The sequence below is a fragment of the Liolophura sinensis genome, chromosome 1 (genome assembly GCF_032854445.1).
Source record: "Liolophura sinensis isolate JHLJ2023 chromosome 1, CUHK_Ljap_v2, whole genome shotgun sequence".
Taxonomy (NCBI): domain Eukaryota; kingdom Metazoa; phylum Mollusca; class Polyplacophora; order Chitonida; family Chitonidae; genus Liolophura; species Liolophura sinensis.
In genome coordinates, this window is record NC_088295.1 from 38,656,298 (window position 1) to 38,728,386 (window position 72,089).

The 72,089-nt window shown below is 39.0% G+C and overlaps 3 protein-coding genes across 5 annotated transcripts in view; all 3 read right to left on the reverse strand.

The window, feature by feature from the left end:
• Positions 1 to 953: 953 nt before the first annotated feature.
• Positions 954 to 10,863, reverse strand: LOC135482383 (WW domain-containing oxidoreductase-like). 2 transcript variants are annotated; one of them, XM_064762336.1, is made up of 8 exons: positions 10,713 to 10,863; positions 9,126 to 9,211; positions 7,657 to 7,864; positions 6,325 to 6,359; positions 5,542 to 5,736; positions 4,432 to 4,573; positions 2,034 to 2,160; positions 954 to 1,520 (listed from the first exon to the last, which is right to left on the reverse strand). In XM_064762336.1, the coding sequence occupies exons 1-8, from the start codon at positions 10,786 to 10,788 to the stop codon at positions 1,442 to 1,444; spliced, it is 948 nt and encodes a 315-aa protein (XP_064618406.1). In that variant the 5' UTR covers positions 10,789 to 10,863; the 3' UTR covers positions 954 to 1,441. The 2 variants fall into 2 exon arrangements, with proteins under 2 accessions (XP_064618406.1, XP_064618405.1); XM_064762335.1 differs by having other exon boundaries at positions 954 to 1,532.
• Positions 10,864 to 17,695: 6,832 nt separating this feature from the next.
• On the reverse strand, positions 17,696 to 23,267 carry LOC135482140 (serine-rich adhesin for platelets-like). Its single transcript, XM_064761995.1, has 4 exons — positions 23,006 to 23,267; positions 20,994 to 21,086; positions 18,578 to 18,757; positions 17,696 to 18,354 (listed from the first exon to the last, which is right to left on the reverse strand). The coding sequence occupies exons 1-4, from the start codon at positions 23,253 to 23,255 to the stop codon at positions 17,696 to 17,698; spliced, it is 1,182 nt and encodes a 393-aa protein (XP_064618065.1). The 5' UTR covers positions 23,256 to 23,267.
• A 22,044-nt stretch (positions 23,268 to 45,311) lies between these two features.
• The window catches only part of LOC135468293 (dystrophin-like), an 82,933-nt gene continuing 56,155 nt past the window's right edge, over positions 45,312 to 72,089 (reverse strand). For both annotated transcript variants that reach the window (XM_064746476.1, XM_064746467.1), the window contains 21 exons: positions 71,253 to 71,392; positions 70,456 to 70,590; positions 69,202 to 69,332; positions 68,263 to 68,357; positions 61,686 to 61,746; positions 60,467 to 60,528; positions 59,464 to 59,538; positions 58,937 to 59,141; positions 58,399 to 58,484; positions 57,624 to 57,787; positions 56,321 to 56,487; positions 55,276 to 55,387; positions 54,682 to 54,818; positions 52,224 to 52,292; positions 51,852 to 51,896; positions 51,045 to 51,111; positions 50,612 to 50,703; positions 49,934 to 50,159; positions 49,456 to 49,585; positions 48,005 to 48,073; positions 45,312 to 47,412 (listed from right to left, as the gene is read on the reverse strand). In XM_064746476.1, the coding sequence (XP_064602546.1) occupies positions 47,255 to 47,412; positions 48,005 to 48,073; positions 49,456 to 49,585; positions 49,934 to 50,159; positions 50,612 to 50,703; positions 51,045 to 51,111; positions 51,852 to 51,896; positions 52,224 to 52,292; positions 54,682 to 54,818; positions 55,276 to 55,387; positions 56,321 to 56,487; positions 57,624 to 57,787; positions 58,399 to 58,484; positions 58,937 to 59,141; positions 59,464 to 59,538; positions 60,467 to 60,528; positions 61,686 to 61,746; positions 68,263 to 68,357; positions 69,202 to 69,332; positions 70,456 to 70,590; positions 71,253 to 71,392 (2,426 nt within the window). In that variant the 3' untranslated portion in view covers positions 45,312 to 47,254. The remainder of the gene's footprint in view (positions 47,413 to 48,004; positions 48,074 to 49,455; positions 49,586 to 49,933; positions 50,160 to 50,611; positions 50,704 to 51,044; positions 51,112 to 51,851; positions 51,897 to 52,223; positions 52,293 to 54,681; positions 54,819 to 55,275; positions 55,388 to 56,320; positions 56,488 to 57,623; positions 57,788 to 58,398; positions 58,485 to 58,936; positions 59,142 to 59,463; positions 59,539 to 60,466; positions 60,529 to 61,685; positions 61,747 to 68,262; positions 68,358 to 69,201; positions 69,333 to 70,455; positions 70,591 to 71,252; positions 71,393 to 72,089) is intronic.

The window sequence follows — 72,089 nt, forward strand, 5'->3', positions numbered from 1 at the left end:
GAGCCTTATATAAATGTCTCTCCACCTAGAATACCGTTTCATCAGAAATATAATACAACACTGGTCTATTTATCCCTGATCACAACAGATCAATAGGTGCTGAAGCAAGCTTATCGATCATTTGATATGCAACCTATTTGGCCGTTAAAGCGAGATGGTCGCCCAAAAAATTGAATTTTTGAACAAATTCTGAGTGCGACATCTTAACGAAGTTTGTTTATAAACTAAATCACTCACGTTGAAATCAAAAACATTCAATGAATATGTACCTTGCACGAGTCCGGAAAAGTCCTGCTGTTATTCGAATTCAACACAAAGAGGGCGGGACATTTTGCTTCATTAATATTCAGCCAGAAGAGCCCGAAGTATATGCGCAGCGTTCGGAAAGTTTCTTGTCATACCGACTATGGACAAATCGACAAACTCGGATTAGTTCGAATATTGATACACATAGATACATGCAAAGGACGGCAGTAGTTTTGCGACATCTTCGTGCTTCGTGATGACTTTTTCTTTCTTCAGTGACCGGCCCGGAGAGCACAGTTGGTAGAGCGTCCTTGATAGAGTCACACCTAAGAATTTAAAAGAGGAAGTTATAACTTCCTCGCTTGGCATTCAGCATGAAGGGGATAGTGCAACGACTGGTTGACCCGTATCAGTGTAATGGCTCGGGCGGGGCGGCTTGCTTGCCTTCAGTAAGTCGTCTCAGTGAAGCAGCACTAAATAAAAGAGCGGTGGAAATCCGTCCTGCAACAAGGAGGCACATTACCCGTACATGCACCCTAAGGATTTTTTCGTCGTCACATGACTGAAAAATTGTTGAGTACGACGTTAAACCCCAAGCACTCACTCACTCAATCTTTCTTCAGTGTACTCCACCGCTCAAACGAACCACCAATTACTCCAGACTTATCCCGTCACGAGCGAGTCGTAAGTCCTTTTACGCGTGTAATTAGCACAGTTCACCGAGCTCTTTGCACATGCTTCATTTCCACTGTATTGACAGCGCCTTATTTAAATATCCTGGTGGAATTTTCAGTTTTCATATTTTTTTTTTATTTTTAAACATTCACTTAAAGCTCAATGCTGAGGGTGGGATTAACGAAAAGCTTGTGACTTTCACTTCCTGAGAAAAATACCCAAGACTCATGTCATTCTGTAATAACGCAAAACTGCCTAATATTTCGGAGACCATGTCACTTTAATGTTAGATCTATTTAAGCCACCCTTGTTTATTTGGGCGTCGCGCATGATCGCACAGCTCGTCTTGAACAGTCCATAGTTATGTTCCTGCTCGTACAAATCCGAGTCCTTGGCACAAGCACAGTTGAATATGAATTTAGGGGTTCATATTACAGTTTCCCTCGGACTGTAAACTTTACCTACAAGCAATCATTCCTGCTGTGTTCCTGAACGTCCTATACTGTGTTCTTCACGGTCATCAAGAGAAGTCTGCTGGTAACAAATCCTTGAGACAGTCGACAGTATAGTCCCATAGTTGTTTCTGGTAGGTTTCATTTCTAGGGAGAAAACTGATTTATTTCATTTATTTGACTAGTGTTTTACGCCGTAATCAAGAATATTTTTCTTATACAACGACGGCCCACATTGTTTGGGATGGGACGGGGGGGGGGTTACCAGGAAGAGCCCGAGGGAAGCCCACAATCATCAGCAGGTTACTGGAAGACCTCCCCATGTACGACCGGAGAGGAAGCCAGCATGAGCTGAACTTAAACTCACAGCGACCACATTGGTAGGAGGCTACTGGGTAGAAAGATTAAGGATTAAACAAACTTAAAATGTAAAACGGAGCATTAATCCTCCGCATATAAGATTTTGGTATAGCTGCATGAAGAAATAGCGCCGTTTAATTAACAAAATGTCCATCTATTTATTTCTTTAATTGGTCGTTAAACTCCCAAGCACTCAATCACTTTATTTGATTGGTGTTTTACGCCGTTCTCAAGAAGAAATTTTCATTACTACCTTATAATCTATGGATACAAAAAATATGTCATAAAATCCGCGTATACCTGGCCGTTCTGCTTGGGGTTTTCTGTCGACAGTTCACATAATAACCACCAGATTGGCCCTTCACTTCTGGACTAACCGCCAAGTATATGCCAGTCTTCGCCCCTTGTTCTGGAGTTTTCAGACAACCTGAAATATGACATTATTAATTGATGCTTGTTTCATGTACCTGTGTTACTGGTTCCTTAAAATTTAACGAATAATTTTCGTTGGCACCTTGGACGAAATTTCTCTACAGCCTAAAACCGCGAAAATACCGTTTGAAATTTTAAAGGAATGATTAAGACATTTAAGACCACTTCGGCAGCACTGCAGTTATATATCTGGTGACGAAAACATTTTTAAGACAAAATATTATAATGGTATTGGGTGCCATAACGAGATCATAAAAAAACACATATAGGTGCACATTTTTACAACAAGGAAAAATATGAAAGCGTCAGTTCAAACTTCAAAGCCACATGAGTATTCTTTTTAATCTACAAAATGATACATATTAATGTATAAATAAAATGTACTTTATAATATATGCCAACAGCCTTTAAATAATGAATTAAATTTTGGCATGCTGAGAGTTTACGTTCCAAAGACTGGCTTACTTGACCGTATAAGGCGATGTTGTAAATTGTATGTACAATAGATTGCGTAGAAACTTCAGCGAATATTAACCCAGTCCCGACAGTCAATTTCTTTTAGCCAATCAGCTGTGTTTCAAATCAGTCATACTCGCAACCAAAATTGCTTTTGATCACTGACATCTAACAACACAGGCTCTACACATCGATATATTGTAATTTCATATTCTTGCGAACAAAATCAAGTCAGACCACTTTTTCTAATGTATGTTTAACTCCATAAGCCTTGTTTCGACACCAAAAAGTCATTGCCCGAAATGACGTCATAATTATTCAGAAATCAGCGGCATGCTAGATATTTGGAGGAGTTCCATATCTTTTGATGAAGGGCGACACCAATTGTTTAAATTGCTATCGACCTTGATTTAAACCTTGTTTCTGACACTGCTTTATTTGACATTAACTGCATGTTTTAGTATAATATTACCTTCAGAAATGAATTTTATTTTATCTTTTGTAGTATATGATCTCGCATCAGAATGATTTTAGAGTTGCACTCTAGAAAATTCTATTATAAAAAAAAAACAAGGTAGTCCATTCGCTGAGACAGTAGTGTAGCTGTGTTACTGAGTGGAGTTTGTTCTAACCACATGTTGGCTCAGCTATTACTCTCCATTCCACTTGTTTCTGAATAATTCGTCACCGAGTTCTCGGTGTTGAAACCAGGCTTATGGAGTTTAAGGAGCTTCTACAGTGTGAAGCGTCGAATGTCGTAAAAGGTGGGTCAAATCATAAGGATTGAGATAGTCTGAATTGCTTTCCTAAATTGTTAAAAACATAGCAATGTGTTAAAACCGCTGTGACTAGCTTTGAAGAATAGTACGGAAACAAAAGTCTTCTGTCGTTTCCAACTCTGCTAAGTGTGACGTCATGCAAGAACACTTGGCGTCACCCATTCAGCATATCAACAAATGACGTCGCACTTTATTACTCGATGGCACATCTACTTGACTCATCGTCGCATAAGGAACATTATCACGTTATATAAGGAAAGTTTTACCGAAACTGCCGGAGATTTCTTTTTTGGATACTCCTCACTTATACGAGTTAAATAGTGTTATTCGTCGTAAATCTTTTTGAACCCTGGTGTTAGCTCTGTTCCCTAGAGTATCCTTCATATAATTTTAATATTTCCGCGTAGATTCTCTTAAGACTGAAGTAGCACTTAAGTAACATTATGAATTTAAAAAGGAGTCTAACTGCATCTGGCTTGAAATAATGTACAACATATCAATGTTTAGAGCTTGTGTTGTTACGTGTCACTGACTAAAGGCAATTCTGGTAGCGACTGATTTTACAGACAGCTGAATGTACCGGCTACAAAAAAAATTAGATTAAAGAATGTGTTTGATCCCGTACTGGGCCTGGAGTGGAACACAGACGGGGGGTATGCTCCCAATCAAGGATAAAATTGTGCGCTATATATTACTGAACCATCCGTCATCTCCATAGAACTCCTTTTTCTCCAAAAGACATATGATGAGTGTAATAGTTATAACAAATGAATGAGTTTTATGGAGCTTATTGTGGACATTTCATGCAGCTTTTTGTGAACATATAGGTCCCATCCACAATGCCAAAGATGACGAATACAGTTTAATCAGAAAATTTTATCTTGTCAGAATCCGGGATATTAATAGTACGTTTGGGATATCATATATATTTCAATCCAGATAAGGATGGGACAATTTACAATAAATTCACTTAACAGATAAGTGTGTGCGACAAGTGGTTGTTTCACATATATCTCTCTTTTATTACTTACATTTAAAAAGCCCAAATAGGCAAATGCATGAGTGGTCTTCCATACTGCGGGTTATTTCTGTGGCTACAACGCCCGGATGATAGCACGTCATTGTCACGTGACTACCGGAAAGCCGTGACGCCATAGTTATCGTCTGCATTACCTGTTAAGATAAGAAAATCGACATTAATGGTTAAACTTATGAAACTGTTGGCCCTTTGCCTGTGGAAAATTGTTGAAACTTATGATATAAACGTTATATTTAATTATATACATGCTTCACACGTTCGATTCCATCTGTTTCATGAATCGTGTGCCTTTTCTCCTCCCGATAAATAACTTGTTATATAGCAGATGTTGGAAAGGTTTAACAGTAAATGTGTCGTGTGTCACTTCCTCACACAAACTGTTAACAACAGAGTGCCGTTTTTTCAATTCCCTACACAGAGTGTTTGTAACAAAATGTGTGTTGTGTTTCACTTTCCTCATACAACCTTAACAAAATGTGTGCAGTGTTTCACTTCCTCACACAGATTGTTTGTGACAAAATGTTTGTTGTGTTTCACTACCAAACACAGACTGTTATCATATGTGCGGTCTTTCACTTTCTCATAACAGACGTTACATTCTTACACAAAAGTTTTGTGATGTTTCACTTCTTTACAAAAACTGATTTTTGATAGTTTAAAAAATGAGGTGTTTCACCTCCCCAGACAGGCTCTTCACAAAATGCGTGCGGTGTTTGACTGCCTCACAGACTGTGCACAAAATGTGTGGGATGTTTGACGTCCTCGAATACAAAAAGTGTGCGGTGTTTCATTTCCTCATACACTGTTAAGTGATAATATTAACACTGAAGCAAACCGCCATGTCCCTTTTACGGCTTCGCACTGTACTGATATATTATTGGGAGTTTAAATGGAATACAATTTGTTTTCTTCACTAATAGCACACATAAACCGTAACGTGTCATCAATGGTAAGGGGTTATAGCGGTCACGGGTGGCATGTAAATCTGTTGTCCAACAGCCAGGACACCAAATCCTGATTTAAGACTCTGATATATTGAAATGTTTGGCTTGTGTTGGAAGTTGCTGACGATTGATCTTACGATGAACTAAATACAGCTCACCTGATAGAGCTTAGATTTGCTGTAATACATGCATCGCTTGTACACCCTCTCATCTTTCGCCTGGATTGTGTCTAAGTCGAAGGTGCCATATTGTGAAGCCACGCTTGACGTCAAGATGATACGGCAATCCTCGCCGGACTGCTGCATGATGGGTAGCAGGTGGGCTATAATCAGGAAATGACCCAGGTAGTTCACCTGAAGAGACCAAAATCTTATGAGCGGAGGGCGCAGAATGTGCTATAATAAAACCACCACATTTTACCTAGTGTAACACAAAACGCATGAGGTTTATGAGTTATGAGTTGGAGGGGGGGGGGGTGCGGAATGAGCTGAAGTAGTCCGGCACATTTTACCAGACGTAACACAAAAGGCTTATGGATATTTTCACTTATACATAAGTAGTCGGGTGTAAGAAACCGCCGTTAAAAAAAACCCATTGAATTCACTGCTATCTAAATTACCAACAACCTGTGGAAACTGATGATAGGCATGTTTGATAACCCGTCAGGCCACCTCACGCCTCCTCGTTTGTCAAGAGTTAGTGTCCTCTAGGAAATAACTCATTATACTTCTCGACCAGTGACGTCAAAGATTAAAGAAACACCTGACGAAAGAACGAAACTAATGTGGTCGATGTGGAGTTAAGCGCCATATTTAGTGACGAATATACTTTGTACACTGCTTTTGTAAAGAACTCTGTGTATGACTGTATATATAAATTCGATCGGTTGATTGATTGGCTGTTTGACTGGCCTAAGTTGATCTGTCGTAAAGTATTCTTACCTGAAACTGAGTCTCGTATCCATCCTCCGTATGACCTGTTGACAAAAGTGACAGGTGATAAAACAGATACACATTTCAAAGCTTTGCTCTAGGGACTTATACAACGAACAAAATCTTCAGAAATATTCGTTTCTGTGGATTCACTTCATTTTATGAAATAGTCATGCTGATAGAGACGGTTTGCAATTTGCACATTTCTTCGGCGCTTAGCACTGGGAGGTTAGAGAAAAGAAACATGACTGGTTGGCCCTGTGTCAGTATAATGTGGGTGGGGTGTGATGTCTGGTGTTTTCGGCATGATACTTCATTGGCGGCAGCATTTTGGGGACATGGGCTCACCCTGCCACAAGAAGACACAATATATGTACATACATGTAATGGTGTGCACAAACCTGTAGTCATACGACTGAAAAATTCTTAAGTACGATGTTAAACCTCACACATATGTGACAACTGGATTTCGGAAAAAGTTTCGCATGTCTCATCGGTATATTTATTAATTTATTTGTTTATTTATTTGGTGTTTACGCCGTACTCAAGAAAATTTTACTTACAAGACGACGGCCATAATTATGATAGGAGGAAACCAGGTAGAGCCTTGAGCTCAGAGTGATCGCACTGATGAGAGGCTTCTGGGTCATTGTTCTGCATGATTACCACTCGGCCACGGAGGGCCCCCTTTGCATTCGTATGACAGCAGTAAGGTTTATGGGTGAAAAACTGATGAGGTTGTTGTCCAACCTCATATTCGACAATTTCCCACTTACACGATGGTGGCCAGTTTTATGAGTGGAAGAAACCGGAGTGATCTTAAACGAACGCAACAGACTGCGCAAACGGCAATAGCTTCGTCGTCGGAATTTAAAAAATATTTAATATTAATATATATGATAATATTAATGAGGGGTTTAAATGTGAATTTATATCTTTCCAAGTGTATTACTTCCTGCCAGGAATTATTCTATGGAATGAAGTCGCCATATAAATTCAGTTAAGTATACATACTTCCTATATCAAGTGGTAGGCAACAGACAATTTTTGTACAGGAGCATGTTCAGATGCTAATAATGAGCCGAATTAGCTGCATTATCTTCTGAATTTCGGACTGCTACAACGAATAGTGGGGTTGGGGTAATCTACAAATTCCCAAATGCACGGATTGAACCCGCGTCTGGTGTGCCTGGCGCGCATGTGGTGTAGGAGTCACAAGCCTTGCTGGCTGAGCTGTGTACCGCTCTCAGATGAGTAAAACAACCCAGAGTGCCTGGATGCTTCCATTTACACAGGAATAACGTGAGAGTAGCTTCATACTCAAGTTATATTGATGCTTACCCCATGGCGGTGACCCTATCCCTGCATTACATAGTAATATATGTAACTTTCGTCCCGCCTGCTTAAAAGAAGTGATAAAGTCCATTGCTGATTTAAGGATAGCCAGGTCCAGGTGCATGTATTCCAGCTGTAACTCCCTCTCATCAGAATGGGACAGACCTAGGTGGGACGTCTCCGATAGGAATTCAGCCTTCATTTTGGCAATGGCCTAGATGAAAAATTTGGTATAAAAAACTATTCCAGAAATACCAAGAACGATGAAATGTAAAGTTTGGCTACTGGAGTCTGGGACTGATCGACCCACAACACAAACCAAGGAAGTACTCGGTACAGTGTTGAAAAACCTTTACCCCAACGAATGCAATTGTACATTCATGGAAGTACCATGTTTCTACAATGTATTATCTGTCCTTGTGAGGTACAATGTCAAATAATAATTGTAACAAGTTAAATAACATCTAGATTATGTGTTTGTTCCATCCACAGTGTACAACACATCCGTGTTCATACGGGAGTGGAATTCCTACTGGTACATCTGGTATCACCTGTAGCACATCATGTGATAGTTTAATTACCACTACTGATATTTTGGAGCCACCTACAGCACATCACATGACAGTCTAATCTTACCACACCTGACATCTTTGGACCAGCCGTACCACATCACGTGATAGTGTAAACTTACCACTTCTGACATCTTCGGACCACCCGGACTACATCACGCGACAGTGTAATATTACCACTGCTTAATGCCTTTGGATCACCCGTAGTATATCGTGCGACAACATAATACAGTGTAATGCAATTGGATCACCTGTAGCAAGCCACATGACAGTGTAATATTACCACTGCTAATGCCCTTGGGTCACCTGCAGTACATCACGTGACAGTGTAATGCAAATGGATCATCTGCAGCACATCACGTGACAATGTAAGATTATCACTGCTAATGCCTTTGGATCACCTCTAGCACATCACGGGACAGTGTAATCTTAATTCTCGCGTAGCACACCACGTGATTCACGTGATTATTACTAATTATATTATATCTCCGGGCCACGTCTGTCAAACAAGTAACAGTCCAATCTTAGCACACCTGGCTATTTTAAGTTTGATATATCAGTGGAACCTTACCACTTTTGACATCTTTGGGCTACTGGTATCATATACTAATCATAGTCACTAATCGTTACGTTCCTGCTGAAACTTCCGGAAAATGAGATCCTATATGCGATGAATATTATATTGGAGACATTTAAATATAAAATGAGCAGCCTGCGGATGGTCGTGGGTTTCCCCCTGGCTCTGCCCGGTTTCCACCCACCATAATGCTGGCCACTGTCGCATAAGTAAAATATTCTTCAGTACGGCGTAAAACACCAATCAAATAAAAAAAAATAAATATAAAATGTCATTTGGTCTCTTTATGATCACAAAGATTACACATAAACAGAATCTGGATTCCATACCTCGGTCGCTCTTTGCTCTGACCGACAGGCTATGATCACATGAGCTCCCATTATAGCCAACCCCTTTGCCAATTCATAGCCGATCCCTGTGAAAACAGAAAAATAATCATTGTAGAGAATACATGCATTGTACATATTTTATACAATTAGTTTCAGGCATACATATTCAAGATTATTCAATACAAGATAGTGATGGGATATGGACAATTATCTAACAACCTTTTTGTAAAAAATAAATCTTCCATTCAAATATTTACAATCTAGAGAGCATTTAACACAACTTTATAAAAACGCCAGACAAAGCCTTCGAGGCTAGATTCTAACTATAGGTTATTATAGCCTACACTCTTTGCTTTGCTTTGTCTCCGTTACAAAACTGGTTAGATATACGGAAACATAAATAACGCATTAAGCGTTCAACTTAGAGAACACTGCTATGCTCTAGGTGTACCGCACCGAAGCATAATTTCATGACATTTTCAAAAATATCCTCTGTTTCTGTAAACGTTCTGTAACCAGTTATTCTACATCAGTATCGCAGTATCTTAATAAGGTTTATTAGTAAGATTTAAAATCAATTCCAGGGGCGTAGGCTCCTCAACGAGGCAAAAAATGTTCCGCTCAAGTCGACGAAAAAAATATTTTAGCCAGTATTTCTTACCTAGCTGTTAACATTCATTCCACAGATATTTGCTGTAGCCTATATAGACCAATATTTCAATTTCGTACCAATTTACTAAATAGTATATAGGCCTATTTAGATCTGTTATGTGAACCATTCCATATCGATCCCGGCGTGTTTTACAGAATTACCTCTCTTGAATCTTACCGCGCAGGCAGCACTAGCCATTTCCGTCTGGTGGACAAGACAAATGCCGCAGTTTTACTTGTATTGTTTGTAACTCTGGAACCCATGACAATAAATACTATATTTTCAGGGACAGCCTGTTTTCAATCTCACCTGAGCTGAAATTGAGTTGTTTTTAGTTTGTTTTTTTAATGTGAAAATGAATGTGTACACATTGGCTAAATCTGCATTCGAAACACTCCGATATCACTGGGAGCTTCCGGGCCTGGGCGGCCCCTGGACCTACGCCTAAGAGACTGTGATAGTCGTTCCGCTCTTGTCAAATCCGCAAGACCCCTCCTCCACCCCCAACCCCGGTGAAGATCACACTTACATAGGCAACAGATGATCACACTTACATGTATACTAACAAGAAAGACAGCTCTGCATCCACTCTCTGCACACATATATATAGGCCTATATACTGAAAGGATTAATTATTCTGTAAACATGTACAGGTCAGTAAGTAGGTCTTCACTGTTAACTGGGCCACCATCATATCACCATTGATAAGCCCTTATGCAGTTAATACCGTACACGGTTATATGTGTAACATGAACATAACCTATGCATAGGCCTATATTAAATATATATAACATACATGCCTGACTATACTGTACCTCCAGTGCACAGTCAGTAACATAAAACTTACACTATAGGCATTTACTGATTGTAGATGTTACAGGTAGGGTCGACTATAATGCGTGTTACTTAGTTCTTAAACCTGTATATCAAATTACCTGTGTTTCCACCTGTTACAACAACGACGGTGTCACTGGGTAATCTGACGTTAGGTAAAGAGGCACCGCTGCCCATGACTGTCAGAAGCACAGAGAACACCAACGCGTTTTCTCTTTCAGAAGTGAACACCGTTACAACACAGCACTCCAATGTTTACTGGCCGCATTCCAACACGCCCCAGTACAGCCAAATAGACTTTGTACGATTACACACAGTTCAGCACTAGTAAGAAATAACTGCTCTGTAGTATACGCCTTTACGCTGAAAAGAATCAACGAACCGTTATTGCATATGCAGTTTGTAACGTGTATATATGCCGGAAACTTCTGCAAAGCTGTTTTATGTCCCCAGCAGCTAATTAGTCTTTGCTAGTAGGGGCCCATTCTAACAAACTAGGATCTTGGAACAAAGGACATTTGTTGTGCGGTAATTGGTCATGGTCTGTATAAAGTACATAACATTCTTTCCTGAGCACACAACTCTCTGGTCCTTGTTTACATAATCCCTTATGAGAGAAAAACTAAATCGACGATAGTGATTTAGAGTCAAATGTACAAAAGTTGCTATCACTTATAAAAAGCCTTGGCCCTGGTGACACGTTCCAGTGTGTGTAACGATTTTCATCACGGTTTAAAATCAACCCGATTATCGATGAATTAACTCTCTGTACATGTATGCCTAATATTACAGGCCTAATGTTAAGAAAGGGTGACTTTACTTCCAACATATGTAGCAAACAAACAGAGAATTTTTATCACATAGAGTAGAATATATCTTTCACCTCATGTCACTCTTATAAACGTATAGGTAAGGATTTTACTCAACCACGCTTGTGCATCAGGAGACTCCCGTGAGCCTTGTCTTTGTCTTTCTTAACGAGATGGTATATTCCTTTTATCTGATTGTACATCAGAATAATGCTGTGTTTACCTGCATCTAAGAACATGAAACAACGAGAATTTGATCCACATAAGAACATCTACCGGTGTCCGGTAGAAAAAAAGAGTCTCCGAGGAATGCTCTTTAATTTGTTTTCATTTCAATACTGTTTAAATGTGATGACAGCATAGCATTTTGAGTAATTGATCTATAACGCCTGATAAATTGCGATCAGCATCACTGCTTTATTACCTAATTATGCTTAGGTCATGGTGATACGGGGTGTATAACTTCCTTGTATTTAAGCATGTGCAGAAAGAGTTAGGATAAAACCGTAAATGAGATAAAATAAAAAGAGGCCGATTTCACCGGTTACTTGTGATCATTTGTCAACTATATCACACTTTCGTCATTGCTGGGGGCCTCCGTCGCTGAGATGGTTAGCGTGCCAGCGCGGTGAAATGAATTAAAAGTCTTCCACCAGTGCGTTCGCTGTGCCCATGCTGGCTTTGTCTCCAGCCGTTCGTCTGCATGTGTGTGTGTGTGTGTGTGGAAGAGCGGGAGGGGGGGGGGGGGGTGGAGGGCTTCCAGCAACCTGCAGATGGTCGTGGTTTACTCCCGGGCTCTGCCCTGTTTCCTCCCATCATGATGCTGGCCGACGTCGTAGAAGTGAAATACTCTTGAGTACAGCCGAAAACACCAATCAGATAAATATATTGATCTGGTTTTACTCTCTACGCTGTCTTTCCTACATAAACCGTGACACCACTCGTATCTTTGCTTTGTTGTCAAGGAAATATCTACTGAATGTTACGACAGCACAGCATTTTGAGTGACAAATCAGCGGCGAAAAACACCAATCAAATAAATAAAATAAATAAGTTTAGAGCACACTTTCACACAACCCCTCTCACAACTACGTCCAGATAAAAGAGCGGTGGAAATCCGTCCTGCAACAAGGAGGCACATTATACGCACTTGTGAACAAGCAATCCTATACATGCATCAGCTGTTTCTCAAACTTTTGCTGCTGAATAGAGACAAAAAACACATGGCTGCGCAGATACGTCCTATAATGTATTAGAGATGGGAGAAAAGTGTAAAGTGCGGTCGACACAAGCTATTATCTATTCTAGCGTTATTCCATGTAATGCTACATATTAATAAATATTTAATATGGAGTAGAACTTTGTAGCAGTTTTAGAGTAGAGCTGAGTAGAACAGAGACGACAGTGTGATAACTGGCAAATGGTCACACATAACCGATGAAATACGGCGTCTTGTCAAGTTACCTCAGTTAGAGTTCAGTTCTAACTGGCCATGTAAATGCTTAGACAGTAGCAGATTACCATGCATCTTCCCTAAACATTTCAGAACTTCACCCTGTTTGGATAAGAGCAATACCGTGCATACCACTCCAGTCCATATTGGTTCATTAGGTTCAGTGACGCGGAAATAACGATTATTAATATAATAACCACGCAAAAAGTGTTTCTGTTAATTACATTTGTGAAATTTGGGCGATTGTCCATGTATAGTGCAGAATACTGGTTTCAAAAGTGTAATACATGTAGTTTGTATTTTAATGTCGTTTGACATAAATAAGTAATAGTTTGTATTTTAACTTCGTTTGATGTTAAGTGAAGTAGTAATAGTTCGTATTTTAAAGTCGATAGAGGCAAAGTAAATCATAAAGGACAAGTATACAGGAGCCACATACCGGCCTTGAAGTGGGATATGACAACTAACGTCACTTGATGCGAAGTATATCAGTAATAGTTTGTATTTTAAAACGTCACTAGAGGTTTAGTGAACCAGTGGTAGTTGGTGTTTTTACGTCGATAGAGGTGAAGTAAATCACAAAAGACACTTGTGCAGGAGCGGCCTAAAGAGTGATATGACTGTCATGAGATTAAATGTTCCCCTGCGACTGTGAACATATTACTTTGGAATGAAAACAAAGCACGCTTGTTAGAAAAATATTAAGAAAATTCTCCGACCATATTGTAGCATTGAAGATGGCTTATATTTTCGAACAACATTTTGCACATACTGTTAAGTTTGTGTGTATGTGCTTCAGGTTTCAGGTATTTTCAAGAAGCACATTTCCTGATCCATGTTTAACCTGAAAGATTGTACAAATTACGAGTTTTTCCAAGGTAATCATATCAGACACATCCATGGATACCTTATCACATGGAACAAGAGACCATTTCAAACAGCTATCTGTTGAACTGTTTGAAAATGACCTCCAATAAATGTCCAAAAAATTGATATTGTTTCTTTTTGCCTAACTTTACATAAACCATGTTGATTGGGGGCGTGCGGTTTGCTAGATTAGGCATTTGTCCGAACATTATAAACCCTATCTGTTATGAATTGACCAGATGCCGTATATCACCGGAGTCACGGCATAGCAGACACACGCGTATACTCTATACGAATTTATTTATTTCATTTGTGTTTTACGCGGTACTCAAGAATGTCTCATTTAAGCGACGGTGACCAGCATGATGGTGGGAGGAAACGAGCAGAGCCCTGGGAATCCCACAACCATCTGTAGAACAGACCGTCCCACATACGGCCGGAGAGGAAACCAGCATAAGCTGGACTTGAACTCACAGCGACCACATTGATGAGAGGCTCCAGGGTCATTACGCAGCGCTAGCGCGGTAACCAACTGAGCCTCGGAGGCCCCCTTTAAAGAATCATCTATACATAAACAAATATTTAAGACGTGAAGTCGACAATATACATACATGTAAAATTTTATTATACTTTACCAGCCGCGTCAATGTTTACTTAACGATTTTCACTGGGTAGCTATGTAACAATTAAATCTGGTCGTTACATCTTTTATATTGACATCAGCTTTTTAGAGGAATCTGTCGTTTCCTTTATACTAATGTCTTTCATAGAGGGCATGATGTTCTTCACAACAAATACATGCTTGTGAAGCATGAAGGTACTGGAGATTTTGTTTTCATTGCTTTTGAGAGGATGAGACTTCATGGGACAGACAGTGCCTCTGAAAGATATTGAAGAGCGGCCTGGCGGTTAGCGTGATAGCGCAGCACAATGACCAGAGCCTCTCAAGAACGCGATCGTTTTGAGTTCATTTCTAGCAGATGCTTGCTTCCTGTCCATTATACATGCGAAGGTCTTTCAGCAACCTGACTACGTTTGTGGGTTTCCCCGAGAGCTCCACGGTTTTCTCTCACCATAATGTTAGGCTACATGGTATAAGTGGAATATTTTTGAGTATCAACAATCAAATAAATAAATCAACGGGCTCTGAGCCTCGAGCGACACTGCTACATTTCTGCAACATCTAACAACAGGTTTACCCCTTCTATCGAAGCATTCTCCAGGAGTTCTATGTTTTCAGGCATGGCCATCATGTATTAAAACAAGATGTTACCCAATCTGTATTCATATTCATATTTCATGAAGACAAGGTTCACGTCGTGATCGTGTCTTGGGTGTCTTGGCTATGTTGGGGTACATCGTTATTATAGCGTCATTCAACTTGCAAATATATCGTAGTACTTCTCGATAAATCGTAGTATAACGTCATTGACACCTTGTGCTGACATCAATAATATAGCGCCATGCATCTTGCTATGCATCGTTCTAATTTTCGATAAATCGTAGTACAACGTACTTGACACGTTGTACTGTTTTCTGGTGGCACATCATTCTAACATCTGCATGGCCTGTCGTGGTGTGATCTCCATACATCATGACACATCTTTGCTCTAATCGTAACTTGTGTATTTCATATGTCTTCTTCCGTACCACGGCCAGTGTCTCTGAGAACACGATATACCACGATCTTCAAGCCGTGTTGGAACAGTTTCCTTGTGGTGCTAAAGACTTTAATAAAATAGGATTGAGAATTTGAGTATTTTTGTACTTTATTTGATAACGCTTAACGCCATACTCAAGAACTTTTCACTTACACGATGACGGTTATTTTTTGGATGGAGCAAACCTGAGAGTCTGGAGTAAACCACCGACCTTTGGCAAGCTACTGAGAAAGTTTCTAACATGTGCACACCATATGAATGGGTGACAAGTCGCCTTCAACGCACCTTATACTGCGCTTTTTGTCGCTAAGGGTGAATTTATGGACTTCGACTTTCCTTGATCATTATTTTTTCCATGATCATCATTATTAAATGATGTTTCCTTGGGAGAATTTAGTAGCTATGTTTACCATGAGATAATAAAGAGTGTAACTTAAATCCTGAAAGAGATTCTAATGACGATGAATTATAACAAAGACAGTTTTCCGATAATGTAGACCGTGGGCAGGGTAATTCCGTGCAGAGATCATAAACTATTAAAATAGAAACAATTAAAGAATAAACACGCATTCACAGAAGCCTTCAACCTTGAGGGAGGGAAGTGCAATCAAAGGGAATAAACACAGCAGTAGATAAATAGACACAATAGACATAATAGATAAAGACTGTGTATACCAATTAGGTTAATTGTCAATTAGCTGAACAAAAATGCCATATACAAAGTAACCATCAACATATTGTCAATATAGACAACACAGAGAATACAACAGAGTATACCATCATTCCAAAGGGTGTGGTTCTTGACGTTGCGTGAATAATATACATAAATGAGTGTAGTGTTTACGGCCAACAATAAGTCATTTAGCCTCTTTTATTCCCAGGAGAGTTTGACCAACGGCATTGGTAATTGTACTTGACTCTATTTGATCACACTCGATCCACATCACCGTTGATAACAGGTTAACAAGTGCACGCATTCCCCCGCTTCCACCTCTCACGACAAACCCGAAAAGAACTATACAGTGTTAGTGTGAGTCAAATTCTTGAGATTAGCGCAGATAAATAAAATTATAGATAAATAAAATTAAAACTGTGAAAGTTTATGTCTAAGAACGGTGATCTGCATGAAGCCTCACATTTATTCACGATTATTTTAAAACAATACGCATGATAAAACTGTGGTGATTTTCATGCAGTATTGAAAACTGTTCATCTCAGAGCAACATTCTGACATGACTGGATGAGTACCAGTACACTATGAGGTCTTCCACAAGTAGAGATTAAGGTGACACCATTAAAAAAGGTTTGTTTCAAATTTATTCTTAATCAGATTAATCAGATAAGATTAATATAAAAGACAGCAGCATATAATGTAAAATCAGAGCGGAGACTATAGTGTGACACTTAACAGGTGAAATATGGGCTCTTGTCAATTTACCTCATTTATGTTTTTTTAATTGTTTATGTAAATGCTTAAATAGAAGGGTCTTACAAGACCCAGTTGCTTACAACACTTTCATTTAACTCAAATCTTTAGGGATATTTCCGTTGTACGGGTTCCATTTCCACTCACTTTACTTTTGCTTTATACCTTCTACTGTAAAACACTGCTTGAGTACTTCCAAATTTTCATTTTGCAAATATTGCTATTCGTAAGTGTAGTCTTCTCCCAAGGGGCGTGTGGCCTTTCACCTCGAAATATATCCTGCGGGTTTCGGCATCTTGTGATTAATGTTGTTGTGTACATGTACCACATATGCCTCATAGGCATAATAGTTGGAGCGTCCGCCTCGAAATAGGGAGACTCCCACAGCAAACCTATTTTAACACTTTAAAAGTGTTGGCGCTCAGCACTGACGTTAGAGCAAGGAAATATGACTGGTTGGCCCGGTGCCAGTATAATGTGGCTGGGTGGGCGGCATGTCTGGTGTTTTCAACATGATACTTCAGTGGCGGCAGCACTTTGGCGGCATGGACTAGCCCTGCCACAAAAGTCGTTCACATATTGTGACTTTTTGTCACCTAATCACACCTCGCCGCCATATGATCGAAAAATTCAACGTTAACCCTCAAGTATATATACTTACATGTACCACATATTATGTTTCCATGTGTGATTTTTATTTTGTGCACCGTTTTGAGCGTTGTTTTGTAAATTGATCTAGCGATGTTTAATGTGGAACGTCCGTTATACTTGACGATTGACATAGCAATATATGTTATGATGCCTAGATTACGAATTGCCAGCAGAGAGTGGTATATACATTCTTTCCGTTCGTCCAGTATGCTTATAGCTATTTGGAATGCAGCAGTTCCTTTAGGTTGTTCTTGAACATTTTTAAGTCGCTAACTAGCCTGCCGAGGTCCAGAAGCACAATACCTCCGAAGACTATGGTCAGGAAGACCAGTCCCGTACACCCCACGGCTGTGGCCGATATGCGGGAATCCGATGCACTTGTCAGTGTCCGCACATGGGCAGATGTAGTCCTGGTGTTAAGGGACAGCCTGGCTAGAATGGATTCTGTAAACGCCCCCTTCTCCTCAGGAGTCATGTCTGGCTTTAAACAATGGCAACAGGTGCTGGGCGAATCACTTAACGGAGCGTTTACTGAAGATGGGAGCGTTGAGTTGGGCCACATCTCTATAGAGTTTTGTGCAGAGGTGGAACCTGTCATCGAGTTTCCAGATGATTCGGTGGTGGCGCCTGTCGCCGAATTCGCAGACCGTCCTGTGGTGGCGCCTGTCGCCGAATTCGTAGACAGCCCTGTTGTGGCGCCTGTCGCCGAATTCGCAGACCGTCCTGTGGTGGCGCCTGTCGCCGAATTCGTAGACAGTCCTGTTGTGGCGCCTGTCGCCGAAGCTGGATTGGATTGTGTTGATCTAAAAACAGCACTAGTAATAGCTTGTCGTAAGGCATCTGTTGTCGTGGTTCCAATAGGCAATCTTGATGTCCCTAAAGCAAAAGATAAGTTTATGTTCCAAATGATATAATTTAAGACTAGCTCCCATCATTCGTATGTCATTCGTTAATAATAAGTCAGAACCAGGTGACCTATGGTGATAACGTGAATATACATTAAAAATATGAAATCATTAAGATGAATGTTTCAATATTTAAGGTCACGGACAATCTGTACCACTTTACACTTAAAACGCGATGATGTCAATAACGTTACCCGAGATTGCTGTCGATTCCAGAGTTGATGACGACGTTGATGAGGATGTCGATGTTGAGGTTGAGATTGATGTTGGCGACATTGTTGCCGTTGTTGATGCGGGTACAGTGCTTAGTGCGGAGGTTGTGGTCGGAGGTTCGGTTCGGGCCCTGGTGACAACGGTTGTTTCTGCCCGTTCACCTGAAACAGTTGACATAGCAGATTAAAAGAGTTAATTATGCCACAAATATTAAGGAGCTCAATAGTCACCAGATGTGTGCCAGATGTTCTTCTCATTGAACAGCCATAATTCGTGATGAACAAAGGCCATCACAGCGATCAAAGTTGTCATTTGGGATGACCTATGACGGTCGCTATGGACATGGTGATCAATAAGGGAGGTTCGAGGTCAATCTCTTTTACTCCTGGGGGTGAAAAAGTTCAGATTTACCATGTCACCTGTCAAAATGTTAGACAACTATTTTTGATTACATTATATCGTGAGCATCTGAAAAGCACGATAGAGTATCTGAGCGTTAGAGTACAGAAGGAATGTCATTTGTACCCCGGGAACCAGGTGTACGTATATGTATGCTCGAGGTTTTATATCGTACTTAGCAATTTTCTGTCCTATGACAGGTCAAACATCACTAGATCAATTTACAAAACAACGTTCAAAATGAAGCCCAAAACAAAAATCATACGTGTAAACACAATATACTTAACGTTTAACATCACATTCAATTTGGTGTGTGTACATATATTATGTCTTCTTGTGGCATGGCGAGCCCATACCACCAAAGTGCTAACGCCACTGAAGTATCATGCTAAAGACACGACACCCCAACCAGTCATATTATATTGACACCGACAAAGTATGACCCGAACTGGGTCTGATCCCAGGCCTCCCGACTGAAGGACACTCTAATCATTAGGCCAGCCAAGGCACATGATAGAGTACGACATTTTTTTATCTTAAGCAACGAAGAAAATCCATTTTTTAATTTTAGCTATTTTTAAAAGTAAAGACAAAGCGAAGAAAATGTTTGTATCTGTTCTTCTGTACTACCCTGAGATAAGTTGTGTACCGGTACTTTGCATGATTTTTGCACGAGACTCATCTTTCTTCCAACTACGGTCAAAAGTGCTTTACACCTATATATTGATCTGTAGAGATACAAATCTCCATTGCAAATGACATTGGAAAACCTGTTGTTCAACGCCTTCCAATTTCCGCTTAAAGTCATTTTACCGCCGCGTCCCCTTGGTCCAAAGAAAAGAGCTTACAATACCTATAAATGCCTTCATTGTGTTACACCACAACTGAAAGCTCATTTCACGATGCTTACGAACACCCGAAGTAGAAGTTAAATGAATAATAACTAATACATTAAGTCAGACTTGTGACCCATATGTTTTGAAAATAATGTTTGATGTAGGTGATTTGGGGGATGTGTGTCAACTGGTGTTTGTCCTGGAAGGTTATGTTCTAGACGGCAAACTTCGCTCTATACTTGGTCGATGTTCATGAATATACAATGCTTGGAAGGCGGCTGTTCGCTGTGGTCTCTCAGCCTCAAACTGTCATGCATCAAAGGAAGAAGAGTTTGAACAGGGTGATTTAAAATACAACAAATACGCTCCTACATGCCTTTGTACCTATTTTTTTGGATTGATTGATTGACTGGCGTTTTAACGCCGAGCTCAAGATTTTGTTTTTGCCAGTTTAAACACAAAACAAAATATTAGAACATTCTTGTTACGCTGCTAACAAGAACTAAACTGGTCCATGAATGAAAACTGCTGAAAAATACACTGGCGCACATGCGGCATTTACATTTTTTAACCTATGTGACTTTTTCTTTGGTTTCCATTTGGGTGAAAACAGTTTTCACCTGGATGGAAACAGTTCTCACCTTGGTGGAAACTTTTGTGATATAAGAAGCCTTTTCTCGCGCCTACGAACAAAACATTTAAGATGGAGGAGAACGGCATTTTAACCCCATTTATACATAATAATTAGGAAGCATTATCTAAACGGCCGAAACACATGAGTTTGAAAATATGTTGTAACAAGACTGACTCGATCAACGCTTTTCTTCCACGAGTGTTTGACTCTTTTGAACCAGAACAAGGCCCTTGGTATGTCGTGAGTATCCACCTGAGCGAAAACATTTCTCACCTGGGTGAAAACGTTTCCATCCCGGTGAGAAGCTTTCCAACCCGGTCAGAAATGTTTTCCACCAGATGACAACCTTTTCACGCAGGTGCGAACCTTTCCACCTAGGCGAGAACCTTCTCACTATACGTGAGAGCCTTTTCAACTAAATGGAAAGCAAAGCAGAAATTACAAAACTTGTGGGTAAAATTTTGATGTTAAATTTAGCTGAACACGGTAAACCCAAATATAAGAGGCATTTAGTAGAATATTGATTACCTGCAGTTGAAAATGTCACATTCTCGCAGGCTGTCAGGGCAGGTAATCTCCCACTGTTAGCCCCGTGATTGATATTGTAGTTTCCGTTTATACCTGTAATCAAACGTTACCAGAAACCCGTTTTTAAGTTTCTAAAGCTGTAAAGGCATCTACTGTACTACCAGCTTAGAGTACAGAGAATTTCCATTACTTTGGTTCTATTAACGAATAATGTGAAAAAAACAATAATCCAATGATTTTAGATCGATTTATAGATTTATTGATTGATTTTGGGTTTAAGGTGGTTCGGCGATGACTGTCCTAGCGATTGAAAGGCAAGTATCCGGACCACTCACCGCTTTTGATTCAATGATCCATCTGTTCAGTTGTTTTGCAGGGTGCATCCGCATCTATGGCAATTCAGGAATTTACTTATTTCATTAGTAATTTGCGATATACTTTAGCCTCACCGCACGTAGATGAGTGTGCATAAATTTACCACCTATACGTCACAAAGCCGTTAAGTAACTCACAAAATCACCACATGTCACTTAATGTCTCACCCGACAAAGCCGTCAGGAAACCGACAAACCACCTATACCTCGGCTAAGGCCTCAGTCGGCAAAGCCGTCAAGTAACTGGCAAACCACCTACACGTTACCTAATGTCTCACTAGGCAAAGCCGTCAGGAAATTGACAAACCACCTATAAGTCAGCTAAGGTCTCAGTCGACAAGGTCTTCAAGTAACTGACAAACCACCTATACGTCACCTAAGGTCATAGTTGACTAAGCCGTCAAGTAAGTGACAAACCACCTACACGTCACCTAATGTCTCGTTCGACAAAGCCGTCAAATAACTGACAAACCACTTACACATCACCTAAGGTTTCATTCGACAAAGCCGTCAGGAAACTGACAAACCTATACGTCACCTAAAGTCACAGTCGACAAAACCGTCAAGTAACTGACAAACCACCTATACGCCATCCAAGGTCTCAACCGACAAAGCCTTCATGTAACTGACAGATCACCCATGCTTCAGCTAAGGTCTCACCCGACAAAGCCTTCATGTAACTGACAAACCACCTTTACGTCACCTAAGGTCATAGTTGACTAAGCCGTCAAGTAAGTGACAATCCACCTAAACGTCACACAATGTCTCATTGGGAAAAGCCGTCAAATAACCAACAAACCACCTACACGTCACCTAAGGTCATAGTTGACTAAGCCGTTGAGTAACTGACAAACCACCTACACGTCACATAATGTCTCATTCGACAAAGCCGTTAAATAACCAACAAACCACCTACACGTCACCTAAGGTCTCACTCGACAAAGCCGTCAGCAAACTGACAAACCACCTTTACGTCACCTAAAGTCACAGTCGACAAAGACATCAGGTAACTGACAAACCACCTATGGTCTCTTTCGATAAAACCATCAATAACTGACAAAACACCTATAATTCACCTAAGGTCAGTCGACAAAGCCGTGAGGAAAACTGACAAACCGCCACCTAAGGTTTTATTTATTTATTTATTTGATTGGTGTTTTACGCCGTACTCAAGAATATTTCACTTATACGACGGCGGCCAGCATTATGGTGGAAGGAAACCGGACAGAGCCCTGGGGGAACCCACGACCATCCGCAGTTTGCTGACAGATCTTCCCACGGACGGCCGGAGAGGAAGCCAGCATGAGCCGGACTTGAAATCACAGCGACCGCATTGCTGAGAGACTCCTGGGTCATTACGCTGCGCTAGCGCGCTAACCGACTGAGCCCCGGAGGCCCCGCCACCTAAGGTCACAAACGACATAGCCGTCAAGTAACTGACAAACCACCTACACGTCACCTAAAGCCTCACAAGACAAGGCCGTCAGATAACAGGCATTTTCAAAGACACTAATAATAACCATGCAGTATTGTATTCCATTTAAAATATTCTAAATCCAATCGCCATGTGAACAGGACAGATTAACACGTGGAGAGTTGGTTAATGTTCATTTCTGCAAAACTGCAAATTCACCGTACCTGTGTAACATTCACGGGTGTAACCAGTGCTTGTTCCAGTTTCTGGTGGTGCCCCGTAGGGTTTAGAAGCGTACAGATAGCACGTCGTCGTTGTGGCGCTGTACACGATGTACTCGCATTTGGTGACGTCATTACATTTGGTCTGACATTCACTTAACGTTGATGTACTGGAGTCAAGGGCTGACGGGGGATCGCCATTGTCTGCGTTAGACACATCTACGGAGAAGGTGCAAGGACCTGTGTTTACCATAGAGGAGAAAGAATTAATTATACCTTTTATGACAATGCTACTGTGCATGCACACAGTATGTGCTAATATGGACAAAACTTGCCTATCAGTACATGTAAAAAGGGATATTCACTTGTATACTGTAATTTTTACAGTAAAATGGTTCTCTTTTTTTTTACAGATCCCCACGGATGAAGGGCCACAGACTGAAAGCTAGCAAAATTGGTGGCGTAAATCAGCTCTTCAGTCATGGATGCTTGGTCTATCATTCAATAAAAACGTCTGTTTTCAATAAAGCTATGTCTAGCACCTCTGGTGAATGTTTAATAACTCACCATAGCTTCTACATACTGCTAATATTTATGCCCCACGCGAGGTATACCCTCTCCAACTGATACAAGTCATATTGTTACAAAGCCCAGTTTTAGATGGGACTAGATCTACCCAGTATGTGCTGCTTACACCCTATAGCTCTTCATCCATCATCACATATATAATAGAAGAGTTATACACTACTGTATCTGCACGTTGTATCACCTCTATGGCCCCGGGGCTTCTTGATTTTAACATGCGTCGCCATGGTAATTACAATCAACTAATCCAATGTTCGCTTTGTGCAAGCGAACCCTCTTGATGTTAGAATATATATATATTTTGTCCCGTAATCACATTTACTTAATAACTTAATAATTTAAAACATATATACACTGGACCATGTAAAGGCTAAATGTACACAGACGAAAGTAACATTCCACGAAACCAAGTTGTTTCCCTTTGTTGAGAAAACCTAGTGTAAAATCTTCGAAGCAGAGAAAGGTTAACACTAGAAATAAAATCTCGTTCTCAAAACAAGTAGTCAACGACAACTTAAGTTTCGTCTTTTACCTGGGTCAAAATACATACTCATTTTAGGGCATGCTCTGTCCTCTACACTTGCCTAAAGCATCACTGCCCTCTACACTCGCCTATAGCATCACTGCCGCCACAAGAGAAGTTTGGTCTTTTGATATCGGGCTTGTTTAGAGACGCTTGTCCCCCGATTGACATACTGGGTCAAGCACACTTTCCCGCCTTTGCTTCCGAGGTAGCTTATTTTCTTATTGGCTGTTGACAACACACTCTCAGTTCATATCATGATAGCCTCATTATCGCAAACATGTCAGCTATTAATGGATTAAGGCTATCCAGGAATCATGTGCATTCTTCAGTTAAAGAGAACACATGCATGAATTATCAACAGATAGAAAAGATGAGATTGACATTTTGTTTTTTCTGACATTGCTTCCCGTCTCATCACCCTCACCCCTGACATTGGCGTTGTTCAAGATTTCTATCCAACATTTTCTGGTGGGGGCAGTGATATAAAGCGAGCGTAGAAAGTGGCGCATGCAATGTAAGGGTTATAGTCTAACCAACCGGTGTTTTTCTCACAGACGAATGGCGCGTATTCTTCACAAGATACGGAGTACCACCTAGTGTCATGCTTCTTAACTTGTCCACAATGATTGGTGAGGTTAGGCCCGCTTGCGAACCACTGATGAAAATCCAGGGTGTTAGGGGTGGAGCAGTCCATCCAAACATACCCGGGCCCCTTGTTGTAAAGCCCTATCCAGTATCGGTCAACCCTGTAAAAGGAAAACGGGCAGCAATAAACGGGCAGCAATAAACGGGCAGCAATAAAGGAAAAAGGAGATGCTACATATTGTATATCAAGAGGTCTACAGCATAGAGAGTAAAACCAAAACAGGGACGACGGTGCAGCAGTTCACACATAACCTCTGAAATAAGGACTTTTGTCAGGATTTTATTCCGTTGATTAAATGCTTAAACAGGAGCAAATTACACCCCTCCTAGAACTATGGCTTAAGCAGAATTAGGTAAGAGAAAATAAAAAATACAGTGATGTTAATTGTAATTAATTTGACGTCACAGGTCTAGAATTGCTCAAAATGCTGTATTGCCATCACATTTAACATGCAAAAGCATTAAAACAATGCAAAGGGACCAGACCTCGGGGATGCTTAGTCCACCAGCAGAACCCTGGTCGGCGCAGCAATACAGTATACTCAAGGATCTAACGCATAGAGTAAAACCAAAGCAAGCGATATTTGGCGAGGTTTAGCCCTACTGACATTATCCAACATAACGTCCACACTGCTGAAACAAAGGCCAACACCTAAAAACATAGTTGAACTATGTTTTGACGAAGTTTTAATATAATAGAGGGAAATCCACGTTTCCCTACATTTATGCATTTTGTCACAATAGTAACCTTGGCAACAGGAATGAGTAGTTAGCCGGAACAAAAAGTTTTCAGAAAAAATGTTGATATATTTTTACTTCATAGTTGGAAAACAACAGTGCAGATATTTATAGTGCACGATATCAATAACAAATGTGGCAGTATTAACCAATCTTTGCCCCAACACTCTTCAGTTTGGTGGCATATCTTGGGCCAAACTGCAAGTAACCTATATGTAACCTATAATGGATACTGTCAATAGCGAACTGAGATTTTTGATGCAAGCTAATAGGGCGGCGGTGGTGAACAACGCAACATAATAGGGAGCAACTTTGCCACCTGCCTTCTGACCAAATATGACCTAAACGATACCAAAGATGTACACAATGCCCCGACATAGAAATGGACAAGCAATCCATATAAAACTGACCAGGGAACGAGAGTACCTGTATATTGAATAAAAACAATGCATGAAGAGAACTGAAATACTCACGAAAACGAAAACTGATTTTTCAGTTCTTCCAAAGCGTCGTAGTCTCGCTGTGACACGATAGTGGCCAGACTGGCGCCATTTGCCTTGCATGTATCGGCTGCTGCGTTCCAATGTGCCGAGGCCGTGTTGAAAATATATTGCTTCCCATCACGTGTGAGACTAGCATCTGCTGAAAAGAGAGCATTGCTATGTCAGGATGAAGCATGCCAATACTACTCAACGAATGGTTTATGTAGTTTTACTGAACATACATGAACAGCATGCCTTGAGCTTACAATATGTTGTATTGTACGAGCCAAGCTGTTGATCCCCAAGTAAATCTAGTCAACGTTTTTATTTTACAACATAAAGGCAACAATAACAACCGAATCAGCACTGGTTGGATTTATCGCTCACTAAAGATGGGAATTTATTGTGTCCACACTACGGCATAACTGCAATAAGATCTTAATGGCTTTCATGTAAAACGGTTTTTTTTATATTCCCTCATTAAATCGAGGGCCAGCGATTGTATCTCAGGCCATACGATAATCAGCCAATAAATAGTTCGCCAAATCAACCTGCCCATTGATCATTCGGGGAAGGTCTAAATATGGTAACAGCAATAGTTAAAAACCACTTCTCCTTTTTCATCCTTCAAAGAATTTTTTCTCCCTATAAAAATTATAAAAAATAAGATTAAAACAAATTTCTTTTTTCCACTTTCAAAATATATTTTTTCTTATTTACTCTGAAAATGATAAGTAGTAAAGTTCTTTTTATATACATTTTATTTATGGCTGATATTCGTGGGTTTCCGACTGGCTTTGCTCTGTTTCCTCCCACCATAATGCTGGCCGCCCTTGTATAAGTGAATATTCTTGAGTATGGCGTAAAACACCAATCAAATAAATAAACAAATAAATTATTTATGACGGCTATTTTGAAAGAAATATGAGTACTAACTTAATGATTTCGCGATAAGCAACGTAAATCAGGAATAAAATCAATAAAATATATTCTCTAACATGTGTGTTTGACATTTACCGTGTCGAACAATAGAATACTCTACATTTTCGAAGATCACAATTTTTTGCATTCCGTTATTTGTTTATTTGGTATTAAACGCATTAGGCCTACTCCAGAAGTCCTGAGTGATGTCACATAGGCATGCAAGATAACGGTTGGAGAAAAACGTAGTGTCGCTATAGTAAATCACTACCTTCCCACGGGAAGGAATGTATAAAATTCTGAGCAAACATTGCCCAGTAAAATATCTCGTTCAGAAAGCATGAAACAAAAGCTGGGCTACAATTTAGGAAGCTTGTAACGCTATGACTAGTATTAGGCTGGTACCTCTATTCCGCATTTCGTCGACATATGAAAAAAAGAGGGTATAGGATGCGCAAAATCCACATTACTTGTTCGAAAAAATTGAAAGTTTGGTTTTTAGACAAAACCAGTCAGATGTTTGATATATTTGACTGTTGTTCTCAAAAAAGTTACTCCACTGCACACACGAGGTCAGATGGAGTTTTCATTAACAAAGACATGACAAATTGCCTACATAAACGATAAGCAAGCGACAAATATTATTATTTTAAACGAATGTTCGAGATACCATAATCACCCAACGAACTATGTACCTTTTATAAAAAGCTGCAACCTGAAAAAAATATATTTATCTAAACCGAGAATGTTTAAAGAGCAGTTTATAACCATCAATGTACATGTTCTCTCACTGCACGTTCTTAGGTAACATAATGTACATGTTCTCACACAGCACGTTTTTAGGTAGCATAATGTACATGTTCTCATACTGCACGTTCTTAAGCAACATAATGTCCATGTTCTCACACTGCACGTTCTTAGGTAACATAATGTACATGTTCTCACATTGCTCGTTCTTATGTAACATAATGTACATATTCTCAAACTGCACGTTCTTAGATAACATAATGTACATTTTCTCAAACTGCACATTCTTAAGCAACATAAAGTAAATGTTCTCACATTGCATGTTCTTATGTAACATTATGTACATGTTCTCACACAGCATGTTTTTATGTAACATAATGTACATGTTCTCACACTGCACGTTCTTAAGCAACATAATGTCCATGTTCTCACACTGCACGTTCTCAAGCAACATTATGTACATGTTCTCACACAGCACGTTTTTATGTAACATAATGGACATGTTCTCACACTGCACGTTCTTACGTAACATAATGTACATGTTCTCACACTGCACGTTCTTATGTAACATTATGTACATGTTCTCACACAGCACGTTTTTAGGTAGCATAATGTACATGTTCTCACACTGCACGTTCTTAGGTAGCATAATGTACATGTTCTCACACTGCACGTTCTTAGGTAACATAATGTACATGTGCTCACTGCACGTTCTTAGGTAACATATTGTACATGTTCTCACACTGCACGTTCTTAGGTAACATAACGTATATGTTCTCACACTGCACGTCCTTAGGTAACATAATGTACATGTTCTCACACTGCACGTTCTTACGTAACATATGTATAATGCAAATGAGACCGCGCCTTTGCTTATCATAAATATTGATTTTCAATGTTGAATAACTGTTTCACAAATTATTCTCAGAATGGCATTAAGAATACCCACGGTCGTGTCTATGCCAAGCAAAGCCTGCCATAATGTTGCTTCAGACACTGTGATAAGTCAGTATGCTCCTAGGATGCACGGCGTGAAATACATCTCGATAATTTTTGTTTAAAGAAAACATATGACAAAGCTGGCAAGGTTTGCAAACATAGTAAAAACCCGACCATAGTCACATGAATAAAAGAAGTTCCCAGAAAATCAACTGTTACATAAATATATTTATTTCTTTTATTTACTTGATTGGTGTTTTACGCAGTACTCAAGAATATTTCACTTATACGACGGCGGCCATCATTATGGTGGGAGGAAACCGGGCAGAGTCCGGGGGAAACCCACGACCATCCGCAGGTTGTTGGCAGACCTTCCCACGTACGGCCGGAGAGGAAGCCAGCATGAGTCATAACGCTGCGCTAGCGCGCTAAACAGCTGAGCCACGGAGGCCCCCCGCTACGAAGTGATGCAGATGTTTGGGTGAAACACCAGAATCCATTACTACACGTTGTCAATCGGGAGAGTCAAACCTTTAGAGCGCTACTGCTCTTGAACTGACAAAGTTTGACAAAGTATGAACAGAAAAAAAATCATTTAAAAACCATCAGACTTGTCCTGTATATGAAATAAACAGCAAAATGTACAAAATTTTTTAATGGAAATGATATTTTAATGACAAAAAAAATATAAAGTTCATTGATTTATTCGTTTGACTGTTGCTTAGCGCCAATAATGTTCATTGGAAGAAGTTTTAAAAATGTGCTTAAAATGTGCTTAAATGGTGATGAATACGAAGAGATAAAGAGGAAGATTTTATTTTTGTCCAATGACTAAGCCATTTAATCTCTTCAGTGTGACCCGAGGCCATGTTGGCCTTGCAAACACAGAACTCGATGTCCCCATCTGGTTTATTCCACACAATACATATGTACTTGATTATTTACAAGAATACAAAATGCAATAAAGCAGGTAACTATATGTTTAGAAAGTAAGATCATTGCCTTCTCTTTTCGTTTACGCTGTACTGTTATTGCTATTATGTACAGAATTAAATGTGTGGCCGAGTGGTTAGCGTGTTAGCGCAGTATTCAGGGGACTCTCACCAATGCAGTCGCTGTGCGTTCAAGTTCATCAGCTCATGCTGACTTCCTTTCCGTTCATACATGGAAAGGTCTGTCAGCAACCTGAGCTCTGCCCGGTTTCCTCTCATCTGAATAATGGCTGCTGTTGTATTAGTGAAATACTCCTGAGTACAGCGTCAAATATAAATCAAATAAATGAAATAAATATAACACTAAACCTGTATAATTCCGTATGTTTGATAGGCGTATATCTCTGCCTAACATTTGTTTCATTGGAAATACTGTCTGTAGACATATTTGCTGAAATCAAATAATATCTGTGCCGCTTCAACTTCCAAAAACAAAACTTTAGGTACATGAATAACTTTTGATGCGTAAAGCATCAATTATATAAATGAATTTAAGTTTAGGCTTTTTTAAAGAAACATGCTAAACAATTCACCTACCTGCCCAGAGGACTACCAGGCCAACGATCACAAACGCCATCTGCAAATACCAAAAGGAGCTATGCTTAGAAGAAACAACGATAAGGAATCTCTGAGGCAAGCAGAGTGAAGACACACAAAGAGTTATTGAGGACCATGAAAACTCTCATATATAGTCTGTTTTTTGCTTCTCTGACTTCCTGATAGATTTCTATGCAACATATATTAATCGACCCACTGCCTAGATGGCCGAGGCATGCATTCATATCAACAATAGGATGGTTCTCGGTTTAATTTCCGTGTGTTTCATAAGTCGGTTCTTGGAAATGAATTGTCGGAAGCGTTGAAACTAAAAAACTAAAGTATCTAAGCAGAAACCTGTGACACGAAAGAGGAACGTGACCAACTTATCTTTCCCATCCGACAAAACAAATAGGACAAGAAAATGCCTTCAAATGATATCAATAAACTACCGTGTTTACAAAGACAGACAAAATCAAATATCTGAGAGTGCCCTGAACATAAAAAGTCGTTGACACTGGCATAGTTTACTTGTTCTAAAGTCGATCGAGGAAAGGTATTGAACAAGTAAAACGGTTGTTTAGGGAAACCCGAAGGCCAATATGATTTTAACATAGGATTAAGTAATGTGGACAGAAAATATGGTCATCTGACTGAACAGTGTTGATTTTAATTCGTGTAATCATGTGTTTATATATAAAAGAAGAAACATCTGCATATGTTGTTTTATATTTTACAAAAAAGATAGATTTCCTGTTCAGATTACACTTTTTGGTCCTTGTATTTATATCACGGTTAACTTGTTAACCGTGATATTCAATTGTCCCTTTTATCTCCACTTATGCAATTGGTTGCTTTTATTGGAATTACCTCTGCTATCATCTTCCAGAGTGTGGTCAGGAATACAGTGAGGTCACAGTGACATTCTTTCAACTAACTGACAACACTTTACGCTGAGACTAAAATAAATTTCGATTTTACCATAATTCTCTCTTCGTGTGATGGCGCATTAATTAATAAGCTCGATATGAGTCTGAATATAGAAAAGATAAACCTATTACGAAGTTTGTAATTAATTCAGAAGGCGACGTGGAAAGGAACATGACATAAATATGCAGCAAGAGTCCAAATAACACATAAAATCGTTTTGTCGATGCAAATAACTTTTGTTCGTTTTCCCGGTGTTATCTCCATTCGTTTGCCTTATATGAATGTCGCTTCTGTGGTTTCCGGTGGAATGTACATGAAAATTTATCCTCTCAGACATGAGTGGCCTTGCACAATGCATCTTCATTCTTGTGTTGTCACGTTTGTCATGCTGAATAAAACGAAGTGGTAGTCGAATAAACTAATACATAATAACTATTGTCCGAAAACGCATAGACATGCAGCTGCCATGAACTGACCCGAAAACAGATCTACCGAATATCGAACGTCCTTGAAGTAGAATGCCCGATAATCGCACGCCTAAAACCATAACCACCGAAAAAAATGGGTCTACCGGGAAGTAGATCGTCCCTGTAAATGCCGGGAAAAGGATCGTCCCACGTCCTAAACCTTGGGCCAGTTGTTGAAAAGTGTATTAAAAGTTAAACCAAGCTTAAATCTTAATACCAGTCTTGACCTAATACAAAACTAATGCCATTTTAGTCCATGCTAATGTTAATACCGGGCTTTACTGCTAATACACCTTTGGGCAACTGGGCCCAGAAGGACCTGATAGTAGAACGTTTCAAAAAAAGAGAACGTCACCCAACCTGGATTGTTCAAAAAGACTTGCAGAACTAACGATCGCAAAACTGAACGTCTCAAATGCATAACGGCATAACGGGCAGTAGAATGTCCTAATAACAGGTGGCCTGAAAAGTGGAACGTCCAAGAAGCAAAACAGCCTGAAAAGAGCGACCGGGAGATTTCCTACATTCACAGCGATGGGACGCTGGAACCTCCCAGAAACAAAACGACGTAAAAACTGAAATGTTCCTAAAGAAGAACAGCCCAAAAAGAAGTCCGCCCACGTGAAAGAGACAGATCGACAAATGATTTGGCGATTCATTCATTAAAATGATTTATGTCCATACAAACGTGGATAAGAAATGTTAATTAGTAATATAAATACCAATAGTATAGAATAAAGCATTTGCAGGCAATCTGCAGACCGCCGTGAACCATTATTAACGACAGTTGAGATAAGAGTCCAGCAATACACTCCTGATTTTTTGTTGTTGACCCAACAGGGTTTATTAAAACGTCTGCAAACACATTATCCTTCCCATTTTAACAGAAACTTTGTATAATATTAATTTTGTATATGTTATCTCTCATGCTTCATGGCTTGCTTTATTCAAATCCTTTACTGCTATTGTTATTTATGTCTGTTTCCAATCACCGTGCGGAAGCACTTATCTCTCTACATACATTTACATGTATATCGTGAACTTCACACATCAATAACCCTGAAATCGCTATCACCCTGCATGTGGTATAGATGTATCTGTAGTATAAATCGATCAATAGTCTCAGTTGTTTGATCAAGAAGCGTTTTGTCCGGATAAATACTAACCTCAAAACGGTGTAGCCTATTAAGCACTGAACTATCTCCACTGTCATAACATGCCAAATGGGATTTACAGCAAAAATGGTTTCATCCATATACTCTTCCCACACATCATTGTACTCGGTTTTTACAGTCCTTATTCATTTATTTACTTCTTATTTACTTTCCTGTGTACAAATGTTTGATGTGCGTTCATGTTGCCAATTTACTTGACAACGAGAAACGCTAATGTGAAGGCGTGAAACAACAAATGTGACTAATGCGTTTTTATACAGCTCATGTTTCATGCATTTTTTATGTTCACGTTTGTTGTTGATGTCTGTCTACACCACCATCATTTCTATGAAGATGTGTGATGGTATTCATTTTGGAGCGAGGAAACAGACATTGACCTTGCTTCAACATGTATGCAGTTCACGTTTGTTGTTGATGTCTGTCTACACCTCCAACATTTCTATGAAGATGTGTGATGGCATTCATTTTGGAGCCGGGAAAAACACACTGACCTTACTTCAACATGTATGCAGTTCACGTTTGTTGTTGATGTCCATCTACACCTCCAACATTTCTATGAAGATGTGTGATGGCATTCATTTTGGAGCCGGGAAAAACACACTGACCTTACTTCAACATGTATGCTGTTCATGTTTGTCGTCGATGTCCATCTACACCTCCAACATTTCTATGAAGATGTGTGATGGCATTCATTTTGGAGCGAGTAAACAGACATTGAGCTTGCTTCAACATGTATGCGGTTCATGTTTGTCGTCGATGTCCATCTACACCTCCAACATTTCTATGAAGATGTGTGATGGCATTCATTTTGGAGCGGGGATACAGACATTGACCTTGCTTCAACACGTATGCAGTTCACGTTTGTTGTGAATGTCTGTCTACACCTCCAACATTTCTATGAAGATGTGTGATGGCATTCATTTTGGAGCGGGGATACAGACATTGACCTTGCTTCAACACGTATGCAGTTCACGTTTGTTGTGAATGTCTGTCTACACCTCCAACATTTCTATGAAGATGTGTGATGGTATTCATTTTAGAGCATGGAAAAAGACATTGAGCTTGCTTCAACACGTATGCTGTTCACGTTTGTTGTTGATGTCTGTCTACACCTCCAACATTTCTATGAAGATGTGTGATGGCATTCATTTTGGAGCGGGGATACAGACATTGACCTTGCTTCAACACGTATGCAGTTCACGTTTGTTGTGAATGTCTGTCTACACCTCCAACATTTCTATGAAGATGTGTGATGGCATTCATTTTGGAGCGAGTAAACAGACATTGAGCTTGCTTCAACATGTATGCGGTTCATGTTTGTCGTCGATGTCCATCTACACCTCCAACATTTCTATGAAGATGTGTGATGGCATTCATTTTGGAGCGGGGATACAGACATTGACCTTACTTCAACATGTATGCAGTTCACGTTTGTTGTTGATGTCCATCTACACCTCCAACATTTCTATGAAGATGTGTGATGGCATTCATTTTGGAGCGGGGATACAGACATTGACCTTGCTTCAACACGTATGCAGTTCACGTTTGTTGTGAATGTCTGTCTACACCTCCAACATTTCTATGAAGATGTGTGATGGCATTCATTTTGGAGCGGGGATACAGACATTGACCTTGCTTCAACACGTATGCAGTTCACGTTTGTTGTGAATGTCTGTCTACACCTCCAACATTTCTATGAAGATGTGTGATGGTATTCATTTTAGAGCATGGAAAAAGACATTGAGCTTGCTTCAACACGTATGCTGTTCACGTTTGTTGTTGATGTCTGTCTACACCTCCAACATTTCTATGAAGATGTGTGATGGCATTCATTTTGGAGCGGGGATACAGACATTGACCTTGCTTCAACACGTATGCAGTTCACGTTTGTTGTGAATGTCTGTCTACACCTCCAACATTTCTATGAAGATGTGTGATGGCATTCATTTTGGAGCGGGGATACAGACATTGACCTTGCTTCAACACGTATGCAGTTCACGTTTGTTGTGAATGTCTGTCTACACCTCCAACATTTCTATGAAGATGTGTGATGGCATTCATTTTGGAGCGGGGATACAGACATTGACCTTGCTTCAACACGTATGCAGTTCACGTTTGTTGTGAATGTCTGTCTACACCTCCAACATTTCTATGAAGATGTGTGATGGTATTCATTTTAGAGCATGGAAAAAGACATTGAGCTTGCTTCAACACGTATGCTGTTCACGTTTGTTGTTGATGTCTGTCTAGACCTCCAACATTTCTATGAAGATGTGTGATGGTATTCATTTTGGAGCGGGGAAACAGTTGGTTTACCTCCAACATTTCTATGACAAGAGGTTTCATTTTGGAGCGGGAAAAAAAGACATTGACGTTGTTTCAACATGGATGCTTACTGTAATCTTTTGATTGGTGCTGTTGCAAACATTACAAATTTGTTGATTCGTCAAAGATGAACGCAGAGAAGGCCAGAATGGGGAACACGACAATGGGTCGATTAGATCAACATCAGTTTGGAGCCTATACCAGGTTTTATTAAATTAACCAAAGCTGAGAAACCCAGCCCTATTAATGGGCGAAATAAATAAATTAATCTAACGGTATACTTGTTTGTGGCTATCTGTTCTATAGTTAAGATCTAGAATGGCTTATTCTTTTACTCTATCAGAAGAGTGTTGTAAAGGGACGTGTCGTGTATAATACAATCCACGTCACAGTTATATGCAATACCTGATTGGTCCCCTGAAATGCTTTGAACATCTAACTACACGTATAGAGAAAGGGAATTCAGTGTCGTGGTTTCCAAAAATTGCTTACTGCTTATGAAAATTATTCAATGGTCACGTCACAAACAGGCACTACATTAGTTCGTTGAATTAATATGAAACATGAGTCTAACAAATTTAAACATCGTCACACATGTCAAATTTTGTTGAGAAACGCCGCCTAGGCGACCGTTGTCCACGAATAAACTTTACAAATTGTACAAAGGTGTGATGCTATTTTATGAGTAATTCTATTGCCAGTCTTAGCTGGGATTAAGATAGCATTATAGCATTATAACTAAGAATAATCTTAAATAAAAACCAGTTAAAATATCTTGACATTTTCCTTTCTGTCATGTCACATCGATTTTACGAGCACGGTTACAGCGGTGGTTATCTTCGACTAGGCACAATCCAGCTTTGACAGCTTCCTGTGCATGGATCGTCATGTCAGGCGGTTTGTCAGGTACAGGCCGAAAGTCTCAAGTTGTTTACCCACTGGTTAGTGCACACAGGTTGACTGAATGATTCGCCTATGTATAGCGCGCCTGCTTTAGTCATCTTGAAGTACAATGGTTACTGTTATAGCAGTATACCATTAACTGTACGCAAGGAATATGAATACCCACTCTATAAAGCATGTGGGTCTAAAAGGTGAATCACTACAGGATAAAAATAAAGTCCAATTCAAAAGTGCATAACACTCCAGGTGTATAGAGCCTAAGGAATTGGTCCTTAATTAACCTTAATGCCAATTTCGTCCAAACCACTTGGTTATATTCGGACCTGATTCCTTACAACATATTATTTATTATTTTTTATAACAGCTTTATTTGACTTAAAATGGTATTTATCATAAGACCGATTGTGTTTCCAATATACCAACTGACAATGCGCGACAACCAATGCTTGTGTTCATTCTTTTTTTTTTTTTTTACCATTGATGAGTTCATGGTGGGTTCTCTTTTAGATTCACTCGCAAATTTAGTCTTTCATTCAGTCTTCGATACAAAATGCTATCGGCGAAAGATATCAAATAAGACTGCAAATTTAGCATTGATCTGATTTAAATTTCGTGACATTCCCATATGAACTCAACAACACATCTAATATATTCGCCAATTTAAAACAGGTACTGTTCTGAGTATTAGGAAAAATGTGCCCAAAGCCTGTTTTTGGTACAACAAGACACCGTCTTAAACTGATGAGATTGAGCTTTGCCAACGAAACCCTATAGATTCTGCAACTCAGTAGTTTTGGAAACAGCGTTACAAGTTAAATAAGAACATTGACCGAAGAAAGTACATGTAGGTCGAAGGTCATTTGTGCCTCCCTCACTCTAATACCTAGCTTCCAGGAGATCCACAGTGCAACGATGTGCCCCCCTCACTCTAATACCTACCTTCCGGGAGATCCAAAGTGCAACGATGTGCCTCCCTCACTTTAATACCTAGCTTCCCGGAGATCCACAGTGCAACGATGTGCCTCCCTCACTTTAATACCTACCTTCCGGGAGATCCACAGTGCAACGATGTGCCTCCCTCACTTTAATACCTACCTTCCCGGAGATCCACAGTGCAACGATGTGCCTCCCTCACTTTAATACCTAGCTTCCAGGAGATTGACAGTGCAACGATTTCCTCATAAAGTTTCAATGAATTTAACACAGTAGCGTTGAAGAGCTATCTATGAATTCTGATCCGAGAAAATGGGTGTCACCTGCGCAGACCGCACTCTGATGCGTTCTGGGAGACCCACAAGTGAATTTTTTTATCAAGTCTCATGGAACCTGGCTCAGTAGTTCGGGGGATAATATACCGAGAAATCAGTCTGAATTATAACCGCAAGAAAATGGGTCAACCATCTCCGGTAAAATATTGTCCCGCAATGTTCATTTTTCACAAGTTTCTATTGGACCGGGGAAATTCGCTAACTTTTATAACGCATCTCAACATATTTCGGTGAGAGAAGAGCGAACAGACGGACGAAAGTATATGAATACATGACTATGACAATCCCCTTCAATCAAATTGCGGCTAAAAACTATTTTAATACCGTTGACAGTGAACGGATCAACCATATCACTATCAATTTCTAGCCCCTCATGATGATTTCTGATTAAGACTTTATACATGATAATGATTCGTAAGATTTTACCTGTATTCGCCGTGGCAGTTTACAGACAAGATACATTCTCCGTCAATCCCCTCTGTTTTTCTTTCAGGTAGAAATGGAATATAACGATCGTTGAGTTTTCCAAAGCTTGTCAGCAAAGTTCTATTTGTGTTGTTTGTCACATATAACTGCACTTGCTGTCCTTCAACAAGCAGCCCCGTTTCGGTTCGGTTCTAGCATTGAAAACGGCTTCCTGGAGCCTGCTTTTGACATGTGAGTTGAAATTTCATGGAGTCTCCTTGATGCTTGATTAAACAAGAGGAAACTTGAGAACCAATTTTCCTCCGATCCTTCGCTTGAAGGTATGTCTCGAACAGTACTCTATTTAAATACAGCTATATTAGTCGCTTAACATTTGCCAACGCGCTGTAAACTACATGTCCTCCAGTTTGTTTTGGCTCCATCTGTATTCAAACACTGAATCGTACAGTACATTTTATGAGCCTTTCTCCAATGCTTGTAAACTGTTTTACAATGAAAGTTTTGAAGGTCCCGTAAATCCAATGGCTGGTTCCAGTTAATGACTCCAGCCTCGGTTACACATTACAATGGCGTTACACAAAGCGTAGTTCTGACACAGAAAGAGCCGTCATGGTTCCGGTATCCCACATTCTGAAGTAAACTGAGGAAATCTCGTAATACTGTTACCATTAGTGGGAAAAGTGGTGGCGATTTGTGTGAAAGATTGGGAAAACAAATCACTTCCGCAAACATCAGTCAGTCGATGTTTCTTCCTAATGGCAATGGCAGTAAGCATTACGGTCCCTTTCAGTGCCAGGAACCATATAGCCAATCGCTCTGAGTCTGTCTTTCTAGACAGCTGACATCCACTCAGTCTAATAGACGGACCTTTGCACTTAGACTTTGCACACGCTACCCTCATGCAGTACAACTGGATGCTATTGAGTAGCGATAGCACGCTATGTATCACTACACTAACAAACCAATGACACCATAACAGCACGCGCCAGTGCTGAAAAGCTGATAGGCTAGTCTGGGGAGTTCACAGCCTACTAGTCCTATGCCTTTTCTTCTGTGTCCCAGAGAACAATGGTATAAATAGATATGTATATTTAAATCAGTCCCCAGACGGTATACAAAAAAGTAACTATTCATAAATAGTGTCGACCTCAATGACCACCCTATGGCTGGTTTATTTCTGCTGTTAATGGGATCGATGGACCTACTACTTTTAATATCATTGTTTCTTTTCTTTTTTCGCTCACATTTGCACAGACATCTTCACATACGAGTCTCCAAGAAGGTTATTGAAATATGTCATTGAATTAACGAAGTTTGCTCTATAGTCCACGTCTGGTTTCTTTCACGACTTGGAAGATTTTCATGGATGCTTCGAATTGTGGTGCTACATTTTCAAGAAGAAACAAATGAAGCTTGTCACTCACCCAGGTACATGTATATACATTACACACGAGAAGGTATGCTTCCATACCGTGCATGACTTGGTATGGTATGTCCAATATATGTTATGATGATTTACTACATCTCCGAGATGTGAGGACAAGGGTGCTTTATAATTCGCGTAATTGGTGCGTAAATCGTATTCATATACCATTATTTGCCACCTTATAGAAACACATTATAAGATCTGCGCTATACTTTTCAGGAATGAAGACCGCTCTCTTTAAAACTTTCTGATGGACGTTTCTTCCTAAATATGCAAAGCTCTCGTGATGAATGTCCGTTTTCTGTCGTAAGGGAAGTCTACCAGCTCTTGGTAAATGGGGTCACGGGCTTGAACCCATGATTCCGCTTGGCGGCTTTAAGTCAGGGGGGTTATCATGTACCTTTACAGTTGCGATGGTTTCTCCCCGGCTCTGTCTTGTATAAGCTGACTCTAAAACTCCGCAAACTCAGATGGTCTTAGACTGAAGACATAGGACAAAGGGCTGTTCAGTTTTCTTGGCAGGAATTTATAGAGCTTTAAACCTATGTAATTTGAACAGTCGGCAATGGACATTTCGGCTTTCTAAAAAAAATTCTGATTTCAAACCATTTACTGAATATGGGATCTTTATACATGTATATCATAATCACTGTTTTCTGAGATCGTATAACTTTCTCTTCTACTTGCTTTTACTCCCAAGTTCATTAACAATCTGTTACATGATTCAGGTCGATAGAACAGCCACAAACATACAAACATGAAGATCAGACTACCAGAACCCATTCACTCTCCGGCCATTTCTGCGTCTAATCCAATTCGAATTGTTCAATTTCGAATGTTGTCGTCGTGGTAGTTGCGTGCTCTATTGATATAGCAGCTTAACACAGCTTCTAGAAATTATGCTCTCTTAAGGCTCTTATTATTGAAGATAATTCGATCTCTTGCTCTTTAAACAATCGTGGCCAGCCATGATGAGCACTGGTTTGAACGAGATTACATAAGTCGATCAATCCAAAACAATTTCATTATTTGTTCAAGTCGTCTGGTCCCAGGGAAGCCCACGCAAATGTACCACATGATATATAACCGACTACTCCTAGCATTTACCTTACAGAGAAAGTGCCCTATATCACACCAGTCAGAATTACATATGGTATTTTACATACTTTATTACACATGTGCACACATCGTGCCATATTACATAACCTGCATCACACACAGGCATTACACATAGCCCAGCATGTATCATGCACACATCCTGGCACATTACCAACTGAGCTCCATATTGCGCAATACTGTACGACACATATCATATATATAATATATATTCACCCACGTACTGAAACCCCAAGGATTCATTCATTCATTCACACACGCACTGAGCCGCCTGAAGACAAGGCCTGTATGGCACAATCTCTCACATAGGCCTACATACACTCTCTACAAGAACTACTCATGCAGAATACATAACCTGCATTTCATAAATAGATGACATCACATCATACATCTGAAACATGGTTCCCGGGATAACGTCCTTACCTTATACCTCCATATTTGCCAGTAAAAGCAGTGACATTTACATCGAGAGTTTCAAGCTCTTCAACCACATAGTAACACAGGCTGCCTATATCAGCAGATCTAGCGAATTAAACTGGACAAATATGCACACTTCACAGGAAACAATTCGAAAAGATAGGCTTACTATTCACGGAGTGAGACTTCCACAAAAAGTATCCGTAGTGTATGATACGTTGATTTTGGCGTGAAAATAAAAACATTAATCAAATCATCATTTCGTTTTCATTTTTTCGGGTTAGTTGTAATGCAATATCTTCTTGTTTCATTTTCTTTTTCCTTTCCAGACATAGAACAAAGTCTGTTGCTGGGCGATAAATATGGTTTATGGACGTAAAATAAGCGTACGTTAAAACAGGCATAAAGATGCGCTTGGTGCATTCTCCGCATATACTCCTGACACGCATATGCCCTACGCTGTACGTTCGCTTACGTCGCTGCCACCAACAGAAAAGCTTGACCTTTAGAGCCTGTACGACGCACATAGGCTTGTTTAAGATTAGACTCACCAATGGTTTCCATTTCTCCAATTGTGAAGTTTGTTTAGTATATGTATGCTTACAATTTTACTTCGTAAGTTTAGTCATACGGCGTCGAACATTCATCAGGTTAGTATACTGTATCTTCTAGTGGAAGGGCGAGGCCATGCCGCCAAAGTGCTGCCGAAGAAAACAGACATGACATTCCTCCCAGTCACATTATACTGACACCGAGTGCACCAGTGCCGTTTCCTTGCAACCTCTCAAAGTTGAGCGCCAAGCGAGGCAGCAACAAGTACTTAGTATAAACAGATCCGGGTTTGATCCCCGATCTCCCGTCTTCGAGGTGGACGCTCAAACCATTAGGCCACCGAAGCCGTCTTTATAGATGTACATACAAGCATGTAAATGTTCATACAGCTTTATAAAAATGAATAATAACTTTTAAAACACAGTCTTTGTTACAGCTTGGTGTGGGGGTTATTTATTTGTAACAAGGAGGAATGGTAATCACATGCACGTGAGTGGCACTAACAAGTCGACATAACAAATACAGTACAGGCGCTCACGATTATTTGGAAACACACGTGACGCCACTCTAGCATAGCCACTCGTGTGACGTTATTCGCAGTTATTGTTATGTGACTTGCCCTCATAGGCTGGCGACACCTGTGTTTCTGCCCAGTCTGAGCGCCCATAGAGTGGTTATAGACATAGAGATGTCTTCCAATGTCGTGCCAACATTGGATTTGTAGGCCTGCCTTATGACATGCTGAAGTATGCTTTCACTGACAAGCTTTGAAAGGTATTATCCACTTCATCCACAGGAAATTATTTGTGAATACATTTACCGAACGTTTTCCAAGGCACAAAAGCACTGTATATGGATTCGAATCAACCAGTTTAAACCTAGCAGTCTTGTTGGTTAGCATATATTGTGTCTAAGCCTACTGACCGCTAAAGGTCGATGACATTGAGAAAACAAATCGAAGGTGCCCTTTAGGAATTCGGGTAAAGCTTATTAATCTGTTTTTAACCTTGAGAACTTCGACTACGGATTTTTGTACAAGATAAAAGTATAATAGCTATATAGTCAGAGGTCTGTTAGCTGGAACTAATATCAATATTTCATAGATTTCTGGGAGAAAATGTGTCAGGCACCCCTGGTCAGAGGACTGTAGGCTTCAATAGGCTTGGTATGTGCTCGATGGTCTGACAATCAGATATTGTAACTTAACAAAAACTCTCAGTGACGTTTCCAGGAATTTTCAGCCGACAACGCTGACAATTACTTCAGGTCACGCATAAATTTGATCATCGTGGTTGTGTTTAGGACATACTGATTATATGTCACTGTTTTTGTGTGTAGCTTGCGAAAAATGACTTAAAAGTCGATCACAGAAGAGCAATTTTGGAGGCAAATAAATGTCATGAGATATCACCTCATTTCACAGTTTACCTTAAGTGAACCATTTATATCATGTTCATGTGTTTTTACCCCACATTCAAGAATATTTCACTAACATAATGGCAACCACAAAGCCATTTCTGAAAATTTGAAATACGATTATAGAGCTTACTTTTGGGTCATAAAAATTAAAATCTTGACCACTATATAAATGGGAGGGAGAGGAGGGGGGGGGGGGGCTAGTGGTTAGTGTGCAAGTTAGTAGCGCAATGACACTGGAGAAAATAATCACAAAACGGTTTATCTTTATATATTTAAGCTTTCAAAACAAAAAACTTAGATTCGACAGCAAGGCTACCAAACACCTTGCCTGTAGAAAAAAACATGAATGAAAACCTTTCTCTGAATACATAAAGTACTGAAGTCATGAATTTGGTAACTTATGGTAAGTAATATTCGTACAACTCACCAATGATGAAACATCCCAGTAGTGTTACTGCGCTCTACATGTGTGCAAAACTTAAGCTCAATAGAGGAAAGCAACCTGCGAATGTTCATGAGTTTCCCTAGGGCTCTGTCTGGTTTCTCCTACCATAATGCTTGCCGCCGTCGTATAAATGAAATATTCTTGAGTACATCATAAAACACCACTCAAATAAATAAATAAACAAAGAAATAAACATATAAATACATTTAGTGCCTTTTTAAGATACCACCCGACATTTGTTTTAACCGCTCAGTGTATGATGTACATGTAAGCTACGAGCTAAAAAGACGCAAAATGACAATAGCTGCAAATAATAGTAAGGGGTTTGGTGCCGTTTTGCCTACTGGATCCTGCTTTAGGTGAAAGGTATGAGGCGCACATTTAAAGGCAGGATGTCAAAAATATTACAGATCGACCGGCATCGCCATCCTCATATAGACCTGATCAATTGCAGGTAAAACATAATTTACCAGGAAATAGATTTAAGCAAAATTGCAGCAAGAAATGTCTCGGATGCACAAGACCTAATTGTTACTCACACTCCGTTTCCCATTAACACTTTTTGGTTATATATATGGATACAGTCCTTTCTCCATCAGTTTAGAACATATGAACAAGACTTCCCGTGTTTCAAAGGTTAAGGGTATACTGATGTGGCATTTATCGAAAAATGTGCATATCTATATTTGACTATCTTTGCCCCTATTTTACAAGGAACAACAACCAACCCATCAAATTACTCCTCAGTAACACATAGAGTACACAGGCCATATCAAGACTATAGGCCTACACTAATGAAACCAGACACAACCAGCTGACTGTCTGCCCATCAGTTTGTGGATCAGTCAAATTTTCGACATCCTATGTTTACAGGTGCCATTGACCTGATTTCAAACAACATCAACATCTGGTGGGAATCATCATCCATGAAAATCATGTCCAAAGCCACACAGACACCTATTTATTTATTTATTTGATTGGTGTTTTACGCCGTACTCAAGAATATTTCATTTATACGACTGCGGCCAGCATTATGGTGGGTGGAAACTGGGCACAGCCCGGGGGAAACCCACGACCATCCGCAGGTTGCTGACAAACCTTCCCACATACGGCCGGAGAGGAAGCCAGCAAGAGCGGGGCTTGAACTCACAGCGACCACATTGGTGAGAGACACGTGGGTCATTACGCTATGTTAGCGTGGTAACCAACTGAGTCACGTAGGCCCCTAAGACACCTAAGCAAATCAACAGAGATGCTCCGTCTAACATCAATCAAAATGTCTGTGACTGTACAAATGCAGAAATAACTGATTTATTTTTCTTATTTGTTTTACACTGCACTCGAGACTGTTTCACTTAAACGACGGCATCCAGCATTTTGGTGGAGAGGAACCTGGCAGAGCAAAGGTGGGGGAACAACGCTGGACCATTTGCAAGTTACAGGCAAACCTTCCCAAGCTTGACCAGAAAGCAGGTCAGCATGAACTGGACTTGAACTCCCTTAAGAAATAACTGAAGTAGGTCCTACGTTACAACTGATAAACCCAAGATATCTATACAGCACTATAATGGCCTAAAACTCTGACAAAAAAAAATGCAATATTTAGAGGCAAACACCGGTCATAACATTTAAATGACCTACATTTTTGTGATGAATCTTGCAGTTGGATATCATTGTGCCTTATAAACAAACCTCCACACATTTTTCCAAGATCAACAGAACTCTCAGAATCAGGCAAAATGAACTTCATCTTAGATGAAATTTTAGGAGTTTTACTGTAATCGTATTGGTTTGGGTACAAATCAATTGCAATGAAATGTTCCTATCGTTATTGCTTGATGGAAGCTTTTCCTCTGACCAAATGATCCACCCAAATGGTACACTATCCATACCAATACCACAACTAATTCCTCCACAAAGAATTGCCCTTGTCGTCCAATAAGTTATTTATTTATTTATCTGACTGGTGTTTTACGCCGTACTAAAGAATATTTCACTTATACGATGGCAGCCAGCATTATGGTGGGAGGAAACCAGGCACAGCCTGGGGAAAACCCACGACCATCCGCAGGTTGCTGTACAGCCGAAGAAGAAGCCAGCATGAGTAGGACTTAAACTCACAGCGACCGCATTGGTGAGAGGCAACTGGGTCATGATGCTGCTCTAGCGCACTAACCAACTCAGCCACGGAGGCCCCCTCGTCCAATAAGTGTAACATTCCTGAGGACTGTCAAAAGCCGTGATCAAACAATTAAATACAGTAAAGAATACAATGTAAATAAGATCATCTCCTGAGCCAAGTAAGAAATTCAGACAGACAAACAAGGGTTTAGATTCAGAAAGATTATTTTACTGATTTTGTATAAAATCTAAGCATGATAATGATATGAGTGTTGTGAAGTTTAATATACATAAATGCATTGGACAGATAGAGTTCATCAGTAAGTAAATGAACATTCTTATAGGCTACCATTCGTTCTCAATGACACAAAATGTGCTGTCAGAAACAGTTGAACAATGATGGCCAAAACATCTCAATTTCTGTGAACACCATATTAATTCAAAATGACAAAAGAAAAAAACCCAAACATTTCTAGAATGCGAAACCTGGCAATATTTTACAGAAGTATCACCTTCACAGAGAATCAAAATAACTTAAAATATTCTCAGACGACTATACTATTGCAGATAAAATAAAACTTCCTCCTCGGTGCATATGTAGTGTAACATGCTAACCAGCATACACTGTCAGAATACTGTGCTTGCTCTGCTGCCCTTACAAAAGTACTTTACAATGGCTGTGCATCATGATGAATAAGAAAACCTAAGTGCACAAATCATACTATACACACACCCAGTGTTAAAACTTACTGATGCAAGCCTAAACAGTCTTAACAACAACAACAAAACCACACACACATTCACAAATGTAAGACTCCTGTGTTCATAACCAATCAACTACCTGGATAAACATACTGACGAAAAAAAAAAACTGATTTTGACCAGTTGAAATTAGCACCTTGGGTATGATTGGTCAATTTTGTGAGACATACATGTTGGTTAAAATTCAATTTTCAGAACATAAAACATCTGTGAATGAACAGCAGTTACAGATTAACACATCTTGTTAACAGTGGAGATAGTAAAAATCAGTCAAATTTGTGCATTGACAAATGTACTTTCTTGCACATCAAGAACCCTTTCAACAAGTAACACTACAGGGAGGTAATCACAAGCGTGAACAATGACATATCAAAAGTTAGCTCCCTTTAGTCCACCTGGTTCTCATGAAGACCATTTAGCCAGGCTATTTAACAGCATCATTCCATGATAACTCTAAAAGCTGTTAATTTAGCTCACAACGCTGTCAACATCACTCTGTGGACACATTTACACTGTACTTTATCCAAGACAGTGTAAAATCACAACCTTAATAGCGACACACTGATGGTAAAACACAAATTTCTGGCTAAAAAATGGAAGGGCATATAAATGAGTGTCCAGCATTTGTACATGGTACATGAAGAGTATCGCACATAATCAACTGCGAGTATATAAAACCAATCACAAGACTGTGCGATTACGTGCCTGATTGACATGAACAAGTGCACCCAAAAGCCTGTTGAAAAATTCACCCTCAACCGTAAGAAAAATTACCTTATTTTGGTGGGTGGTGATAATTATTTGGCACTCAGAGATTTGACAGCAAAAATTAAGCAACACTGTCCACTCAATATTCTGTTTCGAAAATTTAAATGTCTATACCACAGCATGTGAGTTGTTCAAATCATGGCAGTGGCTTGCTTTCCTCATATTGCCTTGGCGATGTGCTCTTCCTGTGGATTCTGATGCTGGTTAAACCTGAACAAATGGTGATTTCAAAGCTGAAGGTCATCCTTTGAAATATCCAATATTTTTAATATCACTGCTTGATGGCAGGACTCATTCAGTTGGTTCTTCTATTCTATTTTATTGGCTCTGTTCATTGACTGTCCTCGAACATGTGACTGGTCTCAAGAGCCAACAGGACCCGCCAGGCCAGCAGCTGCCTTCGACTGGAACACGTTATCATCTTGAGATAAACAGCAGGTGTCATCCATCCCTCGAACATTAACAGGAGAACATCACTGCTTGTGCATAATTGTGGCAGTCAGTTGTTGGATTCCTTGTACGTGTTGCTGTGCAGACTACTTTTGGAGCATATCCAGCAGTGTAGCAGGACGGTTAGTGTACAATGTATACTCCTTCCACAAGAGCTCCCCTATGGATGATCACTTGGGTGCTGATTTTGGGGGTTGTTTCTGGGGCGTCTGTGTACCCTCATCCTCCTGCCCACTGCCGTCCTCGTCAGTCATGACAGTGACCAGCGTACCCACTGCCTTCCCAACCTGGCCAGCCATGTGGAACAGGTTGCCTACGTTATTGGTGCCTGCAGTGGAATAAAACACACAATAAAGTCTTAACTCACAATAATGTCTAAACACACAATAATGTCTAAACACACAATAATGTCTTAACTCACAATAATGTCCTTAACACACAATAATGTCTAAACACACAATAATGTCTTAACTCACAATAATGTCTTAACACAATAATGTCTAAACACACAATAATGTCTAAACACACAATAATGTCTAAAAATTCAGAGAATCTATATCCCATGCTACATGTATATATGCGCACTTACACATGAAACTGATCTGTGGTTCACAACGTCAAATCTGAAAACCACGTTTTACATTGTCAGAGATTTGACAGCAAAAATCATTTTTTAGAGGACTATTTTTGTGAAAACCAAACCATGACAGATGAAGGAAATATGACACCAGGAGAAAATATTTCTTCCCTACAGACTTACAGGCTTTCTATAAAAGCCTTTCATTAAAATGATTTTTTGACCACGAAGTTGTGTTTTGTAACTGATATATTTCACCCCACTGAGTTAAAATTTAGTGACTGAAAAATCATTTCACAGAAATTTTTAAGCAGTCTATCATAACATGACGACAAAGTTTCACCTTTCGGTTTAGAGTCCATGCCAGATGCATCTCTTCTTCTCCCGTCCATATCCTCATCCTGACTTGTGTCTATAAGGTAGATAGATCTTTATTGCATTGGGCCAATTACTCCATGAATATATACATAATATTGTCAGGTATAATATAGCATGGCGAACAGTTGTCAGAAGGGGGTGGGGAGGGTGGGGTTCAATCATTTGAGATTATACTGATTCTTCATTTTAAATGCTGTACATAAAAACATCGTCAATGTTCTAACAATAGCCACATTGCTACCAGTCATTAACTGAGTAAACTTTTCCATACCAGGATATCTGTATTTATATATCTGATTGGTGTTTTATGCTGTTCTCAAGAATATTTCACTTATACGACTGCGGCCAAGATTATTGTTGGGGGGGGGGGGGGGTGGAGGGGACATGGCACAGCCCGGGGGAAACCCACGACCATCCGCAGCTGGCTGGCAGACCTTCCCACATATTGCCGAAGAGAGATGATATCTGCAAAAATATGTATCTATACAGTATTTCCTCAATTCAACATACAAGAGGAAAACCAATGGGAAATGACATTCATCTTGGGTGGCATTTGCAATGTCTATATGTACATTTCCTTTCTATGAAGGGTATTTTGTTTGGTTTATTTCATCTACCTACTTCAGCCTTAAGATTGTATGAAGAGTACAACAGTTAAGTCACTGCGATTCAGAAATGTTTACTGTGACCATTTCGATATATGGTTTCATCTCATTTGAGACACATGTTAATAAAACACTTATCTTAAAATCCACAGCTAACAGACAAACTTGAGCCCAGCAATAAAGTTCACAAATGTGCCAGTAAACATCCTGGTCAATAATGCGACACTGGAGGCATATTTTTTAACCAAATTATAATTCAAATAAGTCCAGCCAGGTGTATGATAATTTTACTGGTTTACCAATGGACACATCTGATCCAGACTTCCAATCAAAAGAGTCAGAATAGTACCTGGATCTACCTCAGCTGAAGCACTTTACATGGTTTTACACAAAATTCCATGGTTTTCAATTCCTTTATAACCCTGAGATTATACAGGCTACAATGGCTAATCCAACGACTGCCAATTTATACATATGGGATATACTAAATCAAGCTTTCAGAGACCTGCTGTCTTTATGTACCTGCCAATACAGTATTAAAATTCTGCCCATATAAGGGAATTTATAAAGGCACATAAATGTATGAAAATACCACGTAGATTTATTTACTAGGACAGTATCCTACATTCAAACAAAGCTAAAAGAATACAGAACTCTCTGAATCAGGCCAAATGTACAACATCCTCATGGGAAAAATTGAAAAGTCATACATCTGATATCCCATCCATCAAATCAATGCACAGTGCTACATTTCTCGCTGGGCAGGCGTGGTCACTCTTCACACAATCTTAAGGCTTTTCAGTGGACTCACCTCCGTTGATGTGTAGTGTTAAGTCTGGTTGTCTGGAGACATTTCCTGAGCCCACAGAAGTGGAGGTGTTGGTGTATGGTGAGGTAGGTAAGGAGGAACTAGTAGTTGAGAACATACTTCTCTCCTGAGGCTGCAGGAAAAAAAAAACACAGCACAATATACATGTAATTTTTGATGCTTCATTTTATTACTCGTATGACACTGATTTTCCACAGATAAAATGTAATTAATGAGCAAAACTATATTCATGTTTGAATATAAAGCTTTAACTGTGAAATCATTATAAAACAACTCTGTAACATACATAGTATATTTTACTATCACTAAATTATGCAAAACAACAAGCGAGTCAACAGCTGGGGATTACTGGCCTGATTTCCAATGATGCGGTTGAAATATTGCAGATGTGACATAATCAGTCACTTCAACGGATATAATATTCTGTGAAAAGTTCACAAAACGAGTATTGAATTCCCACCTGGTCCAAAAGTTGTCTCAATCGCTGTAACTGGGCCTCTAACTGACGGTTGTGATCTTCTAAAATTTGCATACGGGCCTCGAGACGGCCCTTGTGTTGGCGTAACAGTTTAGCTTCGGCAATCATTTCTGCGTCCCTATCCACGGCCTCAAATGCTTCATCCTCCATATGGCTGTCATCCTCATCATGAACCAGTTTTAACCGGTCGTACTCTGCTTGTAAATTTCTGAAATGGGCACGCATTTAGTTTTATGGGTATTTCGTTTCATGCAGTTATTTCATACACTTTTTTTGTTTTGAATATTTTATTTTAATTACCGGTATCCTTCTTGTGTACTTCACACATGCATGGTGCATATCAATCAAGGAATATTCTGAAGGCATTATACTGCCTTCATCAAGAAAAGAAGGCTTATTTTTTAGACCTGCAGCTAATAAACCACAAAAGATACAGTTCCATCCTCCAAAGTCAAAGGATAAAGCCATATAACTCACTCCAAGTAAGTACATCAAAATGAAACTTAACATACATTTGTAAATGCATCAAAACTGACAGTATAAGCCTTTGCAAGATGTTTGCAACTCGTTAAGTTGAGGACTGGAATGTTTTGGATATATACATAAATAGGAATTGTTGATGTCAACATTTTACAGGTAAAAAACCCACTGATTACTCACTTGTTTTCTTCTTCTAAATCCTTTATCATTGCTTCCAGTTCTTCTCTCTGTTCAGAGTCTACTGATAACATTATCTGCATGGGACTTTTTAACTGAAACAATTATTATAACAAGCTTAGCATGAATGGAGGAAAAAAAAAACTAATACATGTACTAAGCTATTACAACCTTGAGTAAAATGCATCCTAAAAACCTTACATGCACATAAACAGAAAATTTGCCAAATGCATATTTCTCTTTCTGCCCTCATAGGACTACTCATAAGTTTTTACATGAAAATGTTTCTCTTTCAGCTGCCTAATGCCCTTAGTTGAAAAGATATTTTTTTAACCATATTCAGAATCTGTATTATGTACAAGATGTAAAACATTTTCAATCACATACACATAATGTTTAATGTACACAAGATAAACACATTCATGCATGTACTTACAGTGTGAGGTGAGGTATCTCCATTCAGGCTGGAGCAATACTGGGCTATTAAGTGATGTTCATCATCTCTGAAAACACAACAATGTAATTATTTATTTATTTGATGTGTGATTTACACCATACTAAAGAATATTTCACATTTTACAATGGTGGCTAGCATTATTATGGGAGGAAACCAGACAGATTTTTCCAAACATGCATAGCAATATAGATTAACAAACAGACAGATTTCAAACAAACTGAAGTAAAGGCCAAACCAGTGATATCAAAGAAACAGCTTTTCATGAGGAGAACTTTCCTGACTGTCATACATCTAACAGGTAACACTGATAGAAGGACCATACATGCATATTAAGTCAGACCCATGGTGCTAACTAACACTGTTTTAATTTGATTATATAATTAAACTGCAAACAGGTTGCATCCAATGTATCCCAGAAAGAGAAAATGCATGTAAAGGTGTATGTATGTAACGAAAGGCTAATCTAGGCATCATGTGATTAAACTTTAACTCCAAAATTTTTTCTACAGAGAAGTGCATTGCTTTAGCTCAGTTTATAGGAGAAATCAAATAAGCTCAGTGACTAAAAGCTCACGGTAAACCTTCCTTCTACCTAGGCAGTGGTAAACCTCGTGGGGGACCTATCAGCATCCACAAAGATCAGGGCTGCCTGTGTATATCCCAGGCTGTCTCCCTTGGAAAGTTGCCGCATAATTGAAATTGGACCTCCCACACCAATTACTCAGAAAAGCACCTACACACAGCACAAATTCCTTAACTCACAAAGGTGGATATCAGACTACTTACGAATCTGTCACAGAACTGGCTTGCTTCTGTTCTACTTCTGCTAGTCTGAAATACACATGAATATTATTTTCACAACATGATCTCGAAATGTGGTTTTCATCACGTTTCCATGAACAACCTGGCTGTTTTTACCACATTTATTGAAGAAAACATACATGTTCATGTGCTAACTTATATATTTTAAGGTTTTCATCAACTAGAAGTTTCTGGAGTTTTGGTTAAAAAAAGAAGCCAGCTCAAGAATTATTAATGCGCATTGTTACTGTTTTGCTTCATTTTGAGCAAATTCTAAAATATCTAACTTAATCCCAGCTTGATAAAGATAATGCACAACTTATTGCGACATATAACAAGGGGTACATTGATACTGACCTAGTTGCATAGAGCTCAAGTCTGGAGTGCATGTCCTGAGAAATGCTGTGCTGAGGGGATGGACATGGGCTGAAACATACAAATCACATGATTATACACATGTAGCCAATCACAGCTTCAAACACAGTAAAATTTGCATATTAATATAAACTAATCTAAAGGCAGCCCTGTACCTACTTAGACAGAACTTTGAATCACGATGTGACCTGAAATCCAAATCATGATTGAGGAGGAGCAGATTAGGCCATCTGTTGTTGTTGTCAAGTCAAATGACAGCTTTTTTTCCCCTCGATTTTCACGGCTGGTAGGTGGTTGAATGATGGCCCGACAGGACTGTCTGGAATGGAAGCCAGAGGTGATGGAACGGAGAGATAAATCAATAGCGACGGCACATGAACGCTACCTAATAAACGTCTCATCGCGTCCAAGCGCCGGCAAGCCAGACAGCTTTACAGCTTGTCTATTTCTGTCCTGGTGAGCTATGCCCACCTTCAGCACACAAGAGCTCGCTGTGTAGTTTGCCACAGCCATGGCTATCATCATATAATGGCAGTATTGATTATTTGGGGATAGCATAGAGGGCACATGTTTTAGCTGGCAGATATTCCTCAGGGCTGGCTGTTAGATCTAACAACTGTACCCTATTGTTCTAAAATATCTGTCACTGTTGAAGGTGAGGTTGAATACAGTCCATGGATGGTCGAGGCTTCGGGTTATAAACTCTCATAACTCACCTTTCATCACAAGCCTCAGCCAGAAATAAACTTACAACCATAATACCACTTATCTATCCATCATCAATGTTATATGATGTACATGCCATATATATATCATGTGTTTTTAGTACAATTCGGACGTGTGAACTCCAATGAAGCATATAATATATCACACGCCTAATATGAATAAAAACCTCCCCTTTTAACTTCTGGTAATACTGCTACATTACCACACAGTACTTCAGTTGTAAGAATCAGATCTGTTCATTCCATATGTATAACTGATATGGATATATCTGACAAACTATTTTCCTACAAACTTCAGGGAGTTCACTAATGGCCACATCTCTTGTAATAAACACGAGACAGGCAGACAGTAATTTAGCATTCATTTCTCAATACATCAATATTTAACCTATGCTGAACTTTTAGGGCAGAATGTCCCGAAACTACAAACAACATCCATCTTAATCCAGACATTATTCTAAGCATTATGAACTTAATGAATTAATGTAGGAAATATACAAAAAAAAAAGCCCACACAAACATGATGGACTGGGTCAGACAGGAAGGCAAACAAACGGCTGAACATTGAGCGTAACACACAGGTTAACACATGTGCACAAATTTCCTTCCCCAGTAAAAAAAAAAACATGCATATTAACAAATCCCTATGTGTATATTTCCCTCAGGTACAATTCTACCATAGGTATATACACTTCTACCATACACTGTAGGTATGTACACTTCTACCATAGGTATATACACTTCTAATATAGGTATGTACACTTCTACCATAGGCATGTACACTTTTACCACACACTGTAGGTATGTTCACTTCTACCACAGGTATGTACACTTTTACCACACACTGTAGATATGTACACTTCTACCATACACTGTAGGTATGTATGTACACTTCTACCATAGGTATGTACACTTCTACCACAGGTATGTACACTTTTACCACACACTGCAGGTATGTACACTTCTACCATACACTGTAGGTATGTATGTACACTTCTACCATAGGTATGTACACTTCTACCACAGGTATATACAAACTTCACAGTGAGTAGGGAACTTGTTCGTATTCACATTTTGTGTATCTGCTCAGTGTACCTTGGTGTTAATTACCCCATATAGCTTTTACTGTCCTGGTTACAAAAGCGCCACAACGACGTATGGAATTTTCCCTTGACAATGACAAAGAGACGCTCTTTCGGAGTTCACAGAAGAATCCCATCTCCTTAGCATGATGGCATTTACATGTAGGTATTTCTGCATTTACACGTGAACAGCATGAATGAACAAATGATATAGTTTGCCTATTACTTTGTCTAAGAGTTCAACTAATCTTGTTTTTAGGTTAGTTTGGAAGGTTGTATGCTTTCAGCAAACAACAGTAGTATTTTATGACATTTATTTGTCTGTAAATATTCACTTTTAGGGTGAAGTTCATGTCATTTACTGTACTCTGATGAACGTAATGGAGTTGTGAGCCTGGTCTACAGTGCTAAACTGTCACTGCAGTGCTCACGAGGACTATACCACAAGATGAGCTGACCAATTAACTCTCAGTTAGAGATAATAAAAATGTAATAAATACACAAAACACACTTGCTTATTTTGCAATACACAAGAAAAACCCTTTTAATTACTTGAGTCAGAGGGACTCAGATAAGCTGACTAAAAGATCAACATGCAGGAAGATACACAGAGACACATGTAAACAGGCTCACCTCTCTAAGCTATCCCCTTCTAACACAGTCTGGACTGGCATGTAGCCTAATCGGGGATGTTTTTTAAAAAACTTTTTGGACTTGAACTTATTTTTGAACACCTTGGTGAAATCACGAACGTCTTCCCCTGAAGTGGTCTGAGAACAACAAAATATGCATCATATAAATACACTTAAACAAAACCCTTTAGTTCTGCAAAAGGATATATTATTGCTTATCATATGGTTTTGGAGAAACTGTGTTCACAGGAGCTTAACAGCAACGTATGGATTTGTGAGCTAAGAAAGCAAGTCATGGCTATCTCCACTGTTTCCAACCTGATCGACTAGGACTGACTAGTGAATTATACCACGAGTGAGTTATAATATAAGGTTATGAGGTTTCACTACATTTGGCTATATGTAAAGTCAAGGTTGGCCTAAGGGGAATAAACATCAGATTCCTTCAAGTAACTGTAACTTTAATTCTCACAGCAAGGATCAGTGACTGTTGAACCCTTAACTTTATGACTATAACTATTGTAACATTTGTATTTCTGTGACCAAGCACTGATTAACACACAAAAAACAGTGGACTAAATTTACACAAACTTACAGTGGAGCAATATTCTTGCATAGGATGTGTGAGTTTGTGACCTTTCGCCTTTCTCCCAGAGAAAAAGCAATTCTGACAAATGTCAAAGTTGAAACATTTCAAACAACGATATCTGAAAAAAGAAACAAAAACAAACTATTATGACACAACTAATCTATGCAAAGCCTTTAAGATCAAAAGTAACATTTATGTAAAACAAACTCCGTATTTATGTTTGAAAAATTTGTTAACTTGCAAGTTTACTAGTTGCTTTCCTGCTTCAAATATGTGGCATATCATTTTTAGGTTAAGTTTTATGAGAAATATTATAAGACATGATATGTGAATTAACTGATTATGCTTAGCTTTCACTTTGACAATACACTCCTTGTCTGTCACAGATTATGGTTAGCTTTCACTTGACAGTAAACTCCTGGTCTGTCACAGATTATGGTTAGCTTTCACTTGACAATACACTCTTGCTCTGTCACAGATTATGCTTATCTTTCACTTGACAATACACTCCTGATCTGTCACAGATTATGCTTAGCTTTCACTTGACAATACACTCCTGGTCTGTCACAGATTATGCTTAGCTTTCACTTGACAATACACTCCTTGTCTGTCACAGATTATGCTTAGCTTTCACTTGACAATACACTCCTGGTCTGTCACATATTATGCTTAGCTTTCACTTGACAATACACTCTTGCTCTGTCACAGATTATGCTTAGCTTTCACTTGACAATACACTCTTGCTCTGTCACAGATTATGCTTAGCTTTCACTTGAAAATACACTCCTGGTTTTTCACAGATTATTCTTAGTTTTCACTTGACAACACACTCCTTGTCTGTCACAGATTATGCTTAGTTTTCACTTGACAATACACTCCTGGTCTCTCACAGATTATGCTCAGCTTTCACTTGACAATACATTCCTGGTCTGTCACAGATTATGCTAAGCTTTCACCTGACAATACACTCCTTTTCTGTCACAGATTTCCAAGACTTTGAATTTCACAATTCTTAATCTCTTAAGACTGTCTGCCTCATGATGCTCTTTACCTGAATCCGACGATGGGGAACTCCTTACAGATGTTACACTTGGCCTGATGTTTGGATGTCTCTGAGGCAGCCAGTCTGTGGAGCACAGGTAACCAGACCAGGGACTGAGGCTCCTGACGCGCCCAGTCCAAGAAATCTCCTGCCTGGATCTCCTGTCTGCCAGCCTCCTGAAGTCAGAAAGGAACAAGGGTACAAACATCTGAAAAATGAGGGTACAATGACCCAAGAGCACAAATATCAGACAATAAGAGTATAAACATCCATGAAATGAGGATACAAACATCAGACAATGAGGAGAGAAACATCTGTGAAATGAGAGTGCAAATGTCAGACAATGAAGGTACAAACATCAGATAATGAGGATACAAACATCCATAAAATGGGGGTACAAACATCAGATAATGAGGGTACAAACATCTGTGAAATTAGGGTACAAATGTCAGACAATGAGGGTACAAACATCCATGAAGAGGGTACAAATATTAGACAATAAGTGTACTAACATCTGTGAAATTAGGGTACAAATGTCAGACAATGAAGGTACAAACATCCATGAAGAGGGTACAAATATTAGACAATAAGTGTACTAACATCTGTGAAATAAGGGTACAAATGTCAGACAATGAGGGTACAAACATCCATGAAGAGGGTACAAATATTAGACAATAAGTGTACTAACATCTGTGAAATAAGGGTACAAATGTCAGACAATGAGGGTACACACATCCACGAAGAGGGTACAAATATTAGACAATAAGTGTACTAACATCTGTGAAATAAGGGTACAAATGTCAGACAATGAGGGTACAAACATCCATGAAGAGGGTACAAATATTAGACAATAAGTGTAATAACATCTGTGAAATAAGGATAAAAACGTCAGACAATGAGGGTACAAACATCAGACAATGAGGATACAAATATCCATGAAATGATACAAACAAAATACTATAGATGGCAACAGAACCATCAGCTATGGAAACTACATGTATAAAGAGCAACACAACCATCAGCTTAAGAATACTAAAGATGGCAACAGAACCATCAGCTATAGAAAACTACATGTATAAAGAGCAACACAACCATCAGCTTAAGAATACTAAAGATGGCAACAGAACCATCAGCTATAGAAAACTACATGCATATAGAGCAACACAACCATCAGCTTTAGAAAACTATAAAGATCTTAAGGTTGAGCTTGAGACAAGATGAAGTTTGAAATGAAAGTTTTGAAACCATGACAGTGAAAATATTGCTCATGATATTTCAGGGAAATATTTTTTTTTAACAATGACTTTCTTACCAAAACATTCTCGAAACAACTCCGGACACTTGGTTCAATGTTGCTACCTCCAAAAGCAGCAATTTCCCCGAGTTGTCGAGGAATCTGCATACAGTCGTGAAGTAGCAGGCCCATCTTACGCTCGTCTGCAAAACCGTTGGTGTCTGCTATAAGGCGAAACAGAACTGGAAAGGAAATAAAACATACTGAATACTGAGACACCAAGACCTTACTGATCCATGTTCGAGATTCCTTACATCCTCACACCTAATTCTGTGAACAAAACTAAAACAGAACACTCTAGAACTGTCCTTATTATGACAGGAGGGGTGTGAAGACAAATTTTAAAATGTCACATAATACACAAATTACACTGCTTTTCTTATATTATTACAGAAACAACAACAAATGACACAGCCTTAGCTATTTCAGGAGACTTTTTTTTTTATTGGGCATGCTTGATAACCCTATGTGTCATCTTTCAATCTAAAATTCCCACATTAGAGAAACTGGAAACAATAAACATTTTTACACATCCAATATTACTGCAAACAATTGCTTTATTTGAAAAATACGGTGAAACTTTTACAACCATTAAAGCACTTTGTTCAGTGGAATTTCTGCATACAATTATTATGAAAATGATGCTAAACATGACTTTGTTTGTTTCATGAAAGGTGCAAGCTTCATAAAATTGTGCAAATTATTTCTCTACACCCCATAGTTCTCTCAGAACGTTTCAAAATTTTGGTCGCAGAGGTGGTTGAAAAGGTTGTATCCAGATAAATGTACTTACATCTGTACTTGTCATCTAGATGTGCCTTGGACATCAGAATAAGGCCCACTTTGAAAGACAGCACCCGGATTTTGCCTGTACGAATCCTGGATATGAAAAACGTTATGTATATAAAATATGTATATTTTAAATGCATAAATGGCATTTCACTGATAAATACATGTTTACTGATAAATACACATATAGTAATATATATGCAGAACCAGATGTTTTATCTTCAGCCATTTCACACATAAAACATGTCTCAAAGTACTAAAAGAAGCCTCTCAAACCATGTTGGAAAACATAATCATATTAAAATGTAAGGTCCAGATATGTAGGCCATGGCCATATTTATGTATTTAGCGTCTCTAGTTTGCCAGTATCATATAAAGCCTTCTTGTACAACCAGCATTAATATGGGGGTGATAACTGAAGTAATTGTTTAGATATTGTCCACATACTGGTAACAGGAAAATAACAGAATCGAAATGTATCATCCACAGGCCGATGACAACAAATCTATACAGACTTAGGCATGGATGTGGAGAAGACTTACATGTCATACACGTTCAGCAGCCAGTTAAGGACGAGGTCCACACAGACGGGTACATTGACCAGGTTTGGGTGGTCCTCTGACAGAGTCTCATACATCGTGGTCACACAGTTGATGATTTCTATCACATCCATCAGCTTGTCATTCTGCGCCCTCAGACCGTGGTGGTCAAACGCCGTCACAGCAGTCGCCATGTTCAGTAAGTCCACTGTGGGTGGGGCAGAAACCACATAATAATGTTAACCAATCACTAAGCAGTTACTTTATGGGATGGCCAAATATACACATATAAATCTTCAGGTCTGTCAAAGGAAGAGACATAAATAATGAACGCATATAAATAATCTGTTACAGAGCGGGTAGGTGATAACAGCACAGTTATTTGGTCGGCACAAGAGGTAATTTGCATCTTCAGAATGGAATGAAAAAACCAGAACAAAAATACATTGTCCAATCATGAAACCGAAAAATTCTTAATAAGCAAGTTTCATATGGTTAAAAAGTTAGAATGCTTCAATTTTCATACTTACAGCATAAACGTTTTTGTAATGTGCGTAGCTTCATGGCAGTTCTATATGCAGAAAATCTGACTTCATTTAAATCATCTGGAAATAAACAAAAAGCAAATGATAATAGAAGATCTCAACATTAAACAGAAGAGCTGTCAATCTTATTTAATAATCAACTTTGTTAATAGCTATAAATAATACATGACTGTAACCCAACACCTCTTAGTCATTACTAAAAAAAATTATTCCAATCAGCATTTCACTTGGGATATGAACCTACCACATTTTGTACTCAATCAATTTTTTGATAACTCTTTTCCAGTCTTAAACAAGAAAACAGCACACTTGGGCAATGTATAAACTGCCTGAACATTTGGAAAATGTATGAGAAATATTTTATCACCCAATTATTTTCACATGCCACAATTTGCAGGCAAGAAATGCAACAATTTCCATCCAAACTATGTAGTCTGTAATTTAGGCAGGTTATTTTGTTCTCTATTCACGACCGTCAAGAATACTGTGGGCATGACAATTAACACCTCTTCTTGGAAGTGAGTCAACTTCAAAAGGAGATATCATTGTTTACAGACAGAAGTTTTGATCTGATGGACAAGTTGAGGCACTGTGCAAAACATTATTCCTTTAAAATGTGGATATTCTTTGAAGGAATGATGTATTCAGCATATGTGTTATTCAAAAAACAGCTGTATGAAGGCAGCCATGAAGCAGCTGATGTCTTATTTATGACCAATCATTTTGTCCCAAATTTTATTCTTCTACACTGTTTTCCATTCCATCAAGATACATGCAGTATATAATGTATATAAATATGCCCTTTACCAGTGTCACAGCTGACCTATTGTTGACAAGGCGAGAAAAAGTAAAATTCCAGTAGAAAGTCCAGAACATTTCTCCCCCATTAATTCATTATTGGCCTCATCAGACATGCAGTGCTAACATAGGCAGCTTGACCTCAAACTTTATTCCATCGATCAAGAAGTCAATTTGAAGTCATACTCACTAAGAGCTTCCATTAAGTCTACCATTTTAGGGTGGTCCCAACGGGTTGTTTCTGTGGTGTGACTGTAAAATGAAAATCAGTCCCAAGGCTAAGCATGACATGTGAAGAACATATATTTGTTTATTATTTCACCGGGATTTAACACTGTACTCAAGGACATTCTACTTACACAAAGACAGATAAAAAGTTATAACATATGTTTTAAGAGCATACCTTGACATGCAAATATGGGACAATGAGACAATTTCCACATCTAAATTTGTCATACTTCCCTTTCATTTTTTATCTTCTTTGAAATGATGTTACTACCTGACCAAAATAGCATCAATCTACTTTACAGCTCCTTTCCACAATTATTACACTTGTGCATTTAGGCTAACTTTCATCTGGATGATATTTATTTACTTATTTACTGGACTGGTGTTTCACACCGTGCTCAGGAATATTTCACTTATATGATGACTGCCAGCATTATGATGACAGGGAACCAGACAGAGCCCGGACAAAAACCAGGCTGGGTAATACAGGTTTAAATAAACATTTGACTTAAAAGGGTAAATATATGCAACATTTGTCAGAAAATGTGCAGATCTATAAATGGTTCTATCTTTGTCCTTATTTTACACAGCGCAACAATTAACCAATCAAAATAACCCTCAGAATACACAGAACATTTCAAGAATATAAACTAATTAAATCCTTTCTAATTCTGTCCGATTTATCTTGTTAGACAATGGCATTTACTATAACATAGACAACTTCATTATATCCCACTTAACCACCCACACTAAATCACAAAAACATGCCTTTTACATTCCTCCAGGACACCCTACCCACATTTTGGGGAATTTCTCACGCAAGCAGAGCCAAATCCTTCACTGAAAGTTTATAGCCTATATCAGTTACAGTACCTGTAATGAGCCAGTCATTGGTTTAAACTTTGATATTTTCAAAGGACTTTTGTTTATGATAATTTACACATATATGAGAAAAAGAAAAAGATGTGTACATTTTAGTCCATATGTCATTGTCTTTGCAACTAATTAGGTCAGTCTTGATTAATGATCATCTAAATTGATGTATATTCGCTATTTATAAGGATTATTACAAGCCTTTCATTATTATGCTATGTTTATAGCAGAACAGAAGATATGGTCAAATACAAATTTGCAGATATATGACATCAGGTGGACAGTTAAATCTAACGGTGGAGACTTACTTGATGTAGTATGGTACCTTGTTACCAGCCACTGCCCTCTCCCATGGTGTATCCACAGATGCTGAAATAGAACCACCCAGAGTTAGTTGACGCTCCCATATCTCCATCATGTATCCCTGCGATGGGTGGGTGTTGAAGCATGTGACAACTGCTGCTTATAACAAACACATCGTCTCTACATGTAGACAGAAACGGGCTCATCTACACTTGGGGTGTGAATTCAACTGTTCACTAGTGACAGCTTCACCAAGTTTCTATTGTTCAGTCTCACAGTTTTGCTAAAGCTCAATGAAACAACATATGTTCATTCATCATGAGCACTAGAAGTAAAATCACACCTCACTACTCACAAATGAGCAAGGTACAAGTCTCTGCTCATGTCAAATGAGAGTTTCCTCAAGATCACTGGTTACTTTTTCAGCAAAGAGCGGCATTAGAATATGGTGATGCAGGGTGTTGAGGTGTGGACTCAAAATCCTCACCAGTGTGTACACTTCAGTGTTGTAATCATCAAGGTAGTTCTCAGAGGAGACTATGAACTTCATGGACCTAACCTGACTCCCCAATGAGGGGTGGGGGTGGGGTAGATGTGGTACATAATCTAGTACCCAAATACCTGCCTAAATGGACAGATGACTACAGTCTAATAGCATATTTATGCAAACCTAGATTGTAACAGTATTGCTCTATTTCTTGATGTAGAATTTCACTTTTTTTCAACTGTCATAAAGTTCATAAGTTGCATTTATTAGGACAGAGCTGTTCTTTTTCCTTCTTCAAACTGTGCAAGCTAATTTATGACACAGCCATTTCATAATAGGATGTCTGCAGAGACTGTTCTATAACTCTGCAAGTACTAGTCTATGTACATGATGTCCACACATGTGTATACACTGGAGATATTCATGAGATTTCTAGTCACAACAAGTTCATACATACAAGCACTGTTCTGGTCAATGTTTTACAGCAACCAGTTTCCTTAGAAATACTATGGTAATTAGATTTGCACCTTAGGATTTGTTCAGGGGTGATTCAGAGTGGTATTTGCATATCTGAGCCTAACTGCCAAACAGTTTGGCCTATTATGTAACACCATTAGGGCCTATCTGATTTCTGGAAATCACCAGAGATAAGCCACACTACACATAGCACAGTATAAGCTTAACTTTACCTCTGGCATATCCCTCCATAAAAGTTGGTATAAACTATGCTGTACACATGTAAGCTGTATCACTTTATCCAACAATAAGCCTGGAATCTTCATCCATCAAATTCCTAAGCCAATCCCATCTATTATTTATTTTTCATTGTAATTTATGAAACTGAACTCAAAATGTTTTTTTTTCATCAAACCACACTCAAAATGTTCTTGCGATTCTTACAGACATAAAGGGCTTCAGTGACAAATGCTTGTACCATTGCATGTTTTTGTTCCTCTTATTCCCACACACACACCTCTTCCTGCTCCCACCCTCAACTCCCATCCTCCCACACGTTTTTTTCTCATGGCTAGATACACAAAATCATATATGAAAGTTTCAGTGTCTGAGCTGAACTTCAGAACAGCTGGAGGTAAACCCCAAATGAACATGTATAGAAATGAACACAAATATCAAAGTATCACCCCTCTCCAGCGGTAGAAATACAGTCTCCTAATATCATCAGTCAGGTCAGATGATGACTACAAATCTGAGCAAGTTACATCCCACGCCTGACATATAACATATTGTAATACCTCCACCAGCTTATACAGTACAGTAGGACAGAAAGCAAACAGGCAGTAGCATATGCCTGTAGCTACATGTACATATATATATTACATGTGCATACATGTAATGATAATAAAATACATGTACCAGGACATATTACATGTACATACATGTAATGATAATAAAATACATGTACCAGGACATATTACATGTACATACATGTAATGATAATAAAATACATGTACATGAATCACAACAACCTACAACAAAGTGAAAACCTTACAACATAATAAATAAACCTCAAAGAAATTGTTCAAGTTCACATGAATTATGAATAAAAACCTGAAATCACCAAAGTTTACAGAATTGCTGCCACTGTAGGATCGTGTTAAATCAATTAATAAAAACAAAAAAAAAATGAATTTTTTAAATTTCATCATCAGAATACCGATCAGTACATATCATGAAATATCAAAAGATAATTTACAGCAAAATGAAACACTCAACAGTTTTTGAACCCTCTACACTGACTATTAACAATATAAGATCACACCCCACGTTTGGCTACATATGGATAGTCCAGTATGTTATAATGTGTAATGTATGTATGTTATCCTAGCACACCATCACATATTGTTTACTCCAACAGCTGATCATGCAGAGCATACTGACAACCATACATGTGTTGATACAGATGGCTGTGGTTGTTACATAAACCAATAGAAATACCTTACATCACATTCTCTATATTAACTGGGTATAAGGTTTGAATGCTCCCATATGTATCTATGCTCCCATCTATATATATATCTATATATATTGTACAAGCTTGTCCAGGACATATATGTAAGCAACCACAAGTGTGCCATGTAAACCTAAATAGATAACTTCCCAAGTACAAGCACTACTTGTTCCAAATCAATACCTTCATACTCTAGTGGCTGTTGTCCCATGCTCCTCACCAATCGTCTCTCGAAGCCTTTCTTGCCCATGGTTAGTCCTCCAGAGCAAGCAGGTAGGTGTACGCAACAGTGGATACCTACAGGTCTATATGGCCTGCTTTCGACAGCAACGCCTGGCAGGAGGGAGTCTTATCAACTGTGGTCCTAATTGGACAGCTCAATGACAGAACCACTTCCCAGGCTTGCTGATGGCCACAGAGATCTGATGTGGTCGCTCTGAAATTATCCTTTGGCTGACACCAAAAGCCAGAGACAAATGTCAAGGATATTCTCTCCACTGGATGATCAGAACATGGGGATACAGCGGAGAAGATTTATCTTTCAGATTCCCATATATATACCACCTACCGGTAGCTCATAAACATGTCCAGGGTGTCACTTTGGAATCTGGACACGACCAGACAATGTTCCTATGAACAATTTGGATTCCTATGGAATGGTCAATGAACAGTAAAACACGTTTAACCAAAATATGTATCCATCCCAGTCGGAAAATAAATGGCAGAAGGAGCCGTCAAAGAAGTGGACAGCTTGACATATGAGAGCAGAGCACATTAACTTCATCTCATCTTTATTCTTGAAATCATCAATCTTGGTCTTCTATATCTGGGATTGACCCACACACCCGGAGAGCTCCTCAAACAGGGGACTTTGGACACCTTTCACAATCAGGTATCAATCTCAATTCTCGTTATCAAGATGCTGTTACATGTACATCCTGTCCAACTCAATCTTGGATTACCCTTGTATTACTTCTAAAACAGCAGACATCTTGGGAGTTCTAATAAGCAGCTGTATCACTTCATCTCACAGACATCTACAGGAGACCAAATGGTGAACAACTCCATCTACTGTCCTCAATTCAGTGCACTAGAAATCTTCCAAACCCCTGCACCACCCAATCTACCTCAACTCCTCTAATCCTCTCACAATGAAATCTTGATGCTCAAGAAAATCTCTGAGCAATCTAAGATAGCACCCCTCAACAACATGAAAAGTGTACACCAACAGCTGACCTGGAACACAAAACTTCCTTGCCAGAGACAGTTTATCTGGAAGCTTTAGAGACTTAATTTATGCACATCACGGTCCAATAGCTTCACAAAGCCAATGTACTAAAGCTGACATGTTGTAGAATTAAGAAAGCAGATGGCCAAAATCTTGCCAGGAACCCTTTCATAGGTGTTCCTCGTGAATCCTGTCTCTCCTCCTCCCCAGTACTACCCTTGATGCCTTTCCTTATCTCTGGACTTTAGACATGTTGATGGAAACAGCAGGGCTGGAGCTGATCCATCATCTAAGATAAGGTACTTGTACTAAAGACAGACAGAAGCCTTCACAAGCTGGAGTACCTGTCCAGTCAAGTATAAACTTTGGACTGAAGTATGCAGAGAGATGTACACAGTCAACTGAATGTCATGTCCCACACTCTAAACATGCTATAAACATGTAGTGGTAGAGAGGTAACTAATTCTTCACATTTAACCAATCAATTATACACTTTTTTCACAATGTCAACCATTCTAAAATGCATTCTATGCACTTCAAAAACTCCGTAGAAGAATTGCATGTAGTTCAATACGCAAGGGCCATAAACGTATTTACATTTTTTGAGACACGGATTCAAAAAAGATACAATAAAAATAAATTAATCCACTGGAACATCTTCAATTTTCGCAGTCAAAATTTTAAATGACAGTTAAAGACATTTGACCACTCCTGTACTGACAACCTTAGTTCATAAAAATCCTTTTCCAGCCGATATGTACGGCCCAATTTCACTAAGAAATTCTCATGCACTAATCCTACTTTTTCCTCAAAATAAACAATTGAATCAAATATACAAAATAGTAAATTAAATGAGGAATTTTATCACATAAATATGCAGACTGATTTACCTATAGTTTATGCACATCATTTGCCAGATGTATTGAACTTCTCACAGTGTGTTCTAACATTCTTATCTCCCTTAAAATACATATTTCTTTATTTATTTGATTGGTGTTTTATGTAAATGCGTAATATGGAACAACCTGACTTCCCTTAACCAATCTATACAGCACCACTGTTCATACACTCTAAATACACGTGTACTTTGCTATCGTTCGTTTGGGTATTATTACTGTCAACACGGAAATGGTGTCCAATTAACTTGAGCAGAAATTCCAGCCATCACTTTGTGACAATGAAATCTGGAAAGCACTTTCAGCTAATTGGCTGTTACTTGTGGCTTTGATAACGAGGCTGTCAAGAATGATAACACAACAGATATTTACCTAGTCCTAAGCAAATAAACATTTGGGGCATGTTAAATTTACATGTGCAAGCACAGGAAACATAGTGTATTATATCCAATATGTATAAGTCGTTAAAACTGATTAGGTCATTAGTCTATTCCTACATCTAGAAAAAGACTGCACACATATATATGTAGCTTGAAATTGACATTGTATTGTCAAACACCTATAAAAAACGTTTAAAAAAAACCCGTCTAAAATGGAACTTTTACAAAGAAACCTTTAGGAGCAGAAGGCCTGAAAAACAACTACCTTTGACAAAACCTGTCAAAGTAATGTTTGATTGATATTTTAAGTCCACTGTAAAAAAGCAATGGCTATATAACCATGTACTAGTGGGGAACATCGACTCAATATGTGTGCATCAATGAAACCATATGCATCCTTCTGTGATTTTTTGTTAATAAATCAACAACACATGATCAGCGGATAGTTTGACTGTAGTAGAGCAAAAACGACCACATAGGACGTCCACATTCCCTTCAATCAGGATTAAATCCTTTATTCTTGTTGGCAGCCTAGAAGAGTTCTTTAGCAAAGGTAAATACTGCATAATTAGAACCACCTGTTTTTCATCAGGAAAATTTGGCACCTGCCTTCCTCCATACTTTCAGCTTGAATACATCATACAACACCAGGTGGTGTGTGAAGCTTGGAATTTGTCCAAAGAAAACCCAACTCAATTTAGAACATAAATGGGGGTCAAACATCAACAGGTATAAAATATGGTAAATACCCTAAAAATGAACAAAAAAATAGGCTTAACTAAAGCTATATTTTCTTACAGGTTTTTCACGTTTCCATTCTGTAGTATCTTTCACAGTGGGAGCTCTTAATTAAAGCCCACAGGCTAGTGCGTAATTCTCTAAAATGCTGTAATGGGGAAGGTTTTCATGCATGAACCTGAAATGTCCTACAATCTGTGCTGCTATAGCAGTATGTTTGAACAAGCAGAACATATGCAATGAAAAGGCACAATTTTATTTTGCTGAACTTTTGTTTACTTTGCGTAACAAAAACAACAGAGCTACATTACATTCTGTCAAAGGGCAGTAAAATTTATCATATCATGTGGGAGGCCTGGTTCATATCATTACAGAATGATAACTGTAATTGTAAATGCGAGTAAAATCTCTCACATTCACACGTTTTTGACTGCAGTAAATGATTCCTTGCTCACGGCGACCTTCAACACAGTTAACCAGGCAAAATCAAAAGGAACAATCTTGGCTCCTGTAATATACTTGTCCTTGATGGAAGCATGACAATCCGATGATAATGACTGGTTCAGTTTTACAGCTAATACAAAACTGTATGCAGCTTAACACATACACCTTCATAAGATGCTGGTCCTCTATCATAACATATACTTTTTTTTCTCATAGAATGGTTGGATATTTTTACAACATAGATTTGTGGAGAGCAATAAAACACTCTTGTGTTGACCAGAACAGTACATGTAGTTACCGACAGGTGTAAGCTGTTTCCTTCATACCCCACCTTCCCCTCCCATCCTCCCCCCCCCCACCAAACAATCACACAAACATGTCTGTGTATATCTGATAAACACAGAACATTGCTACAGTCAGCCCATTAATTGTCTACTCACCAGATAGGAAATGCTGAGATGTGGGTCCGAAATCTCGAATTGCTTCCTGTAATTGTTTTAATCTCTCCTCTATAGACAACTGCAACATTTTCCACCTGGACAAAACCCATAAAGTGGACATATTTTACTAAACCATTTCACTAACTGGAGTTATTTAGAGGAATACATGAAACTTGTCAGATCCCCAAATCGAAAAAAAACATTCTTGAAAATGATGCAGGTTTAGAGGTTCTTTGTATACATATTACAAAGTTTACAATGATAAAATGTGCTGGTACGATACACAAATGTTTTTCAATGAGACATAGCCTAAATAACCTAAAAGTTCATCCATGTTCCTCATTTTTCAAGATTCTGGGAGTTCTATCCATTTTAAAATGATGCTTTGAAAGGTGTTTGGAATTAACAATAATCCTCCTGGAAAAATGTACATTTGAGCACCAGAGGGCATATCTCATAACATTTATTTGCCCCTAAAAATGCTCTTTTGTGGTCAAATTTTTTTACACATCAAAATTACAAGTTTTATTAATGCTACTGGTGTTTATACAGCTGATCTAGTTTCAGCAAAAGCTATTTAAAACAATTCAGATATGTGCACATGAAGTGTTTATATATCTGACTCCACAGTAAACAAGGCTGTAAGTTTATGGAGCCTGGGAATTTCTGATTCACTCCAGTGATTGGAATGGACAATCAGTAACTAAACCTACCAGTGAGTTTCCAAGAGCAGCTAAACTGTCAGATAAACGTATTAAACTGCCATTTGACCAGAGAAAAGACACTTTTGAACTTCTTGCTACACGCCCAGGTAAAATCTAAAAGCAGGCGGCCATTTTTTTCTCTGGTGTAATTGGAATCCATTATCAAAATTACACGCCTGTGATTTGAGTGAAAGCGGCAGCAACAAAAAAAGCATAAAAAAGCTTTGCTACACACCTTGAGTTCAAGCCTTCCAATTTGTTAATGGGAATATGTGATAGGACAACATCTAACACTTGAATCTGACTGGCTAGATCGTTAACTTGATCCACTCGACCTTGGAGAGGGGCCACACGATGCTGGAATCCCTGGAAACACAACAGGAGACAGCCGGCTAATAGAAAATCTAACACACAAGACAGAAGAGCAAATAAACTCACATTTCAGTAAATGTTTTTACTTTCTCTCGAAACACAAGATGTCAGAATTCTCCCAAAGGGGCACCCAAAGTGGCGACAAGGAAACAGACAGATTTATATTTCAGATTTAGAAGAACATCTCTTAGACTGATCTAGTTCTGATCAGATTCTTATCAAGGCAGTTTGACATTTCAGTTAAAGAAAAGTCCACAACAAGAACGCAATTAAAAGAATGGTAATTACATGTACTCTTTATTTTCTTTCCATAATGTATTTTGAAGAGCACCACATCATTCAACCTCATCCACTTGAAACTGTTTGCACAACTTTCTTTCTACATATACACAGACTTGACCGTAAGTTTATTCTAGGGAAGGGAAAGTGTCTAGTGCCATGTTCTTGTCACTTGCTTTGATTTACTTATTTGATTGCTGTTTTACATCGTACACATGAGTATTTCACTAATACACTGGCAGTCAGCATTATGGTGGGAAAAACCCAGGCAGAACCCAAGGCAAACACACAACAATCTGCAGGATGCTGGGAGATATGCCCACGTAAGACCTGAGAGGAAGCCAGCATGAGCTGGTAACTTGCTTTAAATGAATTCTTCCAATGGCCTTTAGAAGCCAAGTTGAATAACAAAAGAATACATGAAGAACAAGTTCTAGTTTTCCAGTGAGTAACATTTCAGTATACATACTGGTACTGTTATCAAGCACAATCATTTGCTCTGAATAGATGCTCATGTAACACTTCTGATGTTGGTACCTGACATAAATCATTCAACACTCAAGCTTGAGCCCAGCTAACTGGTTAAGCTCCCTTCATGCGATGCAATTTGTTATATGGACTTCTCAAATACAACCAGACAAAAAGAAACTGGAAAAAGTTTATTTTATATGATTTATACCTAAAGACTGGAACAGAATTTCACTTAAAGTGTGTTCTTATATAGCTTGATTCTTCAGGTCGTTATATGTATGACAAACTGCACTGTGTAGACAGGTTTACTTCCACTAGTGGAAATCCCACCCCAAAGTACCACACAAAATTTAGATGTTGTTGTTACCTTTGTTTTATCTATTTCGTCCTGCAGGTTCTCTATGACAATGTCCCCTACAGGCGGCCAATGGCTCATCTCTTGGTCTGCCTCCCCTAGCTGACCATCCAAATCCTCCATTGTTTCGTGAAGCATCGTCATTTTCTAGAAAATCAAGCAGATAGAAATAGAGTTTAGTAACAGTACACCACCACTGCTTTCTCAGAATCTCCTATATAAACCCTGTATGGCAACAACATTTGTTTATTTCAATGACATACTGAACAGTCCTTATCATTCAACTCACTCAAAACTAAAACATCACCAATACTGGACTCTTCCATTGTGTTTCCCAGTATATAAGTATGTAATCCGAAAAATTTCTTAGTGTAAGTGGCAGTGTAATTTCTTCTATTTCATACTACCCATATGCAAACGTTTTGGGAGATACCCAGCTCTGGTAATTTAGTGATTATTCTAAACTAAACTTTCTACCTCTGAATTTGCAGGAGCATGAAATATCTGAATTTCAACGAATTTTTATATTACTATAAAAGTGCGGTAAGGCCATGTCAAGATGTTCACCAGCCTAGGTCCTTTCAAACAGTATGACAGTTCTAAAAGCTTTCCCTCAAGGGACATAACTCTACATCATAAATCTTACAGCAATACTTTTTCATGTACTTACATTTACATTTCCAAGTGGTGACTACCAACTAACACATCATACTGTGGTAAGGCAGAGTCTCAACATCTCAGATGTAAACTTTTCAAGTTCTTAAAAACAAACTGCTCTATAAGAGAATGAAAATAAAACTCTAACTTACTTCTGATACTTCATCAAGTTGTGCTTGCCATTCGTTTGAGTCTTGATTTAACTCAGCCCATTTCCTGTTTAGAAATCTAACTTGGCGTCGTATTTTCCGAATCAAATGCCTAGCATCCTTCTCCCCAGCCCCATCTTCATCTGCTCATATAAGGTAAAAAAAAAATCAAAATCACTTTCAAAACAGGTATTTAAATGATTCTCAGGTATTCTGTCTGTGAAAGTGCTGCCTAATATATATATATCACAAGACACAATATAGCCGTGAAAAATCATGGTGAATTTCCCGTAATTTTTCACCAACTATATAATCACCCTTCTGTACTACCATTTTGTACAGCAGGGTTATTAACAGTTCATGGGAAATTCCAGAAAATGCAAACACAAGTGTGTACATTTACTAATATATTCCAAATACATAAATACATACATATCTTTTAAATCATAGATTTCACTATTTTAGAGTGAGTGAGGGAGTGAGTGCTTGGGGTTTAACGTTGTGCTTAACAATTTTTCAGTCATATGACGACGAAGGAATCCTTAGGGATATGTAATGTACCTCCTTGCTGCAGGACAGATTTCCACCGCTCTTTTATCTAGTGCTGCCTCACTGGGGCTACTTACCGAAGGTAAGCAAGCTGCCTCGCCCGAGCCATTATACTGATACGGGTCAACCAGTTGTTGCACTATCCATTTGATGCTGAACGTCAAGCGAGGAAGTTACAACTTCCTCTTTTAAAGTCTTAGGTGTGACTCGACCCAGGATTGGATCTACCGCTCCCTAAGCGGACACTCTACCAACTGTGCTATCCGGGCCGGTCACTATTTTAGAGTAACC

Coding starts and splice junctions, on each gene's coding strand:
- LOC135482140 (XM_064761995.1), bottom strand. CDS start 23,255: ATGGTAAACACAGGTCCTTGCACCTTCTCCGTAGATGTGTCTAACGCA. Junction 21,087..23,005: donor CACCCGTGAATGTTACACAG/GTACGGTGAATT, acceptor GTTTGATTACAG/GTATAAACGGAAACTACAAT. Junction 18,758..20,993: donor TGTGACATTTTCAACTGCAG/GTAATCAATATT, acceptor CAACTGTTTCAG/GTGAACGGGCAGAAACAACC.
- LOC135482383 (XM_064762335.1), bottom strand. CDS start 10,788: ATGGGCAGCGGTGCCTCTTTACCTAACGTCAGATTACCCAGTGACACC. Junction 6,360..7,656: donor GATAGGGTCACCGCCATGGG/GTAAGCATCAAT, acceptor TTTTGTCAACAG/GTCATACGGAGGATGGATAC. Junction 4,574..5,541: donor GCAAATCTAAGCTCTATCAG/GTGAGCTGTATT, acceptor TTATCTTAACAG/GTAATGCAGACGATAACTAT.